This window comes from Heteronotia binoei, chromosome 9 (genome assembly GCF_032191835.1).
Source record: "Heteronotia binoei isolate CCM8104 ecotype False Entrance Well chromosome 9, APGP_CSIRO_Hbin_v1, whole genome shotgun sequence".
NCBI lineage: Eukaryota > Metazoa > Chordata > Lepidosauria > Squamata > Gekkonidae > Heteronotia > Heteronotia binoei.
The window spans coordinates 110,022,069-110,093,758 of NC_083231.1; the positions used below are offsets into that span (position 1 = coordinate 110,022,069).

Genomic DNA, 71,690 nt, shown 5'->3' on the forward strand with positions numbered 1-71,690 from the left:
AGTGAACTTGGGTCAGTTACAGTTCTTGAAAGAGACAGCTTCAAGAGGGGATTGGATAAACATATGGAGCAGAGGTCCATCAGTGGCTATTAGCCCCAAGGTATAGATGGCTATTAGCCACAAGGTCTGGGGCAAGTGATTCTTGGTGCTGGGGGATGCAACAGTGGGAGGGCTTCTAGTGTCCTGACCCCACTGGAGGATCTCCTGATGGCACCTGGTTTTTTGGCCACTGTGTGACAGAGTGTTGGACTAGATGGACTACTGGCCTGATCCAGCACGGTTTCTCTTATGTTCTTATGACAATGGGTCTATCAAGAACCTATTGCCTAACCTTAGACAAATCTCATCAATGCCCAGCTTCACTTCCCATCACCTATTCACTCTAATTAAGCAACACTATTCACCAAACCTGGTAGCTTTCCCCATTCAGTGCTAACAAGGTTATCAAGTGCCATTTACACCTATAGTCCACCTCAAATAAACCCATCAAGCTTCTCCAAAACAATTGTTCACTTTCAAAAAATCCATCAAGTTATTGTTTTGGGGACTAATACATCACCTTGCCCCAGGGAGTATTTTGCCCTATAAATTATGGCATCACACTCCGTAGCAGCATGTGTGTTCTGGGACCCATACATACACCCCCAAATCCATTTGGGTTTTCTCTTCTCTCCATGAAATGCTGGTCATTTTACTGTTGCTTCCATGGGTTTTCTCTTCTCTCCATGAAATGCTGTTCATTTTGCTGTTGCTTCCATGGACCTCTTTCTTCGAGACTGGTGACTATCGCCTTCCCTGACATTGTTCTCTCCTCTCTCCTTCCTGATTTCCTTTTAGCCAGCAGGGCACCTGCCATCCAAAATCACATAAGAAGTAGAGAAAGGGTGGCGTGGGCTTCTCCAAGGGCTAATGAGGGCTGCTGGGGGTGTGGCAAAGCTCCTGGTGGCTTGCTGGCTGCCTGCTCTCCTAATCCAGGGATTGTTATGCAGCTGCACCTACTATTCAGTGAACAAGGTAGGTAGATGGGGAGGAAGAGGGGGAACCCTCAGAAAGGTTCAGGAGCTGCACTCCTGTGAGCTCCTGCTGAATTCAAGGCCTGGTGATGGACGCGGCCTACTTTGCATATTAGACCACACATTCCTGATGTAGCCAGTCCTTCTGGAGCTTATAGTAAGCTCTGTACTAAGAGCCCTGTAAGCTCTTTGAGGATTGGCTACATCAGGGGTCTGTGGCCTAATAGGCTGTAGTCAGGGCTATATTTGTAGCAGGAAGTTCTTTGCATATTAGGGATGCTGCCTTCCAACCATCTCTTTTATAACATTCAGACCTATATCCTCCCAAAGAAGAGAAGTGACATACTAGAACAGAAACATTCCAGTAGAACCACAAACATTTATTAGCCAATTCTTAATCTGGGTTCTGTCTCCATCTTTCCATTTCCTTGCAAATGTTATTTTCAGTACAATTAAGCATTCTTAAATATCTCTCTGTCTAAAAAACTACGTTAGCAATTTCTGCTGAAGAGAAGGAGGGAAATATGACACACCTCTTAGTGATCACACTAGAAGTAAAAATGTGGTTTTTGAGAAAGAAAAAGAATAAGTCCTGTTGACCAGATCCAGTATTAAGAGCATGAGGAAGGTGCCATTTTAAAGTCAGAAGGCCACCTTTATACCAAGTTGGAGAAAGATCCTTCTTTTATCCTTTCACTGTGACTTGCTGGCAGCATCTGCAGAAGGAACTGAAAGAGACAAACAAATGTTTAGACCATCATGGCTTGGGCTAGGCAAGGCAATCAGCTGCATGGGGATTTGGGTTTTCTCATGGTAAATCACGTTTCTTTCACGTTAGCCCTTGTCTGAGGACGATACCAAACACGACAATGTTGGAAGAAATCTTGCTGCATTAAAACAGAAACGATGAAACAGTGTTGGACTGTCGTCTCAGAAATTTTCTTTTGCGTCCCATTTTAAGTCGAGAGTAGCCTTGGGGAATAGGTTGTATCTTATCCCTAAATCACAGACACACTGTATGGATAAAATAGGAGTCAAGTTGCACCTTTAAGACCAACTTAGTTTTATTCAGAACGTAAGCTTCTGTGTGCTCTTTAAGCACACTTTATCAGATGAGGAATCCAGTATAGTGAGCAAAGCCGCACATAGCTGCTAGTCAGTGGATCAGAACGCAAACTGGTACATTCTGAGCCACTGACTACCAGCTATGTGTGGCTTTGCTCACTGTACCGGATTCCTCGTCTGATGAAGTGTGCTTAGAGCACACGAAAGCTGACGTTCTGAATAAAACTAAGTTGGTCTTCAAGGTGCAACTCGACTCCTATTTTGTTTTACTACTTCAGATTAACACGGCTGACTACCTGGATCTATTTACACTGTGTGGATGTGACTGCTTTTGATTTCCATGTCATTCGAGGCTGTAGCCATGAGGGGGGGAGGGTCTGTGAGGGCTCTGCTCCCCTGATTTCCAGGGGTGGGGGCTGACTTCCAGGGGCCCCTCTAGGGCACAGCCTGCTTTTTTCTTTTTGTCATGGCTGAACTGCAATAGGAAAGTATAGGAAATTTTCTTTGCTTCATCCCTTGTATATATTACACTGCTTTTATTGCATTGCTCATCAGTTTTACCATTCATCTCTGTTACCTTATTTATGGGTATTATACTGTTATATTGTATGCATTGTACTGTTTTTAGGACGTTGCTCTCTTATTACATAATCCAGTTTTACTCACCATCAAGTGTACGTTTTACATAATTTGTATTGTACCGTTTTAAATTGCGTAATCTGCGGGGTTGTACCGGAGTTTTTTACTGGTTACGATTTGCTTAATGATAGTCTTTGTACTTGTATCTCACCTTATTTCTATTTATTTATCTTGCATTTTTTATAGTCCCCCTTTTTCACTGAGACTCAAGGCAGACTGCAGAGTGGAAGTCAACACAATCGAAAGGACAGGACATGTAAGCAATGAAATAGGATTAGGATGTAGAAATTAAAACCAAGTCAAAATGGGTGGAAATTTTTACAACTTTATGAAGCAGTATATAGAGAATGTAAATAAGCTCTGATATCCTTTTAGTGTATGTGAAGAGGAAATTTTTGTTTGAATTAGGCTTCCCAACCCCCCCACTTTGGCGGGAGACTTCTGGGTTCGCAGCTTCATCCCCCGGTCTCCAGAAATCGGGAAGCGGGGGGGGGAGGGGGGGAGAACATACCTGTAGGCTTCATATTGTTGAGATCCTGAGCTGTTTGTAAAATGTGTGGCCCCTTTAAGGCTGGGCAGGAAGCAGGAAGGGCTTCGGAGAATGGCCCCTCCCTTTCTTTACTTTAGTTTTCACAGCAGGCAGAGTTCTCCGGAAGAAGACCAAGTAAGTATTTGTGTGTGTGAGAGAGGGGGGGGGACTCCCTGGTATGGAAGCCCTCCCCCCCTTTAGAAAGCGTGGGGGGGAGGGAAATGTCTACTAGGCACTCTATTATTCCCTATGGAGAACGATTCCCATAGGGAATAATAGGGAATTGATCCGTGGGTATTGGGTGCTCGGGGGGGGCTATTTTTTGAGGTAGAGGCACCAAATTTTTAGTATAGCCTCTCCCCAAAATACCCCCCAAGTTTCAAAACGATTGGACCAGGGGGTCCAATTCTATGAGCCCCAAAAGATGGTGCCCCTATCCTTAATTATTTCCTATGGAAGAAAGGCATTTAAAAAGGTGAGCTGTCCCTTTAAATGTGATGGCCAGAACTCCCTTGGAGTTCAATTATGCTTGTCACATCCTTGTTCTGGCTCCACCCCCAAAGTCTCCTGGCTCCGCCCCCAAAGTCCCCAGATTTTTCTTTAATTGGACTTGGCAACCCTAGTTTGAATGGAAGAAGTATTAAAACATGCCACTTTCTCCATATGCAGCCAAAAGTGGCAGATAGGGTTGCCAATCTCTAGTTGAGGGCAGCGGATCCCCCAGTTTGGAGGCCCTCCCCCCCCCCGCTTCAGGGTCATCAGAAAGTGGCGGGGGTGAGGAGCGAAATGTCTGCTGGGCACTCCGTTATACTCTATTGAGTCCGATTCCCATAGGGTATAATCAGGTATGGCACTGGGGCTTTTGCCACCCCAGGCAAAAACTTGCCTCCCACCCCTGACTTTCAGTCAGGGTGGGGGAGTGGCGCTTGGCAATGGGCGTGCTCGGAGTCTGGCTCTGAGCGCACCCGCTGCTGCAGCAGCCTGCCCACCCCGGTTCCACTCAGGCAGATCAGGGTCAGGGAGAGCTACAACGCTTGCGTACTGCGCTGCTTGCAAGGAGTGTGCTATTCAAGAGCAGGCCTTGGCCCCGCTCAGGCTTCCCGGGTCGTGGGAAGCTGAGCAATGTAGGGAGCATCACACGGCAGGGGAGAGAGGTGGCGCCTCCCTACTCCCACACACCTCCTCTGGGTATAATGGGAAATTGATTCGTGGGTATCTGGGGTCCAGGGGGACTGTTTGATGAAGTAGAGGCATCAGATTTTTGGCATAGCATCCAGTGCCTATCCTCAAACCCCACCCCCCAAGTTTCGAAAAGACTGGACCAGGGGGTCCAATTCTGTGAGCCCCAAAAGAAGGTGCCCCTGTCCTTCATTATTTCCAATGGAGGGAAGGCTTTTAAAAGGCATACGGTCGCTTTAAATGTGATGACCAGATCTCCCTTCAGAGTTCAATCGTGCTTGTCACGCCCTTTTTCCTGGCTCCACCCCCAAAGTCTCCTGGCTCCACCCCCAATGTCCCCAGGTATTTCTTGTGTCAGACCTGGCAACCCTGGTGGCAGAGTCCGGGCTAAGTTTCAGAAAAAAACAAAGAGATTGCAAAGAGATGGGCGTGAAGGAGAACAAAAGTTATGCAGACACCACACTTATCATAATCCGAGCAAGGCCTAAAACCCGCTTTATTTGCTTTGTCATTTGCGAAAAGGAAGTTGGGGGTCTTTTTCAAAATCTATGTAAGGAAACCAAACGGTCTTGAACTCCTTTATTTTGTCGTCGACCAGCTTCTTCCTGGCCTCCGCCGAAGTCAGATCCTTCTTTATTTTGGCGTCCCTCTTCTTTGGACTTCCCGATGTCCATCTCGGCCTGCCCACACAACCCTATCGTGCATAAATGTGCATTAATATTGTCATAGGGAGAGGAAGTGGGAAAGGGCAGGCGCTCTCCCAGTCTCAAACACGGAACTTGCGCAGCGCAATCCTAAGCAGATTCATCCCCTTCTAATTCTGTGGACTCCGACCTGGCCTGGCCCAGGCCAGCCCCATCTCATCAGATCTCAGAAGCTAAACACAGCCCTGTCTTGTATCGTTGTGCATTAATATTGCCATAGGGAGAGGAAGTGGGAAGTGGCCCTGTAGAGGAGACCAGCGAGAAAGTTCAGGGTTGCTATGCAGAGGCAGGCAATGGCAAACCACTTCTGTTCCTCTCTCGCCTTGAAAACCCCATGAGGGGTCACCATATATGTGAACACCTGAAGCTGCCTTATACTGAATCAGACCCTCAGTCCGTCAAGTCAGTCTTGTCTTCTCAGACTGGCAGCGGCTCTCCAGGGTCTCCAGCTGAGGCTTTTCACGCCTAATTGCCTGGACCCTTTTTAGTTGGAGATGCCGGCGGGGATTGAACCTGGGACCTTCTGCTTACCAAGCAGATGCTCTACCACTGAGCCACCATTCCTTGGCTCTCCAGGGTCTCCAGCTGAGGCTTTTCACGCCTAATTGCCTGGACCCTTTTTAGTTGGAGATGCCGGGGATTGAACCTGGGACCTTCTGCTTACCAAGCAGATGCTCTACCACTGAGCCACCATCCCTTGGCTCTCCAGGGTCTCCAGCTGAGGCTTTTCACACCTATTTGCCTGGACCCTTTTTAGTTGGAGATGCCAGGGATTGAACCTGGGACCTTCTGCTTACCAAGCAGATGCTCTACCACTGAGCCACCATTCCTTGGCTCTCCAGGGTCTCCAGCTGAGGCTTTTCACGCCTAATTGCCTGGACCCTTTTTAGTTGGAGATGCCGGGGATTGAACCTGGGACCTTCTGCTTACCAAGCAGATGCTCTACCACTGAGCCACCATTCCTTGGCTCTCCAGGGTCTCCAGCTGAGGCTTTTCACGCCTAATTGCCTGGACCCTTTTTAGTTGGAGATGCTGGGGATTGAACCTGGGACCTTCTGCTTACCAAGCAGATGCTCTACGACTGAGCCACCATTCCTTGGCTCTCCAGGGTCTCCAGCTGAGGCTTTTCACGCCTAATTGCCTGGACCGTTTTTAGTTGGAGATGCCGGGGATTGAACCTGGGACCTTCTGCTTACCAAGCAGATGCTCTACCACTGAGCCACCATTCCTTGGCTCTCCAGGGTCTCCAGCTGAGGCTTTTCACGCCTAATTGCCTGGACCCTTTTTAGTTGGAGATGCCGGGGATTGAACCTGGGACCTTCTGCTTACCAAGCAGATGCTCTACCACTGAGCCACCATCCCTTGGCTCTCCAGGGTCTCCAGCTGAGGCTTTTCACGCCTATTTGCCTGGACCCTTTTTAGTTGGAGATGCTGGGGATTGAACCTGGGACCTTCTGCTTACCAAGCAGATGCTCTACCACTGAGCCACCGTGCCTCCCCAAACCACCATAAGTCAGTTGGGACTTGATAGCGCTTTTCACCACCACCAACTCTTATTGAAGCCAGTGGGCTCAGAAAGGCATAACTCTGCTTAAGAAAGCTGCAATTCCATACCTGTGAGCTGGAATTCCGTACCGGTGCATCATCTTACACTTTGGAGAAGAATGTAGGGCCAGATTGGCTTTGGGCATGAAACTGATTTTAATTTGAGCCTCTCTGCTCCAGCCACTTGCCCTTAATCCAGTGAAGGAGACCCAGATGTGTAAAATGAGCTGCCGAGCCCTCGGCACTTGGGTCAGAAACCTTGAGCAGAAAACTGGGTGCATGTCGGGCAGAGAATGCTATCTCACATGGCCGGCTCTGCAAACGAAGCAATTGCCTGGGGCACCAGCCTTCTGCCAAATTGGGTGCCCTCCCCCCCCCCCGTGTGACTTGGTGACGTTATCATTGCGGAGGGGGAGGGCACCAGAAAATAGCCTTGCCTAGGGTGCCAGACAGTTTAGGGCCAGCCCTGGCTGCCTGTGGTCTATATACACTGCATTGCTTTCGAGCAGTTGTGGGGAGGGACGGTGGCTCAGTGGTAGAGCATCTACTTGGGAAGCAGAAGGTCCCAGGTTCAATCCCTGGCATCTCCAAAAAAGGGTCCAGGCAAATAGGTGTGAAAAACCTCAGCTTGAGACCCTGGAGAGCCGCTGCCAGTCTGAGAAGACAATACTGACTTTGATGGACCAAGAGTCTGATTCAGTATAAGGCAGCTTCATATGTTCATATGTTCATTCAGATACGTATCCCCGTCCACAGTCTGGTGCAACCACACAAGCTAAAATACTTTCTCCCTGATCTGCTAAAGAAGAAGATGAAGATATTGGATTTATATCCTACCCTCCACTCAGAGTCTCAGAGTGGCTCACAATCTCCTTTACCTTCCTCCCCCACAACAGACACCCTGTGAGGTGAGTGGGGCTGAGAGGGCTCTCACAGCAGCTGCCCTTTCAAAGACAATCTCTGCGAGAGCTGCGGCTGACCCAAGGCCATTCCAGCAGCTGTAAGTGGGGGACTGCAAATCAAAACCGGCTCTCCCAGATTAAGAGTCTGCACACTTAACCGCTACACCAAACTGGCTCTCAGAATGGATTGGGGAGCCCATAATCTCTGGGAGGAATCCTAGATTTGTCTTCTCAGCTATAAGGTGCTCATCTGCCATACCAGCCCACTTATTTGGATGGTGGTGAGTAGCAATTGTTTAAATGTTACTCTACTGGGGTTTGCGGGGGAAGACTATCAATTGTTTAAATGTAACTGCCAGCCTGGAGATTTCCTGGAATTACAACTGTATCTCCAGATGACAGAGATTGGTTGCCCTGGATAAAATGGTTGCTTGGGAAGGTGGACTCTATGGCATTATACCTCACTGAGGCAGGGCCGGATCTAGGGGGGGGGCAGAGGGGGGTGCTTGCCCTGGGTGCTGATGGGGGGGGGTGCCAAATTTGGTATGGAGCCCATTGTATTCTATGGGACCATAAGAGAGAATAGCCCATAAGGGGGCATCATTTTTTTAAATTTTGTCCCCCCCCCCTCAAAAAACATGCCGATCCGGTCCTCCCCTTCTCAAATCCTGCCTTCCCTAGAGACCACCCCCAAATCTCCAGGAGTTTCCCAAGCCAGAGTTGGGAAATTTATATGCTGCTGCTCAGGACAGCGTGTGGAATGGGAGCAAGACGGAAGCAGCCAGGGCTGCTGATTTTGGCAGTGATACTGCAACAGCAGTAAATGAGAGGGAAGTCTGTTTGCCTCTATGCAGTGAAGAAAGCAACCGCAACAAGAATGCAAAACTGCATAGTTGCGGCCTTTTTAAAAAAGAGGTTGTGTGCCTTTAATCAGCAGCATAAACAGTCAGAATGGGTGTTTGGACCCTGTGGTGACAAAGGGCGGAATGATGCATTACATCACATTCCATGATTCTGTCAACAGAAACACAGCTGCTGGAATCACAATGTGAAGGAAAGTTGTGGGAAACTGAACTCCTCATCGAACACTGAACATGAACCCACCCACCCCCAGCTGCTTCCCTTCCCTCTCCCTACATGCCATAGGGGGAATTTATGAGCACCCCGGTGGAGGAGGAAATACCTAGGAAGGATAATGATTTTCAGCAGGAACTTGGCTCATGTGAGTTGTCAACTAAGATCTCCTAAATTCAGATTGCACCTCAGATTACAACTAGGGTTGCCAACTTCCAGGTGGCACCCAAAGACCTTCTAGGGTTGCCAGGTCTGTGACGGAAAATACCTGGAGACTTTAGGGGTGGATCTGGAAGAGGGTGGGGTTTGGGAAGGGAAGGGAAGGAGCCTCAGCATGGTACAATGCCAAAGAGTCCATCCTCCAAAGCAGCCATTTTCTCCAGGGGAGCTGATCTCTGCCAGCTGGAGATCAGTTGCAAAAGCAGGAGATCTCCAGGCTCCACTTGGAGCTGGCAACCCTGAGAACTCCTGCTATTACAGTTAATCTCCAGATGATCAAAATCAGTTCCCCTCTAGAAAATGGCTGCTTTGGAGAGTGGGCTATGCGTCATGGAGCCCTGGGGCTGAGGTCCTAGGGTTGCCAATCCCCAGTTGGGGGCAGGGGATCCTGGTCTGGAGGCCCTCCCCCCACTTCAGGGTTATCAGAAAGTGCAGGGCAGGGTTGAATGTCTGCTGGGCACTCCATTATACCCTATGGAGACTGGCCACAGGGTACAATGGAGAATCAAGGGAATGGAATGGAGAATCTATCTGTGGGTTTCTGGGGCTCTGGGGGGGGCTGCTTTTTGAAGTAGAGGCACCTCTCCTCAAAAAAAACCCTCAAGTTTCAAAAAGATTGGACTAAGGGGTCCAGCTCTGTAAGCTCCCGAAGAATGTGCCCCCATCCTCCATTATTTCCAATAAAGGGAAGGCATTTAAAAGGTCCCTTTAAATGTGAAGGCCAGAATTCCCTTTGGTGCTCAATTCTGCTTGTCACAACTTTGCTTCTGGCCCCACCCCCAGAGTCTCTTGGCTCCACCCCCAAAGTCCCCAGATATTTCTGAGTTGGACCTGGCAACCCTATGAGGTCCCTCCCCAAACCCCTCCCCTCTCCAGGCTTCACCCCTGAAATCTCCAGGTTTTTCCCAACCCAGAGGTGGCAACCCTAACCACACAAAGCCTCATGAGGTAGATGGAGGCAAGCTAAAGTTCTTTTAGCCTTAGCCCACTGACTGCAGTTTGTGTGTGTGTGTGTATGGGGGAGGTATTATTACTAGCCCCACCCTACAGAGCTCTTAAAATTTCTGAAAGATTGCAAGAGTGCTCTTAGACCACTTGGAATATGCTACAAGCCTTACTCAACAGGGGGAGCCTTTCCTAGCATGGAGCCATAGCAAGGGGGGGGGGGTGGAATCTCCAGTTGATTTCTGCCTGTTATGCAGCTGCTAAAAGCACAGAGCTTCTCTCCATAACAAACATGGCAAAACCCCAGTGTTTTCTGAAGAAACCTAATTTTCTGCATTCACAGCTGAAATAATGCATTCAAATTTTTGTTATGAGGTGTGGGGCTAGGGTTGCCAAGTCCAATTCAAGAAATATCTGGGGGCTTTGGGGGCGGAGCCAGGAGACTTTGGGGGTGGAGCCAGGAGACTTTGGGGGTGGAGCCAGGAGCAAGGTTGTGACAAGCATAATTGAACTCACATTTAAAGGGCCTGTACACCTTTTAAATGCCTTCCCTCCATTAGAAATAATGAAAAATAGGGGCACCTCCTTTTGGGGCTCATAGAATTGGACCCCCTGGTTCAATTCTATGTCCATCTCTAACTAAAATCTTGTCCAGATTCTCTCAAGCCCGATTTGATGTTTTAAAACTGTTCCTTAGTGCTTCTTTGTCCTCCTAATATCGCTCACTTTCACCATGGATTCCCATCCTTAATTGCTTTATTAATTAAATTCCCATGTGACCATAGCAAAAATTTCTGAGTGATTTACAATAAAATATAATACAATAATTATTCACAATAAACAATATACAATATAATGCAAATACAATACAATAATACAAATAAAATGGGATATATAATATAATACAAATACAATAATACAAATAAAATGCGATAAACAATATAATACTAATACAATACAATAATGCAGATTAAATGCAATATACAATATAATACAAATACAATACAATAATACAGATTAAATGCAATATACAATATAATACAAATATAATACAATAATACAGATTAAATGCAATATACAATATAATACAAATACAATACAATAATACAGATTAAATGCAATATACAATATAATACAAATACAATACAGCATATAGTATTATACAAATCAAATAAAATGTACTAAAGAATAGAAAGTGAAAGTGAAAAACTACCATATAGCCACACTAGAAATATATATATATAAGAATTAAACCCAAGGATTCCTAAGATTCATAATCTAGATATGCACACACAAAGCTGCCTAATACTGAAGGTCAGTATTTTCTACTCAGACTGACAGCAGCTCTCCAGGGTCTCAGGCAGAGGTCTTTCCCATCACCTCCTGCTGCTTGCTCCTTTTTAGCTGGAGATGCCAGGGACTGAACATGGGACCTTCTGCATGCAAAGCAGATGCTCTGCGATGCTACGATGCCTCCCCAAATAGCTCTCTGAAACAATTTTCAGTTGTCCTCTTGAAAGCCAGCAGACAGTAACAGTTGACTCTTCATAAGCATATTTCCAGTTGAGAAGATCATGACTGAGAAGGCTGTAGAATTTATAGTGAATGTCTCTTCCTCATGTGGTGTTCTCAATGCACAGTGAGGGTGTGCAAGGGCGCATACAAATTTTGGCTTAGCTCAGTGTGTGTGTGAAGTGCCATCAAGTTGCTTTTGACTTAGTGCTGATCCTAGGAAAGGACTGCCTCCAAAACATTGTAACGTGAATAGCATTGCTCATGTTAGAACATAAGAGAAGCCAAAGAGAAGAGTGGCCAAAAAACCCAGGTGTCATCAGGAGGTCCATCAGTGGGGCCAACCCAGGACACTAGAAGCCCTCACACTGTTTTTATTTATTTATTTAATCAGATTTGTATCTTGCCCTCCCCTTACGGGCTCAGGGTGGCTTGCCCCTCCCAAGCATCAAGAATACAGAGCATCACTTGCCCCAGACAGAGTTCCAACAATATGTTGTGGCTAATAGCCACTGATGGACCTCTGCTCCATAAGTTTATCCGATCCCTTCTTGAAGCTGGCTATACTTGTAGCCGCCACCTCCTGTGGCAGTGAATTCCATGTGTTAATCACCCTTTGGCTGAAGAAGTACTTCCTTTTATCCATTCTAACCTAACTGCTCAGCAATTTCATTGAATGCCCACGAGTTCTTGTATTGTGAGAAAGGGAGAAAAGTACTTCTTTCTCTACCTTCTCTACTCATGTAATCTTGGAAACCTCTTATGTCATGATCATGTCTTGCAAACTGTCTTCCTTGATGGAGTCAATCCATGGCATGCATCTTCCTCTTTTGCTGTTGCCTTCAATTTTTCCTAGCATTATCGTCTTTTTGGGTGGGTAACTGGGACATGATTATTACTCTCACCACCAGCCTTTTTCTTCACCTGCAGGGAGAGGGGTTCTCATTCTGACCCGTGGAGCAGAGGGGAGCAGTGCACATCTCATGATGCGTCTGTCTACTCTAGAGTTTGCACGAATTGTCCTTAATTCATTGAGAATTCAAGAGAAGAGCTCTCATCTGTGTGCTTCTGACATCCTGATAACTAGTGGAGCTAGGATGTTTGGATGCCTGGATATATGAGAAGAGGCACTCCTTCGGCTGAGTAGGACCCAGGTCACGTAGGGCTTCCAAGGACAAAGAAACCCTTTGAACTGGGCCTGGAATCAGGTAACTAACTTAGATGGGTCAGGACTGGGTTTGCAGGGTAGTTTACACTTGCTTCAGTTAAAATTCTAACCGGGGCCTTTTTTTGTAGAAAAAGCCCAGCAGGAATCTTTTGCATATTTGGCCACACTCCCTGACATCACCGTTGTTTTGTGTGGAGTTTTTTAATAGAAAAAGCCCAGCAGGAACTCATTTGCATATTAGACCACACCCCACTGACACCAAGCCAGCGGAACTGCATTTCTGTGTGTTCCTGCTAAAAAAAAAAAAAAAAGGCCCTGATTCTAACAATATAAACAATAATGTAGGGTGGGAATGCAATACAGGAAGTAGTATAGAGAAAGCCTGTGGCTATCACATGCAGTAATTACTAATCACGATAAATGCAAATCACAATTAAAAAATTATACGTAAGTTCATAATTCTATCGCAAAATGTTTGTATTACCATGCTCTTATCAAAATATCATCAGGTAGGCTGTCAATGCTATGCAACCACTAGGACAATACATTTACAATAGGAAAATAATCCTTAAGGGGGGGGGTGCGTGTGTGTGATCTACTTTCTCCAAAAGTAAAACTTGCTTGCAAGCTGATGTTTGAACTCATGAATAATAGTTACTTTCAAAGAGGAAAAGAATCCATACTCCACTCTCCACAGCCTTACAAAATGAATTCCGCAACCATTCCAATATGGACAAGAATACTTGCCCTCATACCGTTAAGGAAGGCTTCAGAAAGGCATCAGAAATTCTGGCCATTATATTTTTGGCCAATTATAGTTCCAAAATCCAAAACAGACCTACACCAAACACATTATAATAGTCTAATGCAGAGGTTACCGTGGGTTATAGAAGAAAAGTAGCAGTCATTGGGGGGAGAATGCAGCTGGCACAGCGGGTGAAACCAGAATGTGTCTCATACCCAGGAACTCCTTTGCATATTAGGCAATATATATATATAGGCAATGTAGCCAATTACAGAAGCACCTTAAAGACTAACAAAATTTGAGGCAGGGGATGAGCTTTCGTGCACACTTCTTCAGTGACTCACAAAAACTGATACCCTGCTACAGTTTTTTTTTAGTCTTTGAAGTGCTACTGGACTCTTGCTGTTAACAGGACTGCGGTAGCTGGAAACAAGGTGAAAAATCATTAACATAATGACTGAAAAGATGTGTTCACCATTGTTTTACACTAGGCATCTTTGGTTAATTGTGTTCACCATTGTTTTACACTAGGAATCTTGGGTTAATTGTGTTCACCATTGTTTTACACTAGGCATCTTGGGTTAATTGTGTTCACCATTGTTTTACACTAGGCATCCTGGGTTAATTGTGTTCACCATTGTTTTACACTAGGCATCTTTGGTTAATTGTGTTCACCATTGCTTTACACTAGGCATATTTGGTTAATTGTGTTCACCATTGTTTTACACTAGGCATCTTTGGTTAATTGTGTTCACCATTGTTTTACACTAGGCATCTATGGTTAATTGTGTTCACCATTGTTTTACACTAGGCATCTTTGGTTAATTGTCTGTTTCTTTGTAAGCTGCTTTGAGCCCACCACTGTGAAGGAAGCAGGGTAGAAATGCAAAAATAAAGTGGCAGGGAAAAATATCCAGAAATGGGAGATTCCCAGCCCCCAGTGGGAAAGTAGCAGCCAGGGCCAGCTCACCCACTAGGCAAACTAGACATTTGCCTAGAGCGCCGGCAAGGCAGGGGGCACCAGATTGGCCTCCCCCTTCCCCATGCCCTAGACAAATCCCTACTTTGCCTCTTCCTCTGCCCGTCTGCCCCTTCCCCCCCTCAGTAGCTCACCCACCGGCCCTTCCCCTCCTCAGTACCTCGCCTGCCGTCCTCTTCCTCCACCCACCTGGCCCTTCCCCTCCTCAGTACCTCGCCTGCCGTCCTCTTCCTCCGCCCACCTGGCCCTTCTCCTCCTCAGTAGCCCGCCCGACCCATCTCCTCCTTGCCCGCCATCTTCTTCCTCCACCCAGCCCTTCCCCCCCTCCTTAGCTCGCTCGCCTAGCCTCCTCCCTGTGAGCTTCCCAGAGGCCACCTCCCTCCTGGCGCACTCACAGGAGTGACGTCAGCCTCCTGCTTACCCACTTCGGCAGGCATCGTAGTACAGTGTTCTCTTAATAGTGAGAAGGAAAAGGCCTGTGAGCGTGCCAGGGGAGGGTGGCGGAGCATGGTGCTGTGTTGTGGCACTGCAGAGAAAAGGAAAGGGAGGAGGGGGCGGCCCAGGCGTGCCCATGTGGAGGGGGCGGCGGGCAGCTGGTCCATCTGGGGTGCCATGGACCCCAGGGCAGGCCTGGTAGCAGCCCTATCCCCACCCCCATTGCTTGCTGTGTGAACTACAGAGAGCTTTTTAAAAATATATATACTCCTAGGTCCGTGTACCTGAGGCTCATTTCCCTTTCTGGACCGAGAGGGCTGAGAGATAAGACTTAGAACAAGGTCATACAGCTTGTGACCCATCGAGCTCCATCCAGCTACCCAGCTATGTGTGATGGCCCCTCAACGATTGGACAACCCTCATCAATTTGCCATCTGCAAAAACAAACAGCGTGTCCATCTATCCTTCTACCGTACTGATACCCCACTTCATCTCGAGGCAGCAAAACACATGAAACGTCTCTGCAAAGCTACCCAGACTCCGGTCGTGAGCCCTCACTGCACAGGCCTTTGGGCATGAAAGCCGGCACAGATTCATTCACTCACCGCAGGCTTCCTGTAGCCTTTCTGTTCAAGGAATTCCTCAAAGGCATATATCCCATGGAGTGGCTTTACTTCTTCCTCCTGCAACAGATGTCATTAAAGTCACACACAGGGTACGTTTGATTTTTTTTGTTTTGCTTTTAGATTCAGGTTTACCCAGATCAGCTGTGCCAAAGAGCCACTTGGGTTGCCAGGTCTGGGTTGGAAAATACCTGGAGACTTTGGGGGTGGATCCAGGTGAGGGTGGGGTTTGGGGAGGGGAGGGACCTCAGCAGGGTACACTGCCATAGACTCCACCCTTCCGGGCAGCCATTTTCTCTAGGGGAACTGATCTCTTGTCAGCTAGAGATCAGTTTGTTTGTTTTATTCGATTTTTAGCCCACCCTTCCCATAGAACAGGCTCAGGGTGGGCTAATCCCTTCCCATGCCCCAACAGCACCGGGATCCCCGACCCCAGTGTGGCCTCCCCCATTGGAACCTGGGGGAGTTGTAAAACCAGAAGGTCTCCAGGCCCCACCTGGAGTTTGTTAACCTTATCTCCTGACCTCAAGATTCTCCCCCCCCCCCCCGATCAGTCACCATCACTTAAGACCCCACTCTGTGGGGGCTTTTCACTCTCAGAAGAGCTACACAGCGTAAGCGCGATTACAGTTTTCTCTACCTTTTTGCCATACTTCCTGGTATTCAAGAAGTGTTGGAGGATGTCAGGAACCGCTGGCTTCTCATTGATGTTCTGTTTTTTCCATTTCTTGGGATGGAGGTACCAAGCTCCGTATCTTGTCTTCTCCAACTTTGGTTCAGAAGGCATCTGCCAAAAAAGAAGGGTTATTCACAAGTTTGCTTTTATGGAAGCTCTGTTATAAGAGAGCCCCGTGGCGCAGAGTGGTAAAACTAAAGTACTGCAGTCCTAAGCTCTGCTCACAACCTGAGTTCAATCCTGGCGGAAGCTGGGTTCAGGTAGCCGGCTTGAGGTTGACTCAGCCTTCCATCCTTCCGAAGTCGGTAAAATGAGTCTCCAACTTGCTGGGGCTACATGGGGCTGCCCCTGTGCCGAACCCGGAAACTGCAGCTAGTGCAGAACGCGGCAGCCAGACTGTTATTGGGACTCCCTAAGTGGGAGCGCATACAGCTGAGGCTGCGGGAACTGCACTAGCTGCCAGTTGTGTACCGGATTCATTACAAGGTGCTGGTTATTACCTTTAAAGCCCTATATTGCCGAGGACCTGCCTACCTTACGGACCGTCTCTCCCCATAAGTTCCCCAGAGGGTACTGAGATCTGGTTTGCAAAATCTGTTGACAATCCCTGAGGCAAAGGAGGCCAGACTGAAAACTACAAGAGAAAGGGCCTTTTCGATCACAGATCCCCACTGGTGGAATCAATTACCAGAAGAGGTGCGGAGCCTTACCCAGTTCCACAGGGCCTGCAAGACTGCCCTCTTTCAGCTGTCTTTTTCTTAATGTGGAACCTATTGTGCCGTCGCCACGTAAAATTATAAGTTGAGTAACATCGAGACTGTAGCACCAAACTAATTGTTGGAATAAAATTTGATGGTTTTAATTAGATGGTTTTAATGTAATAATATATATAAGTGAACTGTAATATGTAATTTTATTATGTAACCAGTGTGCTTTTATTATTGTAATGTTTGTATTTTATGTTATGCTACGTGAGCCTCCCTGAGCCTGCTTCGGTGGGGAGGGCGGGATACAAATTAAATATTATTATTATTATTATTATTATTATTATTATTATTATTATTATTATTATTATTATTATTATTATTATTATTATTATTATTATTATAGTGTAGATGACTGGGGAGGGCAATGGCAAACCACCTCGTAAAAAAATCTGCCGTGAAAACATTGTGAAAGCAACGTCACCCCAGAGTCGGAAACGACTGGTGCTTGCACAGGGGACTACCTTTACCTTTAGCTCTGTTATAGAGTTATGCACCACTAGGCGAGATAGAGGGGGTGGGAATGGTTAGATATTGGATTTCTATCCCGCCCTCCACTCCGAAGAGTCTCAGAGCGGCTCACAACCTCCTTTACCTTCCTCCCCCACAACAGACACCCTGTGAAGTAGATGAAGATATTGGATTTATATCCCGCCCTCCACTCCGAAGAGTCTCAGAGTGGCTCACAATCTCCTTTACCTTCCTCCCCCACAACAGACACCCTGTGAGGGAGATGAAGAAATTGGATTTATATCCCGCCCTCCACTCTGAAGAGTCTCAGAGCGGCTCACAATCTCCTTTACCTTCCTCCCCCACAACAGACACCCTGTGAGGTGGGTGGGGCTGAGAGGACTCTTACAGCAGCTGCCCATTCAAGGACAACCTCTGCCAGAGCTATGGCTGACCCAAGGCCATTCCAGCAAATGCAAGTGGAGGAGGGGGAATCAAACCCGGTTCTCCCAGATAAGAGAGCTATGGCTGACCCAAGGCCATTCCAGCAGGTGCAAGTGGAGGAGTGGGGAATCAAACTCGGTTCTCCCAGATAAGAGTCCGCACACTTAACCACTACATCGAACTGGCTATCCAGTTAGGTAAGAGATTTTGCAGAGGTAGCCTATCTCTGCACCATGACGCTGGAATTCCTTGGAGGTCACCTTTCCAATTACTAGCCAAGGCCGATCTGACGAGCTTGCGCCAGCGTGGGGTATCCAGGTCAGGGCTGAGAGATAGCGATAAACCCATGAACAGCACTCATCCATAGCACCGCCCACCCCCCAATACATATCTCAGCTGCAGGCTGCCTTTATGGGCACGTTTTCATTAATGCTTCCACCATTCGGTTGGCAAGTCATTATTACAAAACTAATACTAGGAAGAGGACTGGGCTAGGCCCACCTCCACATGCCATTAAGGAACAGAGGAACTGTATTTTATTTTGCTGTCGCTGCAGCCGATTTATGGTGATCTTGTGGGGTTTTCAAGGCAAGAGACGTTCAAAGGTGGTTTGCCGTTGCCTTCCTCTGCACAGTGACCTTGGAATTCCTTGGTGGTCTCCCATCCAAATCCTAACTGGGGCTGACCCTGCATTAGCTTCTGAGATCAGACAAGATCAGGCTAGCATGGGGTATCTCGGTCAGCTCTCTATACATCTGGAGAAGAGAACACAATGGAGAAGCTATATCACTTGTGGACGCAGTACTAAAAATGGCCACTAAGTGGCAATCTAATAACATTGTTCTGTGATAGAACAAAGCAGTAGACAAGGGCACCTTTAAGACCAACGAAGTTTTATTCAGAATGTAAAGCTTTCGTATGCTCTAAGCGGACTTCATCAGACAAAATTGGAACGAAGTCTGCTTAAGAGCACACGAAAGTTTACATTCTGAATAAAACTTCGTTGGTCTTAAAGGTGCGACTTGTCTACTGCTTTGTTCTGTATGGCTTCAGACCGACACGGCTGCCCATTTGGATTGCTCTGTGAGCCAGCGATACCAAATGGAATTGCAGAGCAGCTTTCCACACGCATTAGATGACGCTCTTTCATTGTGTTTTAACAGTCATTCGCAACTGCACACACTCTAGCTCAGGGGTGTCAAACTCATTTGTTGCGAAGGCCGGATCTGCCATAAATAAGGCCTTGTCAACCCTGGGCCATGTTGGGCCAGGCCGTGGATGTACCTATTTAAGATTTAAGAAGCAGAGATTTAAACTTTATAAAGGATACAGACAAACACAATTAACTCATGAAGGAAAGGAGATTGTAAGCCGCTCTGAGACTCTAAGATGCAGAGTGAAGGGTGAGGTATAAATCTAATGTCATCATTTTAAAAAAACCCCTTAAAATAAAACATACTTAAACATTAGCACTCATTGATCTTAAAGGTGCTTTCTTTGTATTTCTCCCATGGGATCCAGAGACCTGGGCAAATGAAGCTCTGGCTGTTTCCTTCCTTCTCCAGGAGACTAGGAGGGGAGGAGCCTCAGCCAATAGAAGGAAGAGATGCTTGGCTCAGGAGCTCTGCTGTGTGATTGAGAGAGCCTGGCAAAGCAAGCTCTCCCTTCCCTCCTTCCTCCCCAAGGGAAGAGCCTCAGCCAATGGAGAAAATAGAGACTTTGCTCTGTAGCTCCTGTGAGATTGAGCAAGCCTGGCAAAGCAAGAGAGAGGGAGAAGGAAGCAGGTGACAGCCAGTTGCTCGGGGGCTCGATAGGAGCCCCCCAGGGGCCTGATTCGGCCCCCTGCCTTGATTCGGCCCCCCCATCCAACATGTGTAAAAGTGGGTGATCTAAAAGTTACAGTGTGTGATGCTGTCTTGGGTGCCCTTCCTTTCCTTCTTTTTTTTAATTTACCAAAAGCAACCTCTGAGCAAAGCAAGAGGAAGAGAGGGATGAAAATAAAACTGTGGTCATCCATCTTTCCCCCTCCATCCATTTCCCCATTTGAAATCTGCAACCCCTTTCCAACAGCCGGAGGCGGAGGTGGTCGTGATGATTTTGAGTACAAAGACACCTGTGGCTGGAAGGCAATGTGCCCCAGGAAGGAGAAAGTGTGGTAAAAAGGGAAAGTTAAGTTGTGGTCTTCCCCAGGACATCCTCTGTCAGCATCCTTTCACTGAACCGCAGAACTCTGAGCAGGGCTGTAGCCAGCGGGGGCGGGGGGCACTTGGGCAGTGCCCCCTATACAGTCTGCAGCACCCCCACCCAATCTTCCCTAATCTTCCCTTTCAGTGAATCACAGGGTTGGAAGGGGCACTACAGGCCATCTAGTCCAATCCCCTGCTTAATGTAGGATCAGCCTAGAGCAGGGGTGTCAAACATGCGGCCTGGGGGCCGAATCAGGCCCCTGGAGGGCTCCTATCTGGCCCGCAAGCAACTCACTGTCATCTGCTTCCTTCTCCCTATCTTTTACTTCCTTTTGCATAACAGCTTGCTCTGCAAGGCTTGCTCAATCGTACAGGAACTACAGAGCAAAACCTCTATTTTCTAAATTAGCTGAGGCTCCTCCCTTGGGGAGGAAGGGGGAAAGGCAGAGCTTGTTTTTACAGGCTCTCTCAATCACACAGCAGAGCTACTGAGCCAAGCCTCTCTTCCTTCTGTTGGCTGAGGCTTCTCCCCCACCCCCAGTCCCCTGGGGAAGGAAGGAAAGAGCTGCAGCTTCCTTTGCTCCATCCCCTGGATCCGATGGGAGAAATACAAAGAAAGCACCTTTAAGACCAACGAGTGCTAATGTTTTAAGCATGTTATAAGTTTTTTTAAAAATATATATATATTTAATTGTGTTTGCCTGTGTCCTTTATTAAGTTTATATCCAGGGGTTTTTTTGTAGCAGGAATTCCTTCGCATATTAGGCCACACACCCCTAATGTCTGGAGGCTAATCCTCCAAGAGCTTAGTACAGGGCCTACTGTAAACTCCTGGAAGATTGGCTACATCAGGGGTGTGTGGCCTAATATACAAAGGAGTTCCTGCTACACAAAAAGCCCCATTTATATCTCTGCTATTTATAGGTATACACATGGCCTGGTCCGATATGGCCCAGCCCAACCTGGCATGGCCCAGTCCAACAAGGTCTCATTTATGTCAGTTCTGGCCCTCATAACAAATGAGTTTGACACCCCTGGCCTAGAGCATCCTTGGAAAGTGTTTGTCCAGCTGCTGCTTATAGTCTGCCAATGAGGGGGAGCGCACCACTTCCCCAGGTAGTTGATTCCACTGTGGAACAACTCTTACTGTCAAAAAGTTCTTTCTAATATCCAGCTGGTTCTTTCTAATTTCCAGCTGATGAGTCCGCTAGCGGAGTGGGCAGCATATAAATCTAAGGTAAATAAGGCACAAAAACACCCATGGCTGGAAGGCTTATCATGAGTCCCAGGAAGGAGAACGTGTGGTACCTTGAGAGCCAGTTTGGTGTAATGGTTCAGTGTGTGAACTCTTATTTGAGAGAACTGGGTTTGACTCTCCGCTCCTCCACTTGCAGCTGCTGGAATGGCCTTGGGTCAGCCATAGTTCTGTGAGAACTCTCTCAGTCCTACCCACCTGACAGAATGTGTGTTGTGGGGGAGGAAGGAAAGGAGATTGTAAGCTACTCTGAGATGCAGGGTGAAAGGGTGGCGTATAAATCCAACGTCATCATCAACAACCTCCTCCTTCTCTTCTTCTTCTCCTCCTCCTTCTCAACCCAAGATTGTGAGTCCTCTTCTCTGCTACCCACAGGAACAGCTCCCTGCCTTCCTCTAAGTGACAGTCCTTCATATATTTACAGAGAGCAATCATGACTGCCCCCCCCATCTCCTCTTTTTCGGACTGAATGTTCCCAGATCCCTCAGCCTTTCCTCCTAGGACTCGGTCTTCAGGCCCCTGATCATCCTCGTTGCTCTCCTCTGTACCCGCCCCATTCCGTCCACATCCTTCTTGAAGTGAGGCCTCCAGAACTGCACACAATGCTCCAAGTGCGACCTGACCAAGGCAGTGTACAGTGGGACTATGACATCTTGCAGTTTGGGTGTTATGGATATGTCGATACCCCCCCCCCCCAAAAAGAACACATTAGCCTTTTTTGTTGTTGTGTGTGCTTATTTTCCAAGCTCCATTTTGTCACCCTCACATTGAGATTTTTTTGGGTAATAAAATGGCACCTATAATTATTTCTTCACCATGAATGACTATTAGCATCTGAAGGTCACGAGAATCAAATAAGATGCTTTTTACCTAGGCTATCAAATCATTTTTGAGTGAAAGTACCAATGTGTTGCTCAGCAAGACTTGTTGCTTCGTACTTTTCCACTACTGAAACACATTTGACTTCATTATAATGTTGGAGATCATGGAAAAAGCTTAATAAATTTGGCATGTGCCAATCGCAGGGCACTGCAGTTTCTCTCTTGAACAATTACATCTGATCTGCATCCAGTAGAGAATCCATATGCGATGACACAAGCCTCAGCTACTGAAGGCAGAGAGAGGACTTTTTGGACAAGTTTTACAGTGCGTCTTATCTAACCATAAGTGGAATTTTACAAGCTGCTTTCCTCAATACCATTTACTGTGTGCTCTATATGCTGTACGCTGAGCTTTAATGCATCACCTTTAACGCATCACTTCAGATAGTTGCCCTCACCTGGAGAGCCCAGGCTAACTCAACCTCATCAGATCTCACAAGTTAAGTCGGATTGACGCTGGTGGTAAGAACATAAGAGAAGCCATGTTGGATCAGGCCAATGGCCCATCCAGTTCAACACTCTGTGTCACATAAGAACATAAGAGAAGCCATGTTGGATCAGGCCACTGGCCCATCCAGTCCAACACTCTGTGTCATATAAGAAAATAAGAGAAGCCATGTTGGATCAGGCCAATGGCCCATCCAGTCCAACACTCTGTGTCACATAAGAACATAAGAGAAGCCATGTTGGATCAGGCCAGTGGCCCATCCAGTCCAACACTCTGTGTCACACAGTGGCCAAAAAGCCCAGGTGCCATCAGGAGGTCCATCAGTGGGGCCAGGACACTGGAACCCTTCCCACTGTCGCCACCCAAGCACCAAGAATACAGAGCATCACTGCCCCAGACAGAGAGTTCCAACAATACGCTGTGGCTAATAGCCACTGATGGACCTCTGCTCCATAAAGACAAGGCAAACACTCACCCCTTCAGCAGGCCACCTTTCCCGCTCTCTCCCAGAGCTCAAGTACTTAGATGGGAAACCGCTAGAGGAAGTCCAAGATGACTATGCAGAGGCAGGCAATAGCAATCCACCTCTTGCCTTGAAAACCCTGTTTAGTCGGTTGCGGCTTGACTGTGCTTTCCACCATCGTTTGACTGTTTGCCAAACCCAGCTGTTCTTGCCTTATCCCAGGCGCCTGCGCTTGGATGACTGTACATCTTGCACAACCGTTTGCAGGGTTCTTCATCAAAACAAACTTTTCCTGAATTTTCACAAAGACTCGAGTGACATAATCCCCGACTTGTCTTCCCGCTGTGCCCAGCAACGTGGGAGATCATATCATGGTCTGTGATTGATGGAATTGCACCAGCCTCCTCTTTCACTGAACGAGATGACACATTCAAGCTGGTATGTCTTTGGACATGCTTAGACTTTGATGATATGCCTGATTGTATCCATAATATTTCACAAGTCATTCTGTTGAAATGAGCCCCTGGCAATACAATGTTGATTCCACCTGACACAACAGCCATGCAGACATGCATCCTTGTTATAAGCCTCCTTGTGTTTGGCTACACACGCACTTGGAGAGTTGGTGCAGTGGTTAAGAGCAGCAGTTCTGGAGAACTGGGGTTGATTCCCCGCTTCTCCACATGCAGCCAGCTTGGTCAGCCATGGTTCCCTCAGAGCTGTTCTCTCAAGAGCACTTCTCTTGAGAGCCAGTTTAGTGTAGTGGTTGAGTGTGTGGACTCTTATCTGGGAGAGGCGGGTTTGATTCCCCACTCCTCCACTTTCAGCTGATGGAATGGCCTTGGGTCAGCCATAGCTCTGGCAGAGGTTGTCCTTGAAAGGGCAGCTGCTGTGAGAGCCCTCTCAGCCCCACCCACCTCACAGGGTGTCTGTTGTGGGGGAGGAAGGTAAAGGAGATTGTGAGCTGCTCTGAGATTCAGAGTGAAGGGCGGGATATAAATCCAATATCATCTTCTTCTCAGAGCTCTCCTGCCTCATGGGTTGTCTGGTGTGGGGAGAGGAAGGGAAGGAGATTGTAAGCCACTTTGGGACTCTAGAGTGAAGGGTGGGGTATAAATCCAACTCTTCTTCTTGAATTCACAGTGGGACTGGAAGACTTTACTTGTGTTATCATTTTTAAACCTTCCAGAAATAACTACTGTCTCATTCTCAGGCGACAGAAGTTATAGTTGCTCAGAAAGCAAACGAGACTAGGATTATAGCCTAGGAGAACTAAGGCATTTGGCCAGTTCCCTTGGGAGTGGAGCATATCTGAATTGATCTTTGATCATTTATGCTTTAGGTGTATCTGCCATATGTAATCTCGAAATGGGGCCCACAGTCAAAAACAGGCTTAGCAAAAATTGTCATCCAGTCACACAAAGAGAGCTTCCCTACAGTTACCACACACACCTGGCCATTAGTCACATGACATGAAGTACCTTCGAGTGTCACCTGATGTTAAATACTGGGTTCGATGCATAGATGTTCAAACAGGAACGTGCTTTATTGATAACTCCAGAACAAGGTAAAATGTCGGGGCTACGACCCCACTTATATACACACAACCCAGACCCTCATATGAAATCACAGTTGAGCTTTGCACCAAACCTGCTGATTGGCCCCAGAAGAGTCCAGTTCTCTACTGTATTGCAAGTCTCTGCGCCCTGCTTGCTGGGCGTGCACGAACGCTCTACTAAATATGAAGTCCAGTACACAACACTTGAAGAGGACAAAGAGTATTTTGTCCATCAAGATATATGCAAAGGGTTATTTAGTGCGTGCTCTAAGGTTTCCATTCCGTTCTGCAAAGGCAATTGACACCGGGTTGCAACAGTTTTTAAAAGTTTCTGTGGCTCACCAGGTTTCATGGGTCATAATTGGGTAAGCGAGATGTTCTGATAAGCTTCTGTGGCAACATGATTGGTTTCTATGTCTGCACCAGGTAGAGAGATGCAAATGTTGATGATATTGCCCTCTTCAATACAGCATGCAAATGCACAGTTCCCTCTCTGTCGTCGGTGCCCTGAGTCTTTTCCAAACAAAAGCAATCAACTGCTGCTGACTCAGTAGTTCAGCCATGAGGAGGATCTTGCAGCGTCTGTAGCCAGTAACAAGTCTTTTGCTGTAGCAGGAGACCTCCTGTCACTTGCCAGTCTTTGCCACTGGTGCCTCCCAGGCTGGCAGGAGTAAAATAGTGGAAATAGTGAGGGGCATACTGGCATTGTGCTACCATATTTGATCACTTCCTGCAAAAACCAGAAGTGACATCATTATAGACTCATAGAATCAGAGTTGGAAGGGACCTCCGGGGTCATCTAGTCCAACCCCCTGCACAATGCAGGAAACTCACAAATACCTCCCCCTAAATTCACAGCATCCTCATTGCTGTCAGATGGCCATCTAGACTCTGTTTAAAAACCTCCAAGGAAGGAGAGACCACCACCTCCCGAGGAAGCCTATCCCACTGAGGAACCACTCTAACAGTCAGGAAGTTCTTCCTAATCCTGAGCCGGAAACACTTTTGATTTAATTTCAACCCATTGGTTCTGGTCCTACCTTCCGGGGCCACAGAAAACAATTCCACACCATCCTCTATATAACAGCCCTTCAAGTACTTGAAGATAGTGATCCTATCACCTCTCAGCCGCCTCCTCTCCAGGCTAAGCATGCCCAGCTCCTTCAACCTTTCCTCGCAGGACTTGGTCTCCAGACCCCTCACCATCTTCGTCGCCCTCCTCTGGACCTGTTCCAGCTTGTCTATATCCTTCTTAAAATGTGCCCAAAACTGAACACAGTACTCCAGGTGAGGTCTTACCAGAGCAGAGTAAAGCAATACCATCACTTCACGTGATCTGGACACTGTACTTCTGTTGATACAGCCCAAAATTGCATTTGCCTTTTTAGCCACCACATCACTCTGTTGACTCATGTTCAGCGTGTGGTCCACTAAGACCCTTAGATCCTTTTCACATATACTACTGCTAAAATAAGTCTCCCGCATCCTATAACCATGCATTGGATTCTTCCTACCTAAATGCAGAACTTTACATTATGATAGAGGAGGCACTGCAGGATTTGCCCAAAGCTATAGAGTTTTATTTAAAACATTTATTTACTGCCTTTCTACCTTGTGGAACACAAGGGGGCTTACAATAACTACTTACAATATAAAAAAACCAACAGTTATAAAAATACAGCCAAGACCACAGTTTAAAGATACATAGAAGACAATAGTTCTGGCCAATTCCTAGAGCTCCTCCCCCAACATAAAGACATCAGTTTGGGGGGTGGGGTTTGGCAGTGATGTCATACATCAGTGCAATACCAGCACACCTGTCCCTACCCCCCCGCCATTCCTCCCAGGGATTGCTTGCCACAGCTGGCAACTCTACTTCAGATTGAGTAGTTCAACAATGAACACAGAATCTTGTAGCCTCTGATGGCACCTGGGTTTTGGCCACAATGTGACACAGAGTATTGGTCCGGATGGGCCATTGGCCTGATCCAACATGGCTTCTCTTATGTTCTAACCCATATCCATATCCATTATTGCACTGGTATGAAGAGTTGCCATGGATGAGGCAGAAGACCAGACAACAACTTTTGCCAACATCTGAAATGTTACATTCATCAACATGATCTCACTTGTCATCTTGCAGGGTTCTACTCATGAGTCACCTGATAATCAAGTTCAAGGAGGACAACGAAGATGGTGAGGGGTCTGCAGATCAAGTCCTGTGAGGAAAGGTTGAAGGAGCTGGGTATGTTTAACCTGGAGATATGACTGAGAGGTAGTATGATAACCATCTTCAAATATTTGAAGGGCTATCATATAGAGGATGGTGCAACGTTGTTTTCTGTTGCCCCGGAAGGTCGGACCAGAACCAGTGGGTTGAAATTAAAACAAGAGAGTTTTCAGCTAAAAATTAGGAATAACTTCCTGACAGAGCAGTTCCTCAGTGGAACATTCTTTCTTGGGAGGGGGTGGGGTGCTCTTCCTCTTTGGAGGTTTTCAAACAGAGGCTAGATGGCCATCTGACAGCAATTGCTGCCTCTATGCCCTGTTGTTGGCCCTCCAGAGGAACTAGTTAGCAACTGTGTGAGACAGGATGCTTGACTAGAAGGACCACTCGTCTTATCCAGCAGGGCTCTTCTGATGTTCTCATGAGGAGAAGGCCTCGGCTTCTCTGCCCTATTGTTGGCCCTCCAGAGGAACTGGTTGGCCACTGTGTGAGACAGGATGCTGGACTACATAGACCACTGGCCTGATCCAGCAGGGCTCTTCTGATGTTCTCATGAGGGGGAGGCCTTGGCCTCTCTGCCCTGTTGTTGGCCCTTCGGAGGAACTGGTTGGCCACTGTGTGAGACAGGATGCTGGACTAGAAGGACCACTCGTCTTATCCAGCAGGGCTCTTCTGATGTTCTCATGAGGAGAAGGCCTTGGCTTCTCTGCCCTATTGTTGGCCCTCCAGAGGAACTGGTTGACCACTGTGTGAGACAGGATGCTGGACTACATAGACCACTGGCCTGATCCAGCAGGGCTCTTCTGATGTTCTCATGAGGGGGAGGCCTTGGCCTCTCTGCCCTGTTGTTGGCCCTTCGGAGGAACTGGTTGACCACTGTGTGAGACAGGATGCTGGACTACATAGACCACTGGCCTGATCCAGCAGGGCTCTTCTGTTGTTCTCATGAGGGGGAGGCCTTGGCCTCTCTGCCCTGTTGTTGGCCCTTCGGAGAAACTGGTTGGCCACTGTGTGAGACAGGATGCTGGACTAGAAGGACCACTCGTCTTATCCAGCAGGGCTCTTCTGATGTTCTCATGAGGAGAAGGCCTCGGCTTCTCTGCCCTATTGTTGGCCCTCCAGAGGAACTGGTTGACCACTGTGTGAGACAGGATGCTGGACTACATAGACCACTGGCCTGATCCAGCAGGGCTCTTCTGATGTTCTCATGAGGGGGAGGCCTTGGCCTCTCTGCCCTGTTGTTGGCCCTTTGGAGGAACTGGCTGGCCACTGTGGGAGACAAAATGCTGGACTAGAGGGACCACTGGTCTGATCCAGCAGGGCTCTTCTGATGTTCTCATGAGGGGAAGGCCTCGGCCTCTGTGCCGTATTGTTGGCCCTCCAGAATAACTGGTTGGTCACTGTGTGAGACAAGATGCTGGACTAGATGAACTACTGGTTTCATCCAACACAGCTTTTCTTATGTTCTTTAGGTAACCAGTCAGGAGAATGAAGAATCAAATGTCCTCTCAGGGTGTATTTATATTAACTGAGGCTCAGTTATGAAGTGGTTACTGTCATTGGGGAAAGCTCATCACCTGGGGAAGTGAAGTTGAGAAGGAGTTCACTTTATGTACTGAAACATATCCATACAAGATCCTTATCCTGTTAAGTACTTTATTTCCTTTATTGAATAAACTTTTGTTGTTCATCTCCATCTGTGTCTTGTCAGTCCAGTCAAATAGCTATGAAAAACAATTCCTACTTACCTCATCAATAATTACAGCCTTGATCAAGCAGCTTCCCAAAGGAGATAGCTTAAGGGAGCGCATAAATCACACTCTACCTACCCTTTAATAAAAACTGTTGTCCACCGTTTTTATCTGATTATCAGAGTTTAGTTATTGACAAAGCGTTTTCACTCACTAGCTCATGGCAATGAATCACGGTACTTTAATTAATGTATCGAAGCGTTTGACCTTTTCCGCACCTCAGTGTTGCTGTTTGCTGACAAGTGAAATCCCCAGCTGATGCTCTGACTTTGTGGCAAGCCTTCGTCAAGAGGGCATTTATTTCATGGGATTTTTTTCTTGAATTTGTATCTGACCCTCTCTATGTGTTCTGCATTTCCTTTAATAATGGGTTGTGGGGCCATGGGGTCATGTACTTTATCAGGGATGGCACTTCCCGCTTTTTTTTTTTGCACATGTGCAGTGACACTATGTGCAGAGCCCCATGGTGCAGAGTGGTAAAGCTGCAGTACTGCAGTCGGAGCCCTCTGCTCACGACTTGAGATCGATCCCAGCGGAAGCTGGTTCAGGTAGCCGGCTCCAGGTTGACTCAGCCTTCCATCCTTCCGAGGTCTGTAAAATGAGTCCCCAGCTTGCTGGGGGGAAAGTGTAGATGACTGGGGAAGGCAATGGCAAACCACCCCTTAAAAAGTCTGCTGTGAAAACGTGAAAGCAATGTCACCCCAGAGTCGAAAACGACTGGTGCTTGCACAGGGGACTACCTTTTTTTTTTTTAGTGACACTATAACACTTTTTAAACGCTAGATGTGTTGTAATCGCATAGTTGCTGCCATGTCAAAAGTCCCCACCCCCTTAGACACCAACTAAGAAAATGGCTGACGGTTGAGCTGGATACACCAATTGATAGCAGTGTCATTCGATAAATATGAAACACACTAAATGTGTCATCATATACTTTATGGGTGACAAAACCTCCTTTCACGTGCAAATGTGTTAATATTATAACATCATAACATTTTTGTTTTTTTGTTTTTTTAAAGGGCTGGATGCATTGTGGGGAAGAGCATGGTTGCCACCATTTCAAAGGTTCCCTGCTCCTTCTTAGTCGCCAAAGAAAATCGCTGGTGAAGATTTCCACAGAATCCTAATGAAAATAGTATTCTGTTTGCAATCATCGATCTGGATATACCATAACAGTGTCATTCAATAATTATGACGTCTGCTGAATTAAATGAAAAAAACTGCACATGTTCAGTTTCCACGATTATCAATTCTATAATTCCATTATTTTTAGATGTTTAAAAGACCAAATTGTCATTGAAAACACACCAGGAGCTATAGGGGGGGGGGGAGGGAATGGAGAAACAATACAAGCGACAAAACCTAGATGCCACCCCCCCCCCAAAAAAAAGGAAGAAAAGAATTTAATGCGTGGGTAATCACACGAAGAAGGCTACGTTAAACCTTGCTGCCCATTTTCTTCCAACATTATAACATTTCTATATATAATGCAGAAAAATTCATGTCGCAACACAATCAACGAAGTGTGCTGATCGCATTTCAAGTACAACACATCTGCTACAGCACATACCACGTAGAGAGAGGGAGTGTTTTCAGTTTTGCTCAGATTTTCCAGTGGTACAGTGTGAAAGGGAAAGCAGGCTAAGGAAACGCAATTGAATGGGCTTTCTTATGCTCTTGTTAAGAAGTGTCTGTAAAGTACTGGGGTTGGCGCAGTAAGAGACCAGAGTCGGAGAGTGATTTCAGCAAGCTTTACTTCAGGAACACACACACAGACTGAGCTCTATTCAAACTTCCTGCTCTTTTATACAATTCTTGCCCCCTTCTGATTGGTCCTTAACTATCTACATGGATTGGCTATTTACAGGGCCCTAAGGGCCTATCAGCGTACAGTATGAGCCTAGATGTTGATTGGCTACTTATGTTTCAATCCTTCCCCTGATTGGGCACGCTTAGGCCTTCTCTGGAACCCTGGTGTGGAGTACAAGCTTTGGCTTGTTCAGCTTCCCTCCAAAAGTAACAGTTCCCTCCAAAAGTAACAGTTCTCCCATTTAAGCCTAGGACACAACAGTGTCCAAAGCTTTTCTGGAAAGGCCTCCATGTTAAACCCCAGAGGGTTACTAGTCATGAATACATGAAACTACCAAGCCAGACCATAGGACCGCCAAGGTCAATACTGTCTACTCAGACTGTCCACAGCTCTCCAGGGTCTCAGGCTGAGGTCTCTCACATTACCTTCACCCCCTACCTGAACTTTTTTATCTGGAGATGCCGGAGAATGAACCTGAGACCTTCTGTATGCCTAGCAGAAGCTCAACCACTGAGCCACGGCCCCACCCTATGGTGGACACTACCAGTCTAAATTGGGCCACTGTGCTCATTAGGGTTGCCAAGTCCCCCGCGGTCTCTGGTACTGTAGTTTTTCTCCCAAATTGTTAGAGCATCTGGGAAAACCATAAAGTTTTCCTGGAAGCTCCTAGAGCAGCCAGCGTGTGATGTCACCAGTGCAATGATGTCACTGTGGGCGGGCGGGTTGGGGACCTTCAGAGCGGGAGAACCTCTGCCCCACCCAGGAGCTCGGCAGCCTGAGTGCTCATTCAGTAGGTGGTTAAGGTTGTCCCCACATTGGATTTACATAGCTGACCAGCATGCAACACTGCCATTAGTTAATGGACTTTCTCTTTGCCTGATGAGCCAGCGGACCGCATTTTCAATTCATTACCTCCATTTTCACTGCCTTTTTGTTTCGACTCGCTTCGGCATGCTTACCTTGACAGCCCTCTTGTACGCTGCCTGGGATGGAGGCCTCCCCAGGCACTGCTTCAGTTCTGCCGGCACGTGATACAGCTCCACAATTTTAATGGGCGTCGACGTGGCAGGTTTGGTTTCGTACCGGGTGTCAAAGAGTTTCAAGATGGTGGCTTCATCTATGTTATACTGTTCGCCTCCCTGGAATAGAAGCCGAATGGGTACTTTAAGGAGGATACTGCCCGATACTATCTGAGGAGCTAGCTGTTTCTTGGGAGCTAGGAAAAAGCAGCTTATTTCGCAGGCCTTTTTCTTGTAGCAGGAACTCCTTTGCATATTAGGCCACACCCCCTTATGTAGCCAATCCTCCTGGAGCTTACAGGACTCTTAATACAGGGCCTACTGGAAGCTCCAGGAGGACTGGCTACATCAGGGGTGTGTGGCCTAATATGTAAAGAAGTTCTTGCTACAAAAAAAGCCCTGGTGTTTGGGAAGGGAAGGAAGGAGGAGAACCAATTCCAGTGCAGGTGAAGACAATCATAAACTGTTGGGAAATGGTGCAACATTGGTTGTTTCCATGTGGTTTCTTTGCCCAGAGTTCAATACTGTTGGAAAGTGGTTTTTCCCTGCTTCCCTGAAGCACTAGGGTTGACAGCTCGGCTGGGGAATTCCTGAGGTTTGGGGAAGGGAAACGCCTCAGCTGGTTGAATGCCACAGACTCCACCCTCCAAAGCAGCCATTTTCTTCAGGGGAACTGATCTCTGTGATCTGGGGGGTCAGCTGTAACTGTGGGAGATCTCCACAGCACCCAGGATTTCCCCAGCTTTTTTCCGATCTTCACTGTGAAGTTTTGGGAAAGATTACAGAAAAGCCTGGATAACTGCTGTATTATTAGGAAAGTTCAGATTTTCCTGGTCCCACCCACACGGCAGCCATTTTCTTTACTTTGTTGCAGCAGCCATCTCTCCTGCCTACCACCAGAAAGAGGTGGGTTTTTTGTTGTTATAGTTGTTTTTAAATAAAATGAAAGTCCAGTGGCGTCTTAAAGATTAATCATATTTATTTCAATATTTCCACATTGGGTCCCCTCTAGGGGGGAAAGGTGGGCTATAAAAGAAAAGTAAAATAAATACTAATAAACGGTTTCTTTCAGTATGGGTCGCAGTTCGCTTCCACATATATGTGGAGGCAGGCCTTGAATTTAGCAGGAGCTCACAGGAGCACAGCTCTGAACCTTTCTGAGGGTTCCCCCTCCTCCTCCCCACCTACCTTGTCCACTGAATACGAGGTGCAACTGCATAACAATCCCTGGATTAGGAGAGCAGGCAGCCAGCAAGCCACCAAGGGCTTTGCCACGTCCCCAGCAGCCCTCATAAACCCCTAGAGAAGTCCATGGCACCCTTTCTCCACTTCTGTGATTTTGGGTGGCGGGAGGCTAGCTGGCCTTTTGACTGTGAGGGGGGGAGGGGGCAAGGAGAGCCCCAAGTGAGCAAGGCCTGCTTGGGCTGGCTAGATCTCTAGCCAGCCCAAGCAGGCCTCACTCGCATGGGGCTCTCCTTTCTTGCGTCGGGTTGTTTTTAACAAGTGTGGGGGGGTGGCCTATACTAATGAGCTACACCACCTATTTTTCTACAAAAAGGTGATGAACATTCAGGGAGCAGCAGCTGTAAAAAAAAAATAAGCATTTACACAAGGAGAAGTAGTCTAAAACAGTTAAGCGATCAACAACTGAATATCATTATAAGTTAACATTGTAACAATATCTACATAAGTTATTCAGAATTCCCATCTTTCTTTGAAAAGATAAGTCTCTCTTCCCTTTTTGTCGCAGAAGTGTAAAAGGAAAGGGTGCTTTAAGGAGGACACTGTCCAGTATTCCACACACACCCCCTCCGTGCTTTCTGATAACCCTGAAGTTGGGGGAGGGCCTAAATACCAAGGGATCCCCTGCCCCCAACTGGGGACTGTGCAACATGGCAAAAGCCAGACAGACAAAAGATTGGAGAAAAAAGCAATAGCTCCGTGTAAAGAATACCTCGACAAGAAGCTTTGGTGGCCCGAGGGCCAGTTAGTAATTCTTGGAAACCCTGAGAGGTGTTGTTTCCTCCTGGAAAGGAGCTCAGTCTGCTGGACTTTTACCTGGACTCAGGTTAAGGTAAAATTCACTCGGATAAAGCAGTAATGCGAAACAGGAGTTCTGTGGACCGGTTATGCCTGTAAACTGGTTTTGATTATTGATTTTTTTTTCAATACTTCCTGCATACACTGTGCAAATCCAGAATATTTATGAAATTTCATGATATTTTGAGAAAATTTTGATATAAATAAAGGAATCAGTTTTCAAGTGTGAGAAACATCTTCATTGGACATTTATTGAGAACTATTTGCCTTGCAAGAGGTATTCTTTCCACGGAGCTATCGCTTTTTTTCCCTGGCAACGCTGCTTCTTGGACATTCATTTACTGCATTTACGACCATGTTTTTACAACTGAGCAAACTCTGCTACATGAACCAAATACTGAGGTCCCTTAATCACCCCTAAACCCCGCCCTTCCCAGGCTCTTACTCCCTCCCCCCCCCCCCGAAATCTCCAGGATTTTCCCAGCTGGACTTGCAGCCCTGCTTCCCAGCATTAGAAAGATATCACAAAATCTCCTTTGCAAACTCCAGGAGCCTTTTTTCTCCCACGCCCATTCCAAGGACGCTATTTTACAACTGTACCCTCGTAGATGACTTCAAATTTTACTTTGAGCCTGGCTCGCTACCTTGGAGCGATGCCATCCATCACAAAAGGATCAGGAAAGCAACTTAATCACATTTTATTATTGCATGCAGCCTGCCTTGCAGAACTAGATTCAAGGGCAGGAGCTCCTTAAAGACCAACCAGGTTTCCGGGGTATAAGCATTTCATGAGTCGATGCTCACTTCCTCAGATGCTAGGGTGCTGTGACTATCGAAAGTCTATGCCCTAAAAATCTGGTTGTTCTCTTATTCGCTACCGGACTTTGAATCCAACCATTCCAACTTGTATCTGACAAAGGGAACTTTGACTCTCGAAAGCTTATGTCCTGAAAATCTTGTTCCTCTCCAAGGCGCTACTGGACTCAGCTCTAGTCGTTCTACTGCAAACCAACATGAGGCCCTCCAAAACTGTCACGTGGAAATCTTCTGAATCAAAAAGCAGGGTAGAAATAAAACAAAGAGTCTTCCAGGATGAGAAAATCCTGCCTCTTCTCATCCACCTTCTAGGATTTGTTGAAGGCAATTTGTAGAAGGCAACTGTCACACCCACTCTCCTAATGACTATTCGGAAGTCAGCCCTGGGTGCCAGGGACCTGGGGATTCCGCAGAATTACAGCTCATTTCCAGACTACAGAGATCAGGCCCCTGGAGAAATGGGATGCTTTGGAGGGTGGATTCTAGAGCACTGGGCCCCACTGAGGACCCATCCCCCCAAGGCTCTATCTCCAAATCTCCAGGAGTTTCCTAACCTAGATCTGGTTACCCTACCCCCCCCCCCCCTTCATTCCCTGCTGGTGTTAAAGGAAACCAAACCCTCACCTTGGTTAGTATTTGGAAGGGAGACCACCAAGAAAGTTCAGGGTCGTTCCACAGAGTCAGGCAATGGCAAACCACTCCTGAATGTCTCTCACCCTGAAAGCCCTATGCCAGGGGTGGCCAAACTGTGGCTCGGGAGCCGAATGTGGCTCTTCCACACTTATTGTGTGGCTCTTGAAACCCCCCACTGCCCCATCGGCCAGGTTGGAGAAGGCATTTCTCTCTCTAAGCCACTTCTTCAAGCCAAGCTAGCTGGAGGCTTAGAGAGTGCATTTAAAATTAAAAGTTGCTTTCTTTCCACTTCCACCTCCCCATCTTCCTTCCTTTCTCCCTTCCCTCCCTCCCTTCTCTCAAACATCTGCCGTTTATGTTTTGTGACTCTCAAACATCTGACATATTCTGTGTGGCTCTTACGTTAAGCAAGTTTGGCCACCCCTGCCCTATGCGGTCACCATAAGTCACTTGCCACTTGATGGCATTTTCCACCACCACCAGAACTTCAGAACCTGAAACCAGGGTAAAAGCTGTGTGAATCACACTGCGGCTTTCCCACTGATGCTAAATCGACCAAGCTTTTGAGGAAGGGCTTTCTCGGTTCCTTTTTTTCCACCCCAGCCATCGGAAGTGACAAATCCGTGTCAGAGTCCACAACACAATCACACGCCTCCTCTTAGCCTGATGGTAGACTGGACACACAATCCCTCACCTGCTTTGTCATATGACAACCCAGGGAATTAACAATAAGAAGCGTGCCATTACAAAGAAGGCAGATTGCAGTTGGTGAGTCAATGAAATCCAGACTTGCCCTTTAGTGGGTCAAAGGTGGCACAGGCGCTGAGCCCAGGGCTCATGGGAATAAAAATAGACAGTAAGTGTAAAAATAAAATAAAAATAGATAGTAAATGTAACTGCTGCTCTAAATTCTGCCTCAGGAAGCTGGAAAGAAAACTGGAAGAGGGCAAAAGTGAGAGAGAAGCCCCCTATCTTGATTTCTTGTTGATTTTGCCCTCAAATGTAAGTTTGTTTCGTTTTTATTAATTTTACTGTTAAAATTTTATTTCCCTTTTTCACCCCCCCTTTTTTGTGGAGTGATATGTGGCATGTTCTAAATAAACTTAGTATTTTTGAAGAAGAAGAAGATGATGATGATGATGATGATGATGATGATGATATTGGATTTATATCCTGCCCTATACTCTGAATCTCAGCGTCTCAGAGCAGCTCACAATCTCCTTTACCTTCCTCCCCAACAACAGACACCCTGTGAGGTAGGTGGGGCTGAGAGAGCTCTTATAGCAGCTGCCCTTTCAAGGACAACTCTGGCAATAGCTATGGCTGACCCAAGGCCATTCCAGCAGCTGCAAGTGTTGGGGAATCAAACCTGGTTCTCCCAGATAAGAGTCTGCGCACTTAACCACCACACCAAACAAAGTTTTATTCAAGAAGACTAACATTGGTGTTGACCTAAAAGCCACCACTTTCTGGCTGAAGAACTTCAGAGGGGGATTCAGACCCTGGAATGGCTGCGTCAGAATTCGTTGGGAGGTCTGGCGCAATCCCCCAAGTGCTTAACAAGTTCCTGGTTACTGGAGATGTTCGCTAGCTTAGCCAAGCAAGGAAGAATCAGAGCCCCAGAAATGTACCGCCTGGAAACGCCTTGGAAAGCAGCCCGAACTAAACACCTTTCTTCCCAAAGAGGGAAGCACTAAACTGGACCGTCCCCACCCGCAGACCAAAGTGGTACATCCCAGGACATTTCCATTGACTGAGGCTCCTACGTTGGGGAGGAAGGGGATGAGGGATAGCTTGCTTTGCCAGGCTCCCTCAATCACACAGCAGAGCTTCTGGGCCAAGCCTCCTCCTCCTCCTCCAAACTGCCTTCCCTTGCTTAAGGTTGCCAGGTCCCCCTTTGCCACTGGTAGGGGATTGGGGGGTAAGGTTGCCAGAGAGAGGTTGGGAGACTCCTGGAGATTTGAGGATGGAGCCTGGGGAGGACAGTGGGGTACACTGCCACAGGGTCCACCCTCCAAAGCATCCCTTTTCTCCAGCAGAACTGATCTCCGTGGTCTGGAGTTGAGCTGTAATTCCAGGGGATCCCCAGAGGCTGGCATCCCCAAACTTTGACTCTCAAAAGCTTAAACCCCCAAACAAACATGGCTAACTTCTAAGAACCAATAGGGACAATGGATACCTCACGTATCCTTGGTGCTAAGCTCTCCCAGCATGCTTTGCAGTACGTAGAGGTGCTTTCCCTCATACACAGATACCCCACCAGATTTGCTTTTCTAGTCAAAGTAGGTGAGCTGGGTGGTTTTGCTGCATGATCAGCCAGTTTCTGCAGCCTGCTGCGAGAAGTCCCCCTGCTCACCATAGCGTTGACCCAGGCACAGAACTCTTTGGTGATCTGCTTTATGTTTTCATCCAAGGGAGGAACGTAGCCTATTCTGCACGCTTCTTCTCTGGCACCTGACTCTTTTTTGCGAAACCACACGTAAGGATTCCTGCTTTTGGGCTTCCAGAACCTGCAATACAAAACCATCAGATATTTTTAGACTCTTTGTGATGCTTATGGTGGACGAGCTCTGATCTGAGTGGCCCAGAATAGCCCGATCTTGGCAGATTTCAGAACTAAGCAGGGTTGGGATGAGAGACCTCCTAGGAAGACACGGGCTGCAGGCAATGGCAAACAACATCTTTAGCTCTTGCCTTGGAAACTCTTGGTGTCATACATGCAGCCCAATGGCTGAATCAGGCCCATAGAGGACTCTTATCAGCCCCCCGCCCCCCCCCCCCGAGCAACTGGCTGTCATCTGCTTCCTTCTCCCTCTCTCTTGCTTCCTTCTGCATAACGGTCTTTGCTTTGCCAGGCTTGCGCAACTGCACAGGAGCTGAAGAGCAAAACCTTTATTTTTTCCATTGACTGAGGCTCCTCCGTTGGGGAGGAAGGGGATGAGGGATAGCTTGCTTTGCTAGGCTCCCTCAATCACACAGCAGAGCTTCTGGGCCAAGCCTCTTCTTCCTTCTATTGACAGAGGCTCCTCTCCCTCCTTATCCCCTGGAGAAGGAAGGAAAGAGCCAAAGAAAGCACCTTAAGACCAGCAAGTGCTAATGTTTTAAGCATCTTTTAAGGTTGTTTTTTTTTTAAATCTTTAATTGTGTTTGTCTGTGTCCTTTATAAAGTTTATATCTCTGCTACCTAATCTTAAATGGGTACACATGTGGCCCAGTCCGACATGGCCTGACCTGACAAGGTCTTTTTTATGTCAGATTCAGCCCTCATAACCAGGGCTTTTTTGTAGCAGGACCTCCTTTGCATATTAGGCCACACACCCCTGATGTAGCCAATCCTCCTGGAGCTGACAGCAGGCCCTGTACAAAGAGCCCTGTAAGGAATTCTAGCAGGACCTCCTTTGCATATTAGGCCACACCCCCGATGGAGCCAATCCTCCTGGAGCTTACAGCAGGCCCTGTACGAAGAGCCCTGTAAGGAATTCTAGCAGGACCTCCTTTGCATATTAGGCCACACACCCCTGATGTAGCCAATCCTCCTGGAGCTGACAGCAGGCCCTGTACAAAGAGCCCTGTAAGCTCTTGGAGGATTGGCTGTATCAGGGGTGTGTGACCTACCATGCAAAGGAGCTCCTACTACAAAGAAAGCCCTGCTCATAACAAATGAGTTCGACATCCCTGAGGGTCACCATCAGTCAGCTGCAACTTGATGGCATTTTATAGTTCCACACTATCAGTCCAGGCTGACACAACCACGAGGAGTCCCAGTGTCCCAGTCCCAGTCCCAGTCCCAGTCCCAGTCCCAGAAAAGATCAGACCTTAAGGTGTCAGGCTGTATCATGACTCGCTCAGTCCACTGTGCAGTTCCTGGGGTCTAATCGTTCAACCAGCCGTTCTTTCCTTTGGTCACAACCCAATCTTGGCACCCAAGATGGATCCCCACCAACCCCTTCCCCCCGCCCAAAATTCCCATCCAGAATCTGCTATCACTCTTCTGGGTCCTGGCCCTACAACAGAGGTCTCCCCTTGCCAACCTCCCAGTAGGACCTGGAGATCTCCAGGAATTATGATTACTCTCCAGACACAGCAGTCAGAGATCAGTATCTCTGGAGGTAATGGCTGCTTTTGAGGATGGATTTTATGGCATTACTAGGAATATGGCCTGTTGTGAAAAAAATACAACGGGCTCTAGAAAGTATCCCTCCCCTTGCTGTCTTCCCACCCACCCAAGTGAAGGCATTCACTTCTCCCACACCTCAAGGGGAGCTGATCTCTGCCATCCGGAGAGCAATTGTAAGCCATCTCCAGTCCTAACCTGGAGATTGGCAACACTAGTTCCCCAGGAGGAAATGGCTGATTTGGAGGGTGGAGTCTATGGCATTGTACCTGTTTGAGGTCCCACCTCTTCTCAAACCCTACCCTCTCCAGGCTCCACCTCTCAAATCTCTAGGAATTTACCAACCTGGAGTTGGCAACTGCTAAGTCATAGAGCGGCTGCCATCAGGGCTGCCTCAAAAATATCTGGGGACTTTGGGGGTGGAGCTAGAAGACACTGGGGTGCAGCCAGGAGCAAGGGTATGGCAAGCAGGACTGAACTCCAAAGGGAGTTCTGGCAATCACATTTAAAGGGACTGCACACCTTTTAAATGCCTTCCCTCCATTGGAAATAATGAAGGATAGGGGCATCTTCTTTGGGGGCTCATATAATTGGACCCCCTAATCCAATCTTTTTGAAATTTGGAGGGTGTTTTGAGGAGAGGCACTGGATGCTATGCAAAAGATTTGGTGCCTCTAGCTCAAAAAACAGCCCCCCCTCGGAGGACCAGAGACCCACAGATCAATTATCCATTATACCCTATGGGAATCAGTCTCCATAGAGTATAATGGAGTGCCCAGCAGACATTATCCTTCCCCCCTTCCCCACTTTCTGATAACCCTGAAGCTGGAGGAGGGTTATCCAAACCAAGGGATCCCCTGCCCCCAACTGGGGATTGGCAACCCTAGTTTAGGAGAAGCAGCCTTTGATAGTCCAGCATTATTGTTCCCTTATTCCAGGACTCACTGGTCAGCGGAGCTCAGCCTCATTTCTGTTCCTATTCCATCTTCTGCCTCATACTGAAGAGCCGGCAGAATGTCTTTGGATCTGAGTTGGTCCTTGGACGTGAGAAAGTCTTTGGATGTGGAATGGGCTTGAAAACTTCGGCTCTGGTGCATCTCAGGGTCCAGGAGCCTCACGACATCGCGAAAAACCTGAAGGTAAATATCCAAAACCACACTTGAAACATTGTTCCCATAGGGTCTCAGTGTTCCCTCTAAGCTGAGTTAGTGTGAGCTACCTCACAATTTTTAAGCATCTGGCTAAGGTTGCCAAGTCCCCTGCATCTTCCAGTGGGGGACTTTTGCGTGCAACACAATGACATCACCCAGAAGTGACATCATCCGCTGGCGATGTCGCACGCGGCTGCTCTAAACGTTTCTGGGAAAACTCTATGGTTTTCCCGGACGCTCCAGCAATTGGGAGGGAAAACTCTATGGTACAATAGAGTTTTCCTGGAAGCTCCTAGAGCGGCCACGTGTGATGTCTCCAGTGTGATAATGTCAGCTGCGAGTGACATTATATGGGCCAGCAGGTTGGGAACCTCTAGGGCGGGAGAACCCCCGCCTGGCCAGGGGCCTTGGCAGCCCTACCTCTGGCTCACACATTTTTGTCTCAGCTCAGGAAAAATGGCCCCAGAGCAAACTGATTTATGCAGTAGTTCACAAAGTAAAATGTCTGCTCACAAGACTCCCCAGCTTAGAGGGAACTTTGGTTCCCACCCCCACTCCTTCTTTCTCTTGCAGGGTACCTCTGGTCAAACTCATCTTTAACAAGAGCCAGAGTGATGTACTACTAGTCGAGAGAGTCGGAACTGGATTCTCAAAGACCCAGGTTCGAATCTCTGCTCTGCCATGGAAGCTCGCTGAATGAATGACCTGGGGCCTGTCGCAATCTCTCCGTCTAATCCACCTTGCAGGGTTGTTGTGAGGATAAAATGCAGGAGAGGAGAGTAATGTAAGTCACTGTGGGGCCCCAAAAGGGAGAAAGGTGGGGGAACAAATAAATTAAATCTAGGCCTTTTTTTGTAGCAGGAACTCCTTTGCATATTAGGCCACACATCCCTGATGTAGCCAATTCTCCTGGGGCTTACAGTAGGCCCTGTACTAAGAACCCTGTGAGCTCTGGGGGGGGTTGGCTACATCAGAGGTGTATGGCCTAATATTCAAAGGAGTTCCTGCTATTAAAAAGCCTTGAGTAGATCTATAGCGATATGGGCCTCAATAGGCCCAATTGTTTTTAAGGTACCTCAAACCATTTAACTGACAGACCCATCTTCCATGAACTTGGCTGGCTGAGGGACAAAGATGCCGTTAGAACAGAAGAGAAACCATGTTGGATCAGGCCAATGGCCCATCCAGTCCAACACTCTGTCACACAGTGGCCAAAAAAAATTATATATATATATATATATATATATATATATATATATATATATATATATATATATATATATATATATATATATATATAAAAAAGCATTTTTACACCACCTCTCCCACCTTCTAACTGGAATATAAATACTCTGATACCTATTCTTACTCATATCTGACAAAGGGAGATTTGGCTCTCAAAAGTTTATAACTGAACATATTGTTGGTCAATAACGGTGCTACCTCTCTCATGGATTGCTGCCTTGTCGTGGCGAGAGAGCTTGCGCGGTTCAATGAGGCTGTGAGCTATGCCATGCAGGGTCACCCAAGATGGACAGGCCACAGCTGAGAACCCAGACAAAATAAGATCCACTGGAGAAGGAAATGGCAAACCACTCCAGTATCCTGGTCAAGAAACCCCCATGAACAGAAACAAAAGGCTAAAAGATATGGCGCTGGAAGATGAGCCTCTCAGGTCAGAAGGTGCCCAATATGCTACCGGGGAAGAGCGTTCAAGTAACCACAGAAAGAGTGAAGCGGCTGGGCCAAAGCCGAAAGGACGCTCAGCTGTGGATGTGTCTGATGGTGAAAGAACAGTCCGATGCTTCAAAGAACAATACTGCATTGGAACGTGGAATGTAAGATCTATGAATCAAGGTAAGCTAGATGTGGTCAAGCAAGAGATGGCAAGACTGAACATAGACATCTTGGGAATCAGTGAACTTAAATGGACGGGAATGGGTGAATTTAACTCAGCGGCTACAAGCCTAGACAGCTTCAAGAGGGGGTTGGATAAAAATATGGAGCAGTGGCTATTAGCCACAGTGTGTGTGTGTGTGTGTATTTATTTATTGGCCACTGTGTGACACAGAGTGTTGGACTGGATGGGCCATTGGCCTGATCCAACATGGCTTCTCTTATATTCTTACATCTATTATTGTGGCCAAGAGTCCCATAGAAGAAATGGTGTGGCCTTTATAGTTAACAAGAGCATGAGGAAGGCAGTAATAGGATACAGTCTCAAAAATGACAGAATGATCTTGGTCCGTATCCAAGGCAAACCATTCAATATCACAGTAATCCAAGTCTATGCCCCAACCACTGATGCAGAAGAGGCTGAAATGGGACAGTTCTATGAAGATCTACAACACCTTCTAGAATTAACACCAAAAAAAGATGTCCTCCTCATCATAGGGGACTGGAATGCCAAAGTAGGAAGTCAAAAGGTGACTGGAACAACTGACAAGTTTGGCCTTGGAGAACAAAATGAAGCCGGGCAAAGGCCAATAGAGTTTTGTCAAGAGAACAAGCTGGTCATAGCGAACACCCTCTTCCAACAACCTAAAAGGTGACTCTACACATGGACATCACCTGATGGGCAACACAGAAATCAGATTGATTATATACTCTGCAGTCAAAGATGGAGACGCTCCGTATAGTCAGCAAAAAAAAGACCTGGAGCTGACTGCAGCTCAGATCATGAGCTACTCATTGCAAAATTCAGGCTTAAACTGAAGAAAACGGGGGAAGCCATTAGGCCATTCAGGTTTGACCTTGATCACATCCCTTATGAATATACAGTGAAGGTGAAGAATAGGTTTAAGGAACCAGAGTTGATAGACAGAGTGCCTGAAGAACTATGGACAGAGATTCGTGGCATTGTACAGAAGGCAGCAATCAGCACCATCCCAAAGAAAAAGAAATGCAAGAAAGCAAAGTGGCTGTCTGATGAGGCTTACAAATAGCTGAGGAAAGAAGGAAAGCGAAAGGCAAAGGTGAAAAGGAAAGATTCACCTAACTGAATGCAAATTTCCAGAGAACAGCAAGGAGAAATAAGGAGGCCTTCCTGAAGGAACAATGCAAAGCAATAGAGGAAAATAATAGAGTGGGAAGGACAAGAGATCTCTTCAAGAAAATTGGAGAAATCAAGGGAACGTTTCGTGCAAAGATGGCCATGATAAAGGACAAAAATGGTAGGGACCTAACAGAAGCAGAAGAGATCAGGAAGAGGTGGCAAGAATACACAGAAGAATTATACAAGAAGGATCTCAATGTCCCAGACAACCACAACAGTGAAATCGATGACCTTGAGCCAGACATCCTGGAGTGTGAAGTCAAATGGGCTTTAGAAAGCATTTCTAACAACAAAGCGAGCAGAGATGACGGTATCCCAGTTGAGCTATTCAAAGTCCTAAAAGATGATGCTGTTAAAAGTGATGCACACATTATGTCAACAAATCTGGAAAATGCAACAGTGGCCACAGGATTGGAAAAGATCAGTTTATATTCCAGTCCCAAAGAAGGGTAATGCCAAGGAATGTTCAAACTATCACACCATTGCACTCATTTCACATGCCAGCAAGGTCATGTTAAAGCTCCTACAAGCTAGGCTTCAGCAGTATGTCGATCGGGAACTACCAGAAGTTCAAGCTGGGTTTCGGAGAGGTAGAGGAACTAGAGATCAAATTACCAACATTCGATGGATTATGGAGAAAGCACGGGAGTATCAGAAAAACGTCTATTTCTGCTTCGTTGACTATGCTAAAGTCTTTGATTGTGCGGATCACAAAAAACTGTGGCAAGTCTTTAAAGTGATGGGAGTACCAGACCACCTCACATGTCTCCCGAGAAACCTGATAAGGGTCAAGAAGCAACGGTCAGAATGGGATATGGAAGAACTCATTGGTTTAGAATAGGAAAAGGAGTTCAACAAGGATGTATTTGCTTATTTAATTTATATGCAGAGTACATCATGCGGAATGCTGGCCTGGATGAAGCACAAGCTGGAATTAAGATTGCCAGGAAAAACATCAACAACCTCAGATAGGCAGATGACATTACTCTAATGGCAGAAAGTGAGGAGGACCTAAAGAACCTCTTGTTGAGGGTGAAAGAGGAGAGCACAGAAGTAGGCTTGAAACTCAACATCAAAAAAACTAAGATCATGGCATCTGGCCCCATCACACCTTGGCAAATAGAAGGGGAAGACATGGAAGTAGTGACAGACTTCACATTTCTGGGATCCAAGATCACTGCAAATGGTGACTGTAGCCATGAAATCAAAAGACGTTTGCTCCTTGGGAGGCAGCTATGGCAAACCTGGGCAGTATAATAAAAAGTAGAGACATCACCCTGCCAACAAAAGTCTGTATAGTCAAAGCAATGGTATTCCCAGTAGTAATATATGGCTGTGAGAGCTGGACCATAAGGAAGGCAGAGTGCAGAAGAATAGATGCTTTTGAGATGTGGTGCTGGAGAAGACTCTTGAGAGACCTTTGGACTGCAAGAAGATCAAATCAGTCAGTCCTAAGGGAAATCAATCCAGACTGTTCCCTGGAAGGTCAGATGCTGAAGCTGAAGCTCAAATACTTTGGCCACCCAATGAGAAGGGAGCACTCACTGGAGAAGACCCTGATGCTGGGAAAGGCAGAAGGCAAAAGAAGAAGGGGACAGCAAAAGATGAGAAAGCTGGACAGTGTTACTGATGTAACAAACGCGAATTTGAGCAGACTTTGGAGGATGGTGGAAGACAGGAGGGCCTGGCATGACTTTGTCCTTGGGGTCGCAAAGAGTCGGAATCGACCCTGCGACTGAACAACAACAATGTCGCTACTGGGTCAAATAATTAGGGCAGAGAATGGGAAAGTCAAGGTCAAGCAGAATGAACTCCACACACATACACGCCCCCTTAAATTTCAGAAAGTGATTTGGGTTTTTGTTTTTTACCTCTGGTGACACACTTTCCTCCAAATGAGAATAAAGAGCTAACGGGTGTTCAGCCAAGCAGCGTTCGGCCTGTGCAATATAATCCTTCCTGGTTTTCTGAGAGGCGCTGAGCTTGGAAAAACGAATGTCCTTTTCGCTGGGCAGCTCCCTTGGCTTACATGGTACCGTCTGCGAAGGGTCAGGTTTTTTGTAATCCAGAATAACTGGGACGGGACCCTTTTTGCCATGGATGATGATTTCGCCAGAAGATGGAGGGCAGCCATTCCTGAAGTCATCCAGGCCGCTTTTCAAAAATCGCCAACGCTGGGTATTAAGAGCATCAGAATACCTCTCTTTTTTACAGCCGTATTCTCGGAAACACTTTGAAGATAGTCTCTCCTTATACCTGAAAGAAAACACAGTTAGTACTAGGGTGGCCAGTCCACAGGTGGGAGCAGGGGATCCCCGGGTTTGGAGGCCCTCCCCCCGCTTCAGGGTCATCAGAACGCATAGGGTTGCCAAGTCCAATTCAATAATATCTGGGGATTTGGGGGGTGGAGCCAGGAGCAAGTTGTGACAAGCATAATTGAACTCCAGAGGGAGTTCTAGCCATCACATTTAAAGGGACCACACATCTTTTAAATGCCTTCCCTCTATTGGAAATAATGGGTAGGAGCATCTTTTGGGGGGCTCATCAAATTAGACCCCCTGGTCCAATTCTCTTAAAACATGGGGGGTTTTCTGGAGAGAGGCACTGGACACTGTGCTGAAAATTTGGTGCCTCTACCTAAAAAAACAGCCCCACCAGAGCCCCAGATACCTGCTGGTCAATTCTCCCTGCCTATGGGAATCTGTCTCCATAGGGAATAATGGAGTGCCCAGCAGACATTTCTCCCCCATCCCCGCTTTCTAATGACCCTGAAGCAGGGGGAGGGCCTCCAAACCATTGTACCTTCTGTGCCTTGCTGTACAGAAGAAGAATTTTACGGAGCACAGGTCTCCTTGAAAGACTGCCTTACAGAAATATCACTCACTGGAGCGTGCTTCTCCTCACAGGATTTCCTCTATTGGAATTCTTGTCAACGCCCAGCCTTGGAAGAATATTGGCCAGTTATTGCCTTTGGAGTGACTTGGGGGGTTGGCTTTTGTTCCTTATGCACTGTTCTTATTATGTTGTAAATTTGTGAAACTGTATTTTCAGAAGTATTAACAAAACACAAAATTTATTTATAATTGTGAGGCTGGTTTTCGCAGAGGGTTTTTCCCTATTTCCCTGCCCCATCTGGGGATTGGCAACCCTAAGAAAGCGGGAGGGGGTGGGAAATGTCTGCTGGGCACTCCATTATTCCTTATGGAGACCGATTCCCATAGGGTATAATGAAGAATTGATCCGTGGGTATCTGGGGCTCTTGGGGATCTGTTATTTGAGGTAGAGGCACCACATTTTCAGCATAGCATCCAGTGCCTCTTCCCAAAATACCCTCCATGTTTCAAAAGGATTAGACCAGGGGGTCCAATTTTGTTAGCCCCAAAAGAAGGTGCCCCTATCCATTATTTCCAAAGGAGGGAAGGTATTTAAAGGTGTGCAGTCCCTTTAAATGTGATGGCCAGAACTTCCTTTGGGGTTAAATTATGCTTGTCACAACCTTGATCCCGGCTGCACCCCCAAAGTCTCCTGACTCCACCCCCAAAGTCCCCAGATAGTTCTTGAATTGGACTTCGCAACCCTATTTAGTACAAGAAACTCTCCCAGAAATCCACTTTCCCCATAGTATTCTGTTCTCCTGCAACAATCAGCATCAATACAGTGAAAATCACATGCCGTTAATTGCATTCTTGAACCACTTAGAAGTGACCCAGCGCTCAAATGGAGAAGTGAATTTTGGAAAGGTTTAAAGTAGATAAGAGGGATCAGGATTTTGAACAACAAAGTCTGGATTTGAAAATGAATTATGTGCAAATGAAGATCATGTTATTGCTAGAATGAATAAACTCGTTGAAATCTGAAACTGAGGAACAGCAAGTGAAAGAATGTATGGTCAAATGGGCTAAAAATACTGGGCGTGATATACAAATGAAACAATGGGAAAGTTTATGGACAAAAGGTTTGAAATTTACTTTAAGATCTAATCTTAAAGAGACCTTTTATAAGATGATGTACCGTTGGTATATGTCTCCAAAGAAAGGTGTATCTAATCTATATTGGAAATGTAAACACCAAGAAGGGACATTCTACCACAAGTGAAGGACTTGTAAGGATAGGGTTGCCAATCCCCAAGTGGAGGCAGGGGATCTCCTGGTTTGGAGGCCCTCCCCCTGCTTCAGCATCATCAGAAAGCAGGGGTGGGGAGGGAAATGTCAGCTGGGCACTCTATTATACCCAATGGGGACCGATTCCCGTTGGGTATAATGGAACATTGATCCGTGGTTATCTGGGGTTCTAGGGGGCTGTTTTTTGAGGTAGAGGCACCACATTTTCAGCATAGTATTTAAGGCCTCTCCTCAAAACACCCTCCAAGTTTCAAAAGGATTAGACCAGGGGGTCCAATTCTCTGAGCCTCAAAAGAAGGTGCCCCTATCCTTCATTATTTCCAGCGGAGGGAAGACCTTTAAAAGGTGTGCTGCCCCTTTAAACGCAATGGCCAAATCCCCTTTGGAGTTCAACTGTGTTTGCCACAACCTTACTTCTGGCTCCACCCCCAGTGTCTCCTGACTCCACCCCCAATTTCTCCAGATATTTCTTGAATTGGACTTGGCAACCCTATGTAAGAATGCTTAAAATTTGATTAAAATACAAGTATTAATACAAAAGATAATAAAGATAAATATGCAATTGAAAGCAGAGGATGGGTTTGTCTTGTTTCTTTTTGCTAGGACTAATAGATAATCAGTTGCAGGGCTCTTTTGTAGAAAAAGCCCAGCAGGAACTCATTTGCATATTAGGCCACACCCCCTGACATCACCATTGATTCATGAAGGGGGTGTAGAAAAGCCCAGCAGGGACTCATTTGCATATTAAGCCACACCCCCTGACACCAAGCCAGCCGAAACTGCATTCCTGCTAAAAAAAAGCCCTGATCAGTTGGAAAGAAGCCGTAGAACTTTATTTCTATATATGACTATGGCAGAGATAATATTATATGCTCAGAAATGGAAGTCTCCAACAATGGCTACAATTGAAGAGGGGTTGGATAAGATGTTGGACCTTGCAGCAATGGCTAAACTAACTGCGTTGGTTAGGGGAAAGACAATTAGTTCATTTATTGTGTAGAAACCTCTTGTGGACTTTTTGCAGGAAAAAGAAAATATGGAACCGAAGTGATGATTTGTGGACTTGATTATTAAGAAATTAAAATATAAGTAAAAAAGAGAGTTGTATATTCTGTGTATAGAACAAGGGAAAATTATGTATCAAACATATTTGCTGTAGTGAAAATCAGAAACCATATATGAGAGCCAGTTTGGTGTAGTGGTTAAGTGTGTTATCTGGGAGAACTGGGTTTGTCTGTATGTGTGTGTGTGTGCATGTGCGTATCAGCCAGTTTGGTGTAGTGGTTGTGTGTGGACTCTTATCTGGGAGAACCGAGTATGATTCCCCACTCCTCCACTTGCAGCTGCTGGAATGGCCTTGGGTCAGCCATAGCTCTCACAGAATTGTCCTTGAAAGGGCAGCTTCTGTGATAGCTCTCTCAGCCCCACCCACCGCACAGGGTGTGTGTTGTGGGGAAGGAAGATAAAGGAGATTGTGAGCTGCTCTGAGATTTGGAGTGGAGGGCGGGAGATAAATCCAATATGTTTTTAATCGTCTCAGTCAAAACGAAAATATGTACGTTTTTAATTGTCTCAGTAAAAACTAAAATTCTCAAAAGAGGTGACTCAGTGCAATCATATGCAGTTATTAAAGCCCATAAAATCAATTTATGTAAACCGCAGTAACTCTGCAGATGACAGCACTAACTTTTTTTTATGATGGTGTGATATTACAGGGGAAGCAAGGTATAATAAGCTATCCTCAGGCCTTGGGGTATGAGTCCAACCCTGTCTACATAATAAAACATGGCAGGTCACGGCTGGGTAATAGAGGCACAAAATTAATCAAGAGTGTTTAAAACATGTTATTTAACAGGAGCCGACTAGCCCTCGCTTCTCAGAGCCTGGAAGCTATGAAAACTTAGCCATGATAGTACTTGGATGGAAGAACCCAAAGGAACACCCTGCAGAAGAAGGCAATGGCAAACCACCTCTGCTTATTTCTTGCCTTGGAAAAACCCACAAAGCGAATCCATAGAACAAGTCTGACGAAGCTGCATCTTAGAGGGTGTTTGCGAAATCCTGAGATGACGGTGGAAGTCTTCAAGAATTGAAGAGTGGTTGGAGAAGATGTTGGACCTTGCAGCAATGGCTGAACTTATTGGCAATCACAGGGTTACCAAATCGGTGCTGAAAAATACCTGAGACTTTGGGGGTGGATCTAGGAGAGGGTGCAGTTTGGGGAGGGGAGAATTCCTTTCAAAAGAGGTTCCTTATTATCTCCATACCTTCACGAGTGGAACACTAACAAACTCAAAGACTCCACCCACATCTTACTACGTCTATTTTGAAGCAGCTTGTTTCTAAGAGACTGTGTGAGACTCTGTGTGGGGAAATTTCAAGTATTAAGTATTTAAGCGTTCCCAAGTTCTGTTTTATTTTAGTTTGCACTAGGGGTTTTTTTGTAGCAAGAACTCCTTTGCATATTAGGCCACACACCCCTGATGTAGCCAATCCTCCAAGAGCTTACAGGGCTCTTAGTGCAGGGCCTACTGTAAACTCCAGGATTGGCTACATCAGGGTTGTGCGGCTTAATATGCAAAGAAGTTCCTGCTACAAAAAAAGCCCTGGTTTGCACTAAAATTTTACATGAGAGTTTCATTGCTTCCAGTGGTTGTTACATATAGATCACTATAGACCTCGATTCCAGTTGTATTTACTAATTTTTCCAGAGGAGCTGATTTCTGCTGGCTGGAAAAATTTCTGCTCAGTTGTAAAAGCGGGAGATCTCCAGGCCCCACTTGAGGGCTGGCAACTCTACATCCTCCAGCTCTCACAATTGTTTAGGGCAAGCCTCAGATTCAGCAGAAACTCACAGGAGCACAGCTCCTGAACATTTCTGAGTGTTCCCCCTCCTCCTCCCCACCTACCTTGTCCATTTAATAGTAAGTGCAGCTGCATAACAATCCCTGGATTAGGAGAGTGGGCAGCCAGCCGGCCACCAGGGGCTTTGCCATGCTCCCAGCAGCCCTCATTAACCCCTGGAGAGCCTGCGCCATCTTTTCTCCACTTCTTATGTGATTCTGGGTGGCAAGTGGCTTGCTGGCGTTTTGGCTGTGGCGGGAGGGGGGGAGGAAAGGACTCAGGAGAACCCCAGGCAAGCGAGGCCTGCTTGGGCTGGCTGTATCTCTAGTCAACCCAAGAAGGCCTCACTCGCCCGGGGCTCTCGTTTCTTGCATCAGGTTGCTTTTGGCTGGGGGGGGGGCAGGCGGCATATGCTAATGAGTGATGCTAATGAGCTCTGCCACCTATTTTTCTACAAAACGACCCCTGGTTTAGGGTAATTTGGGCTTTAACTTTTCTAAAAGAGAGCGCAAAATACTAGGACTTTGGCTATTAGCCGTGAGCCTTTTGAAAGCTTCTTTGCAGAGAAAGTCTTGCAACCTCCCGGCCAACATTGCTATGGTAAAGGAACTGGAGGCTCCTTGGCTGTCTTTGGATTGTCTTTGACAGCTTCAGCTGGCTCTCCTAGGCTGATGTTGACAGGGTCCTGGGTGCTGTTAGATCAACTCAGAGTCTCCAGGTATTTGCCAACACAGATCTGGCAACCCTAAAAGGAGCACAGCTTGGCAGGCACCCCTACATAAAGAAGCTGCTTTGCCACAAACGTCGCTGGACGAAGCATTTTGTTCCCCTCACTCACCATGGGGCGGGGCTCATCTTCACAACTGTGAGGTCCAAACCTCTCTTGATGCTGTTGATGAAACGAGGGTCTCACTGGCTCCTCCTACTAAGAAAGGCCGCACGCCGATCAGCTGTATGCTTTCCAGCTTGCAGCAACTGTCAGCCATTCATTCGTCCTCACACTGGGAACTTTCCGGTTGCTAGGAGACAGGCTGTGGCCAAGCCATGGTGATGGTTGGATGGAAGAACTGCTACACAGGCTTTTGGCCTGCTCTGTTAGGGATTAGGGTTGCCAAATCCAATTCAAGAAATATCTGGGGACTTTGGGGGTGGAGCCAGGAGACTTTGGGGGTGGAGCCAGGAGCAAGGGTGTGACAAGCATAACTGAACTCCAAAGGGAGGTCTGGCCATCACATTTAAAGGGACCACACACCTTTTTAAATACCTGGGAATTTCAGGGGTGGAGACTGGGGAACTGCAGGTTTGAGGAAGGGAAGGGATATCAGCAGGGGACATTTTGTAGAAAAAGAGGTGCAGGAGCACAACTCATAGAAAAAGAGGTCATTAGCACAACTCATTTGCATATGTCACACACCCCTGACATCACTGGAAAGTGTACTAAATTATATCAGCTAGGCATCTACCTTCAAATGCTTCTTGAATTATAAGTGTCATAATAAAACCTTACTGCCATCATACTTTTTAAATTACTGTCTCCTATGTGGCCACAGGGGCATGATGAAGATTTTCACCTGTCTGTGTCAAGCATGGTGAAATTCCATTGATAATTGATTGTTATAGGGTCCTTCATAACACTGGCCTGTGAAGTATCAGGAAGGACCAGTCTTTACTAGCTTTGTTATTCTTTCCCATCCCCCTTCTTGCTTTATTGCTTGCAAAGCAGAAGTAGTGAGAAACGAAACTAACTTGAGAAGAAGTAATCAGCACCTTCCCATACATTCCTGGTAGGGAGTATGACACATCTGGGGAAAGCAAGGACAGAGTCCTGATAACACTATGAGAATGTAGACATTTATGATAGTTTATGTGTAAGAGCTACCCCTCGCCTCCACCTTTGGAATCCTTTTGAAGTAAGCCTTAAAAGTATTATATCAATGTATGTGCAGCATCACTCTCAAGAATCCGTTACACTGAAAGTATCGGTTTATCAATAAATGTAGTCTTGTATCAACTTCGATTTGTCATTGAACCCGCATGCTTGACAGTCTGCTTTATATGTTTTGGTTATTTTCCCTTTTTTGTGGGAATATTGTGGGGGGAAATATTAGAAAGTTAGTCAAATCTTGGAGTTCAGCAAAATTCTCACAGAGGCTTTGAAATGTGAAACCCAGAAGCAAGTATTTTTTTTGGGGGGTGGGGGGAGAGAAAAAGAGCATAAGAACATAAGAGAAGCCATGTTGGATCAGCCAATGGCCCATCCAGTCCAACACTCTGTATCACACAGTGGCCAAATATATATATATACACACACACACACACACACACACACGCACACACTGTGGCTAATAGCCACTGATGGACCTCTGCTCCATATTTTTATCTAACCCCCTCTTGAAGCTGGCTATGCTTGTAGCCGCCACCACCTCCTGTGGCAGTGAATTCCACATGTTAATCACACTTTGGGTGAAGAAGTACCTCCTTTTATCCATTCTAACCCGACTGCTCAGCAATTTCATTGAATGCCCACGAGTTCTTGTATTGTGAGAAAGGGAGAAAAGTGCTTCTTTCTCTACCTTCTCCATCCCATGCATAATCTTGTAAACCTCTATCATGTCACCCCGCAGTCGATATTTCTCCAAGCTAAAGAGCCTCAAGCGTTTTAACCTTTCTTCATAGGGAAAGTGTTCCAAACCTGTAATCATTCTAGTTGCCCTTTTCTGCACTTTTTCCAATGCTATAATATCCTTTTTGAGGTGTGGCGACCAGAACTGCACACAGTATTCCAAATGAGACAGCACCATCGATTTATACAGGGGCATTATGATACTGGCTGATTTGTTTCCAATTCCCTTCCTAATAATACCCAGCATGGCATTGACCTTTTTTATTACAATCGCACACTGTCTTGACATTTTCAGTGAGTTATCTACCACGACCCCAAGATCTCTCTCTTGGTCAGTCTCTGCCAGTTCACACCCCATCAACTTGTATTTGCAGCTGGGATTCTTGGCCCCAATGTGCATTACTTTGCACTTGGCCACATTGAACCTCATCTGCCACATTGACGCCCACTCACCCAGCCTCAACAGATCCCTTTGGAGTCCCTCACAATCCTCTCTGGTTCTTACCACCCTGAACAATTTAGTGTCATCCGCAAACTTGGCTACTTCACTGCTTACTCTCAACTCCAAATCATTTATGAACAAGTTAAAGAGCATGGGACCCAGTACTGAACGCTGCGGCACTCCACTGCTTACTGTCCTCCACTGCGAAGACTGCCCATTTATACTCACTCTCTGCTTCCTATTAATTAGCCAGTTTTTGATCCACAAGAGGACCTGTCCTTATACTCCATGACTCTTGAGCTTACTAAGAAGCCTTTGATTAGGAACTTTATCAAAAGCTTTCTGGAAGTCAAGGTAAACAATATCTATCAGGTCTCCTTTGTCCACATGTTTGTTCACCCCCTCAAAGAAATGTAACAGGTTAGTGAGGCAAGATCTTCCCTTACAGAACCCATGCTGAGTCTTCCTCAATAACTCGTGTTCATCAATGTGCCTACTCATTCTGTCCTTGATAATGGTTTCTACCAACTTTCCCGGTATTGAAGTCAGACTGACTGGCCTGTAGTTACCCAGATCTCCTCTGGAACCCTTTTAAAAGATGGGGGTGACATTTGCTACCTTCTAGTCCTCAGGAACGGAGGCAGATTTCAATGAAAGATTACATATTTTTGTCAGGAGATCCACAAGTTCAACTTTTAGTTCTTTCAGAACTCTTGGATGTATGCCATCTGGACCTGGTGACTTAAAATAAAATTGTAGGCAGGGAGGTTCTCTCTCTGGAAGGCTGAGCTGGAGGCAGGCTAGAGTAGTCTAGAAAGTCTGCAGCTGGGAAGAGATCCCTCACCCAGAGGTGGTGGTGAGTTTTGGTATTAGTAGCAGGTAATGTCTAGTTAGTTGCGTCGGGGCTTCTATTTATTTGCACCAACTTTTACTGTTTTCATATTCACTATAGCGCTAAATGTTTTATCACCCACTTCTTGTTTTAGAGCACTAATAATACAGAGTTGCCATAGGTCAGCTGTGATTTGATGGAGCTTTCCATCACCACTTTCAATTAGATCCTAAAACATTCGAATCGAACGCTAAGACACTTTCAATTAAATCCTAAGAACACTTTCTTGGTAGAAAACTCCGTTGCATAGACTAGAGTAGGAGTTTGGGTATACCTGCTTAGAATTGTTCCCCGAATCTGGAGAGCTTTCATAGGGTTGAGCAGCCAGCATCCAAAGGTACCTGACTTTTTGATTTTAAATTCCAGGTAACTGTTTTGGATCTGACCAGTTAATGAGATTTGGCTGATTGCTCTTTTTCATATCTAATGAAGTACCAGGGGTTCAACTGGGTGTCCTTTTTCATAGCTACCGAAATGCCAGAGAAATCCCGTAGACTCTTTGGAAACTGTTCAGAGAATAGTCAGGCTCCTCTGAAAACTCTTTCAAGGTCAAAAGATCAAGCTACTTTATCAGCAATTAGGATTCTTCAAGGGACACCATTCATATGCATGAATGTGGAACCGGCCACAATTGAACTGGGAATATGATCTCTTAATGCATTCGATGTGGAAAATGTAGTCCCCAGGAGAGCATTACTTTCACAAATGGCCTTTCTCCATCTTAATGTCTCCCCCCGCCCCGCTTAAATCAAAGCTGCAACGCTTCATTTAAGGCAGCTCAATAACCTTTTTTGCTCAGACCTGAAGTATGTGAAATAGAATATCAGTTGATCAGTCTTCTGCTAGCACTTTCCAAAACACATCTGTCCCGTTCTAATAGGATAGCTATGTAGTTTAGTTTGATTCATAGCTCAGGCCCAGGAAATATTATCTGGAAAATGGGAGGACATAATAATGAAAAGGGTGCTTGTGAGCATGTGCAGAATGCTGTTTCTCTACAGATATTATTAAGCGCCAACCGTCTTCCACAGATCGGGTTATTAGCTAACTCTTGACAATGATCTTCATTTGAGAAAGAAGACACTCAAGAATAGCAGTTCTCTAGAATCGTATATGTTTATTCATATATATAATGAATTCATATATATAACTCTATGATTCTATGATCCTGTGAATTTAGGGGGAGCTATTTGTGAGTTTCCTGCATTGTGCAGGGGGTTAGAATAGATGACCCTGGAGGTCCCTTCCAACTCTATGATTCTATGTTACTTTGAAATCTGTATTTTAATCTGTTCATAATTTGGTACATTTGGTATGCTTTTTGTTTCCTTGTTTGCTTCATTTCTGCATTTTCTTTCACCTTATCTATGTTAATACTTTCTAAAATGCCAATAAAGGAAATTGCTGTGTGTGAATAGTGACACTGATAAATTATTGTTGAGAAATTAAGTTGGAAAGATATCAGAACTGTGTCTTCAACAAAGGCAAAATGTAATAATGATGGTCAGGGCTTTTTTTTTGTAGCAGGAACTCCTTTGCATATTAGGCTACACCCCCCTGATGTAGCCAATCCTCCAAGAGCTTACAGCAGGCCCTGTAAGAAGAGCCCTGTAAGCTCTTGGAGGATTGGCTACATCAGGGGGGTGTAGCCTAATAGGCAAAGGAGTTCCTGCTACAAAAAAAGTCCTGATTGATGATTAATGACTCTCTGATTTTGATACCACCCTTTTTTTCTGTATCCTATTACCACTACTATTACTACTACTACTAATAATAACTTTGTAACTAAAAGAACAGCAGTTCTCAACCTATCAGGCTGTCCTCTGCTTCCTTCTCCCTCTTGCTTCCTTCTTAGGGTTGCCAAGTACCTTTAAGTCCCCGGCGAGGGACTATTCTTGTACGCGCACCAGCACACGCAGCATGATGATGTCACCCGGAAGTGACATCATCACGCCAACACCATTGCGCAATTGCCGCTCTAGGCAATTCCAGGAAAACTCTATGGTTTCCCGGACGTTCTAGCCATTTGAGAGGGGAAAACTCTGTGGTATGGTTTTCCCTCCCAAATGGCTAGAGCGTCCGGGAAAACCATAGAGTTTTCCTGGAATCTCCTAGAGCAGTAGCTGCATGATGTTGGCAGTGCGATGACATTACTTCCAGGTGACATCATTTTGCCGGTGACGTCGGGTGAGGTTCCCCAAATTGGGCTGGTGGGTTGGGAACCTCCCGGGCGGGGGAACCCCTGCCCAGACAGGGGGCTTGGTAGTCCTATTCCTTCTACATCACAACTTGCTTTGCCAGGCTTGCTCAATTGCACAGGAGCTACAGAGCAAAGCTCCTCACTTAGAGAAGAAGTGGGAAAGGAGAATTAGCTTTCCCAGGCTCTCTCAATTGCACAGCAGAGCTACTGAGCCAAGCCTCTCTTCCTTCTGTTGGCTGAAGCTCAGCAAGTTAGTGTTGTGGATTAGGCTGAGTGTGTGTGTCTGTGTCCTTTATAAAGTTTATATCTCCCTGATCTGGAATTACATTTTACAACACCCATGGTCTGGCCCAACAAGGTCAAGATCTGGCCCTCATAGCAAATGAGTTCGACACCCCTGTGTCTGCCCTCCAACGCTCCCATTTCCTCCTGCAGAACTGATCTCAGTAGCTCCAACCTGCACCTGGAGACTGGGAAACCTACTCCAGATGTGGGTGTGAGGTTCTCACCCATATGTAAAAGCGACACTCCCATTCTTGGGCATGTTGTTACCTTTCCCTCAATCCTCCCTGGCTGTAAAACAGCAATAAGGTTGCAATCCTGTGCAGAATTAGCAGGGAGTAAGCCTCAGTAGATTGAAATCCTGTTACACAACAGCAAGCACTGCTTGCCTCATGAGCCTGTTGCATGAAGGAACTCTTCATGCACTAAAAATACCCCATGTGGGTGAGACTTGCATTTATACTTTTTTAAAGGGAAGTCTTCTGACTTTTTGTTTTGCTGCTAAAGGAATTCTCCACCACAGGAAACTAGGTCCTGGTCTGTGCACTTTTGTAAAGCAAAGTTGAACCCTATGGGCAGGCCTTGAATTCAGCAGGAGCTCACAAGAGCACAGCTCTGAACCTTTCTGAGGGTTCCCCCTCCTCCTCCCCACATACCTACCTTGTCCATTGAACAGGAGGTGCAGCTGCATAACAGTTCCTGGATTAGGAGAGCAGCCAGCCAGCCAGCCCCAAGGGCTTTGCCACACCCCCAGCAGCCCTCATTAACCCCGGGAGAAGCCATGCCACCCTTTCTCCACTTCTTATGTGATTTGGGGCGACAGGTGGCTTGCTGGCCTTTTGACTGTGGGGAGGGTGGCCAAGGAGAGCCCCAAGTGAGCGAGGCCTGCTTGGGCTGGCTGGATCTCTAGCCAGCCAAAGCAGGCCTCACTCGCCCAGGGCTCTCCTTTCTTGCATTGGGTTGCTGTTGGCTGGTGAAGGAGTGGCATACGCTAATGAGTTATGCTAATGAGCTCCACCTATTTTTCTACAAAATGACCCCTGCCTATAGGTCAAAGGTTAAGACAGCCTCAGTGGGCTTTCACACACACGAAATAACATGCTTTCAATCCACTTTGCAATTGGATTTTGCTGTGTGAAATTGTTTTGTTGTGTGAAATTGTTCAGCATGTAGGCTTGGCAATCCCCAGGTCCCAGCAGGGGTCCCAGCTTTTACAGGCTCCTTCCCGCCCCGTCAGCTGATCAGTGAGGGGGAAGCCCTGCCCCCACAGCCACCATGTACCTTTCCATCTCAGAAGGCTTAGAAGACTTGGGAAGGGCTTGGTTTTTTGAAAGGTGTGTGTGCCTTTAAAACTTTGGAGCTAGGCTGAATGGGGACAGGTTGAGCCTGCAGAACAAGATGGCTTTTGAAAGGGATGGGAAGGAGCCCAGAACCTCCATTTGTTTTACAGCCCCTCCAGAACTCATTTGCACAGTAAAGTAGAGATAACGCAGTAAAGTAGAGAGAGAGGAACTTGGTCGAGTGTGCAGCATTCAACAACTCCCATGGTGAGACTATTGCCCCAGTGAGACCACAATTGTGTGTGCTTCCAAACTGTGCTTATTTTGGCTGCTTTGTGTGTGTGTGTGTGTGTGTGTGCGAGAGAGAGAGAGTGTGGCAGCGCAGCCAGCTGCTGGGAGATGAGGGAATGAGGACTATATTCAGGGGAACTGCACTGCTGTATTTTTATTTATTTATGTTAGGGAATAGGAAAGTCTTCTGGCTCCACCCCTGAGGTCTCCCGGCCCCACCCCCAAAGTCCCAAGGTATTTTCCGAGTTAGACTTGGCAACCAAGCGTGACCAGGAACTGTCTCAAAACTCTTGTCTCTGAACTTTTCATGTGTTCCGTGCAAAATACAAATCACTGCAGCGTTGCTGAGATAGACCTTCCGTCTGTTGGGGGAATCCGGCAAACGCCCACGCTCTGCTGCCGGCCCTGCCTAAACATTCTGGACTTGCCAAGATTCCAAAAGTGACAAGCATAGGCAAAAAGCTGTGAATGCAAATAATTAATAAACTGCATTGTCTATTTAAGGAGCGGTATCTATGATCATTTGCAACCATGCACTTCTCAAAAACTCAGGAGAAATACAATTAATAGCTTCTGCTCAATAAAGTGCATATTATATATATATATTTCTTCTCGATGTGATGAATTACAGCAGTTTCCAACTCCTTAAAGCAGGGGTGTCATTTCTCACATGGGATCCAGGGAAGTGGACAAAGGAAGCTGTGGCTTTTTCCTTCCTTTCCCAGGGGACCAGGAGGGGGAGAAGGCTCAGCTAATAGAAGGAAGAGAGGCTTGGCTCAGTGGCTCTGCTGTGCAATTGCCAGCTATCCCTCCCCTTCCTCCCCAAGGAAGGAGCCTCAGCCAAAGGAGAAAATAGAGGTTTTGCTCTGTAACTCTTGTGCAGTTGAGCAAGCCTTTCAAAGCAAGCTGTTATGCAGAAGGAAGCAAGAGAGAGGGAGAAGGAAGCAGATGACAGCCAGTTGCCTGGAAGCCTGATAGAAGCCCTCCGAGGGCCTGATTTGGTCCTAGGGTTGCCAAGTCCAATTCATGAAATCTCTGTGGACTTTGGGGGTGGAGCCAGGAGACATTGGGGGTGGAGCCAGGAGCAAGGGTGTGACAAGCATAATTGAACTCCAAAGGGAGTTTTGGCCATCACATTTCAAGGGACAGCATACCTTTTCAATGCCTTCCTTCCATAGGAACTAATGAAGGATAGGGGCACCTTCTTTGGGGGCTCAAAGAATTGGACCCCCTGGTCCAATCTTTTTGAAACTTAGGAAGTATATTGGGGAGAGCCACTGGATGCTATACTGAAAATCTGGTGACTCTACCTCAAAACACAGGACCCCCAGATACCTGCGGATCAATTCTCCATTATTTTCTATGGGAATAAGCCTCCATAGGGAATCATGAGTTCCCAGCAGACATCCCCCCCCCCCGCTTTCTGATTACCCTGAAGCGGGGGGAGGGCCTCCAAATCAGGGGATCCCCTGCCCCCACCTGGGGATTGGCAACCCTATTTGGTCCCCAAATGGCATGTTTGACACCCCCACCTTGAAGCAAAAGGGCTTGTGCTAATCCAATGAAATTTGAATAAAGTGTGTCAAGTTTCAAAGACTGTAATGCTCGTTTTGATGATTTCCCCCAGAATGGAATGGCCATCAGCAAGCCTCTGACGAATACTGTCGACTTGTGAACTCGTTTCTTGCCAATCCTTCTTCAGCGAGGCATAATATAAGCCCATGTCTATAGCAATAACACATAAAAAGGTCCATATCCCAAATAATGGCAATACAAAACAAAGAAACAGCACTCACCACTTCAAAATAAGCAGCAACATCTCAAGCACCAATCTTTGGAGAACATTATCTCAATAGAGCTATGCAGGGCGTTTTTTGAGCAGAAAAGCACAGGAACGCAGTCCTGGCTGGCTTGGCATCAGGGGGTGTGGCCTATTATGCAAATGAGGTCCTAAAAAGCCCCGTGTGAAACATCGGTGACGTCAAGGGGTGTGGCCTAATATGCAGATGAGTTCCTGCTGAGCTTTTTCTACAAAAAAAGTCCTGGAGCTATGCGGTCAGTCCCTCACACCTGTGCAAACTCTTAAAGCAAATACACACAATACAAGGTGTGATAACCAGGTGTTTTTTTTTCCTTAAGCAGGAATGCACAGGAACGCAGTCCCGGCTGGCTTGGTGCAAGGGGGTGTGGCCTGATATGCAAATGAGGTCCTGCTGAGCTTTTTCTACAAAAAGCCCTATGTGAAACAATGGTGATGTCAGGGGTGTGTGCCTAATATGCAAATTAGTTCCTGCTGGGCTTTTTATAATAATAATAATAATAATAATAATAACAACAACAACAACAACAACAACAACAACAACAACAACAACAACAACAAATTTTATTTCTATCCCACCCTCCCCACCTCAGTAGGCTCAGGGCGGCTAACAACACTTTATAAAAACATACAATAGTAGATAAAACCTTTACATTTAACAATATAAAAACATTAAACTTAATAACATTAAATCCAATAATCCAATACATACGGTTAAGTAACTTCAACTGACAGTGCTGATGGTGTTTAACGCTAGTTCTGCCAGTTTATACACAGCGGTATAGGTCTTTAAAACCGCATTGGCGGATCCTTGATTAACAAACTTCTTTAGCAGTCCGAATGTGCAAGCTTAAAAAGGGCGGTCTTGCAGGCCCTGCGGAACTGATCGAGGTTCCGCAGGGCCCGCACCTCCTCGGGGAGTTGGTTCCATAGGGCCGGGGCCACGATTGAAAAGGCCCGTGTTCTAGTATTCTGGTATTTACTCTCCTTCGGCCCAGGGATAGTCATTAGGTTTTTCCCGGCTGACCTCAGTGCTCTCTGGGGTTCATATGGGGAAAGACGGTCCCTCAGGTAGGCGGGTCCTCGGCCATACAAGGCTTTAAAGGTAATGACCAACACTTTGTACTGGACCCGGTATGTAATCGGCAGCCAGTGCAGTTCACGCAGCCCCGGCCGTATATGCTCCCGTTTCGGGAGCCCCAACAACAGTCTGGCTGCCGCGTTCTGCACTAGCTGCAGTCTCCGGGTCCGGCACAGAGGTAGCCCCAAGTAGAGGGCATTACAGTAGTCTAATCTTGAGGTGACGGTTGCGTGGATCACTGTTGCGAGGTCCCGGCGCTTTCTACAAAGAAAGTCCTGGTGATAACTATGTAAGGCAGAACATATGATAGGTGGACATAGCAAACCTATTTTACGAATAACAAGCACAATCAATGGTGGAGTTCAAACCAACAGGCGCCATGGAATTAAGTTTAAAGATCCAGAAGCTTTCTTCTTGAAGAAGCAACCAAAGCACATCCCGATTGTTATTAGGAATGTCCAGATATTTTTAGATAACAAAACATTTCATATCATCTACAACAGCGGCCCCCAATCTTTTTGGCACCAGGAACCGGTTTTGTGGAAGACAATTTTTCAGTGGACCGGTGGGGGTGCTGGGGTTTTTGCTGCCCCAGGCTGCCCCCAACCCCACACCCCATCTCCCACATAAAAAAGTAAAGGTGAAGGTAGTCCCCTGTGCAAGCACCAGTCGTTTCAGACTCTAGAGTGACATTGCTTTCACAACGGCAGACTTTTTATGGGGTGGTTTGCCATTGCCTTCCCCAGTCATCTACACTTTCCCCTCAGCAATGGGGGTCTTTAAATAAAGAGTAGGTGAAGGTCTCTGCCTCACTCTGTGGCCCGGTTGCCAACAGGCCATGGACCGGTACCAGTCCGCGGCCCGGGTGTTGGGGACCCCTGATCTATAGAACGGTGTTCAGACAGGAAATGTTCAATGAGAGGAGCTTCTAGAACAGGGGTGGTCAAACTGTGGCTCGGGAGCCACCTGTGACTCTTTCACACATATTGAAGCCCCCACGGAGAAGGCATTTGTCCCTTTAAATAACTTTTCAAAGCCAAGCGAGCCAGTGGTTTGGAGAATGTATTTAAAGTTAAAATTACTTTCTTTCCACGTCTCCCTCTCTTCTCTCCCCATCTGTTTGTTGTCCTTCCTTCCCTCAAACATTTAGTGTTCATGCCCTTGTGCTTTCTACCTATTAAAGATTTTTTTTTTTGCCAGATAAGCCTAACATTGCCTCTAGCCATTGCTAGGCTCTGGAATACATACGTTTGCTGCTTTCTGCTGCAGGTCATTTTTGTGTTTAACATAGATTCAGCATCGCTGATATGCTCCTTTCTGGAGTGACGGTTCACAGCAATAATGGAGATGGATGTTGAGGCAGGGTAAAGAGCGGAGGAGAAGAAGAAGAAGAAGAAACTGGATTTACACCCCGCCCTTCATTCTGAATCTCAGAGTCTCAGAGCGGCTTACAATCACCTTTACCTTCCTCCCCCACAACAGACACCCTGCGAGGTGGGTAGGGCTGAGAGAACTCTGACAGAAGCTGTCCTTTCCAGGACAGTTCTGCGAGAGCTGTGGCTGACCCAAGCTGCAAGTGGAGGACTGGGGAATCAAACCCGGTTCTTCCAGATAAGAGTCCTCGCGTTTAATTACTACACCAAACCGGCTCTCTAGAAGGCCGGTGAAGATGAGGGTGGCCTCCACAAGGAACTTCCATTTTACACTTATAACAATCCTGTGATAGAACAAAGTTGGAGTCCAGTAGCACCAAAAACGTTTTACTGAGAATGTAAGCTTTCGTGTGCGTGTACACTTCGTCAGACAATGAAACGGGGTACCGTGAGCAGTGCTGCATATAGCTTGTGTGGACAGCAGTTAAGCATGCAAAATAGTACAAAGTTAGAATCCAATGGCAAAATAGTGAAATTAACAAATTGAAAGAATAAGAAGTTTGGTCTGTATAGCATTAGTTGTGTGGGGAAATAGCAAAGGCAATAAACACGTCAGAATCAGAGAATAATGGGGAGCATCCACCGTCACAAAGCAATAAATGTGGGGTCTGTTCATTGCTCTGTTTCTCCTCAAGCATGGGTGAAACCAGGGGTGTCGAACTCATGAGGGCTGGATCTGACATAAACGAGACCTTGATGGGCCGAGCCATGTCGGGCCAGGCCATGTGTGTACCTATTTAAGATTAAGTAGCAGAGATATAAATTTTATAAAGAACACAGACAAACACAAATATATATATTTAAAAACTTAAAACACGCTTATAACATTAGCACTCATTGGTTAAAGATGCTTTCTTTGTATTTCTCCCATGGGATCCAGAGAACTGGGCAAAGGAAGCTCTGGCTCTTTCCTGCCTTCCCCAGGGGACTGAGGGGGGGGGGAGCCGCAGCCAATAGAAGGAAGAGAGGTTTGGCTCAGTAGCTCTGCTGTGCGATTGAGAGAGCCTGGCAAAGCAAGCTATTCCTCCCTCCCTTCCTCCTCAAGGGAGGAGCCTCAGCCCATGGAGAAAATAGAGGTTTTGCTCTGTAGCTCCTGTGCAATTGAGCAAGCCTGGCAAAACAAGCTGTTATGCAGAAGGAAGCAAGAGAGAGGGAGAAGGAAGCAGATGACAGCCAGTTGCTCGGGGGCCTGATAGGAACCCTCTGGGGGCCTGATTCGGCCCCCAAACTGCATGTTTGACACCCCAGGGTTAAATAGAACATCTTTTTAAAAAAAGGTGTTTTTGTCCACCTGATTTACTTTTTAACATGTAGCATAGCATTATAAGTATCACCCCAGTTTGCCAATACAAAAAAGAATATGTTAGAATACTGTGGAAGATGGGCTTAGCATAGACCGTCGGTCCATCAAGGTCAGTACTGTCTACTTGGAGTGGCAGCGGCTCTCCAGGGTCTCAGGCAGAGGTCGTTCACATCACCTACTGTCTGGTCCTTTTAAATGGGAGATGCCGGGGATTGAACTTGGGACCTTCTGCATGCAAAACAGAGGCTCTTCTACTGAACCACAGCCCCTTCCGTGTTAGGAAATTCCTGAGATTTGGGGGTGGAGCCTGAACTTGCCCCTCTTCTCTTCCCAGGCTCTGCCCCCAAATCTCCAAGAATACCCCCAATCCAGAGTTGGCAGGCCTACGCAAACTTGTTCAGAGGCACTCGTTCAGGCCTTCCGTGTTAGGAAATTCCTGAGATTTGGGGGTGGAGCCTGAACTTGCCCCTCTTCTCTTCCCAGGCTCTGCCCCCAAATCTCCAAGAATACCCCCAATCCAGAGTTGGCAGGCCTACGCAAACTCGTTCAGAGGCATTATTTTCTCTTTCTCCAAACACAGCACAAGGGTGAATCACATCACCCCTCCCTTTTTTTCAGCCTTCAGGTCAAAGGTGACTCATGGTGACTCCATCAGGTTTGCCAGGCAAGAGATGTTCAGAGGTGGCTTGCCATTGCCTGCTTTGGATTAAAGAAGAAGATGAAGAAGATTGGATTTATACCCCGCCCTACACTCTGAATCTCAGAGTGGCTTACAATCTCCCTTCCCGCCCCCCCACACATAACAGACAGCTTGTGAGGTAGATGAGCCTGAGAGAATTCTCTCCCAGAAGCTGCTGAGCCAACGCCATTTCAGCAGCTTCAAATGAAGGAGTGGGGAATCAAACCCGGTTCTCCCAGATAAGAGTCTGTGCACTTAACCACTACACCAAACTGGCTGATACACACATACACATATATACACACATAAAGGTGAAAGTAGTCCTCCATGCAAGCACCAGTTGTTTACAACTCTGGGGTGATGTCGCTTTCACATTTTCACGGCAGACTTTTTATGGGCTGGTTTGCCATTGCCTTCCCCAGTCATGTACACTTCCCCCGCCCCCAGCAAGCTAGAGTACTCCTTTTACCGACCTCGGAAGGATGGAAGGCTGAGTCAACCTCAAACCGGCTACCTGAATCAGCTTCCGCTGGGATCGAACTCAGGTCGTGAGCAGAGGGCTCCGATTGCAGTACTGCAGTTTTACCACACTGCGCCACAGGGCTCTCATATACACACATACACCCCCCCTAAGATATATATTGATATATAGATTATAAATATATACACGCCATGATCTCTCTCTCTCTCAATCATGGTGTGGGTGTATGTATATGTATATATGTATATATATATATATATATATATATATATATATATATATATATATATATATACACACACCCACACCCCAATTTATATATATAAAGCAGCTGTCCACTTCAAAGTAGCGAATCCTCGTTGTCTGGAGAGCAGCTGCAATTCCAGATCTCCAGGCCCCAACCTGCTGGGCTGTGATCATACACGCTAACTAATCCACTTTCAATGTACTTTCTAACTAGATTTTACTGCGTGAACTGGCAAAATCCAGTTGGAAAGTGGATTGAAAGTGCGTCAGTTAGTGTGTGATTGCAGCCTTAAAGAGTGAAATGGTGTTGGATAAGTGAGAAGTTTCTCTTTAAAGAGTATAGCTTGGATAAAGGCTTCTGTGAAAATAGGGTCCTAGATATCCCGGAAATACTCGTTAAGCTGCAAGGATTGTGAACTTTGTCCGGAGTGGAATCCTCTTTTTCAGTGGTTGGAACAGGACGTGTCTTTCTGTGGCTAGAGAGAAGCATCTTTGGTTTCTGTTATGAACTGTTATTAAGGGCTTTCTGACGCATTACCTGTTCCACTTCGTGGTTGTTCCGTGGATGATTGTCACAAATTTATTGGAATGTCTCTATCAGAATGAACTTTGGGATTGTTGCGTTTCATAATGCTTGCAACGTGATTGAATCTTTGACTACTGAACCGGTTCCGCACTAGACCTTTAATCCTGGTTTAGCCCTGTCCCCAAACTGACATTCTACTCTAGAATCAGAGAAACCAACTCTATAACTCTTACGATTCTATGAGCTTAGTGTAGAATGTCAGCTTGGGGTCAAGGCTAAACCCAGGGCTGGCGCTGGGTTTTTTGCTGCCCCAGGCAAGGCTCCGCCCCCACCCTCCAGTGGGGGAGGGCCCCCAGCGCCGGGCCAAATTTGGGGCCGTTTGCATGGAGGGATCCCCTTGAGGAGCCCTCTGTGCAAACACCCCCCCTCCCCCTGTTCGACTTTCCCGCAGCGCAGGAAGGCTGAGCAGGGCTGGATGGCCATTTGCATGGAGGGTTCCTCTGCGGACGCTGGTGAAGAGAAAATGCCACTCTTTCAGCTCTGAGGGATCAGGAGAGCTCCAATCCCTCAGAGCCGAGAAAAAAAGGAATGGGAGGCTCAGGGACAGTGTGAGCAGGGAGGGGGCCCGTGCCGGGAGCTGGCGCCCCTAGGCAATAGCCTTGTTCGCCGACTCCCATGCGCCGGCCCTGGCGAAAGCGGGATTAAAAGCCTAGTGCTAAATTGGTCTTGGTTCTAGGACTGCTTGTCACAGGGGGCTGTGTCTTTCTTACCCCTGAAGGCTGGCAACCTTCCTTGACCGAGCCCACCTTCCAAAAGCAAACTATCCTCTCTAGGAGAGTCGATCCCTGTCGTCTGGAGAGCAGCTGCAATTCTGGGAGCTCAGCAATGACCAATGACCTGGCGGGACGAGCGGACAACCGCGACAAAGCGCCCCGAATGAGGCAGCTGACAAGAGCGCCCTTGGGCTGTGATCACACACACACACTAAATGATGCACTTTCAATCCGTTTTCAATACACTTTCCAACTGGATTTTGCCAGTTCAAAAAAGTAAAACCCAGTTGGCAAATGCATTGAAAGTGCATTGTTTAGTGCAGGGGTGTCAAACATGCAGCCCAGGGGCCAAATCAGGCCCTTGGAGGGCTCCTATCAGGCCCCCGAGCAACTGGCTGTCATTTGCTTCTTTCTCCCTTTCTCTTGCTTCCTTCCGCATCACAGCTTGCTTTGCCAGGCTTTGCTCAATTGCACAGGAGCTACAGAGCAAAGCCTCTACTTTCTCCATTGGCTGAGGCTCCTCCCTTGGGGAGGAAGTGGGGGAGGCAGAGCTTGCTTTGCCAAGGTCTCTCAATCACACAGCAGAGCTACTGAGCCAAGCCTCTCTTCCTTCTATTGGCTGAGGCTCCTCCCCCTCCCGGTCCCCTGGGAAAAGAAGGAAAGAGCCAGAGCTTCCTTTGCCCAGTTCCCTGGATCGCACAGGAAAGAAAGCACCTTCAAACCAAACGAGGGCTAATGTTTTATTTTAAGCTTAAACAAAAATCTTTGTGTTTGTGCTATTTATAAAGTATATCTCTGCTACCTGCCATTACATTTTATGACGCACATGGCCCAGCCCCGCAAGGTTTAATTTATGTCGGATCTGGCCCTCATAACAAATGAGTTCAACACCCCCCGTTGAATAGATCCCAGTGGGCAGCCGTGTTGGCCTGAAGCAACAGAACAAAGTAGGAGTCAAGTTGCACCTTTAAGACACCAATCTGCTGCTCTGACTTATATTGCCCCCTTGTTGATGCAGCTCAGATAATATAAACTAACAATCTCCAGACCCCAACTTGTGTTTCTTCTAATCTGCTAACAAACATTTCCATGATTTTGCATACTAATTCATTGCTCACTCTCTCTATATTTAGGACTGTTTCCCATTCCATCCTATTGTAAGAACATAAGAACTTAAGAGAAGCCATGTTGGATTAGGCCCATGGCCCATCCAGTCCAATACTCTGTGTCACACAGTGGCAAAAAAATCCCCAAAACCAAGTGCCATCAGGAGGTCCACCAGTGGGGCCTGGACTCTAGAAGCCCTCCCACTGTGCCCCCCACCCCCACAATACTGGCTGATTTGTTTTCAATTCCCTTCCTAATAATTCCCAGCATCGTGCTGGCCTTTTTTATTGCAATCACACACTGTCCCAATGTTTTCAGGGCTCCAGGAAAGGTGTTATCAAGCTCCATGGGGCACCACGTTGAGGATCCCTGCCATAAAGCGACATAAGATTCCCTCCAATGCATGGCCACAACTATTATAGGAGAAGCTGGTAGGCCCAATTAAGAACCATAAGAGAAGCCATGTTGGATCAGGCCAATGTCCCATCCAGTCCAACACTCTGTGTCACACATAAGAACATAAGAGAAGCCATGTTGGATCAGGCCAATGGCCCATCCAGTCCAACACTCTGTGTCACATAAGAACATCAGAGAAGCCATGTTGGATCAGGCCAGTGGCCCATCCAGTCCAACACTCTGTGTCACGTAAGAACATAAGAGAAGCCATGCTGGATCAGGCCAATGGCCCATCCAGTCCAACGCTCTGTGTCACATAAGAACATAAGAGAAGCCATGTTGGATCAGGCCAGTGGCCCATGCAGTCCAACACTCTGTGTCACATAAGAACATCAGAGAAGCCATGTTGGATCAGGCCAGTGGCCCATCCAGTCCAACACTCTGTGTCACGTAAGAACATAAGAGAAGCCATGTTGGATCAGGCCAATGGCCCATCCAGTCCAACACTCTGTGTCACATAAGAACATAAGAGAAGCCATGCTGGATCAGGCCAATGGCCCATCCAGTCCAACGCTCTGTGTCACATAAGAACATAAGAGAAGCCATGTTGGATCAGGCCAATGGCCCATCCAGTCCAACGCTCTGTGTCACATAAGAACATAAGAGAAGCCATGTTGGATCAGGCCAATGGCCCATCCAGTCCAACACTCTGTGTCACACATAAGAACATAAGAGAAGCCATGTTGGATCAGGCCAATGTCCCATCCAGTCCAACACTCTGTGTCACATAAGAACATAAGAGAAGCCATGTTGGATCAGGCCAATGTCCCATCCAGTCCAACACTCTGTGTTACATAAGAACATAAGAGAAGCCATGTTGGATCAGGCCAATGGACCATCCAGTCCAACACTCTGTGACACACAGCGGCCGCAAAACTCCCAACTGCCATCAGGAGGTCCACCAGTGAGGCCAGGACACTAGAAGCCCTCCTACTGTGCCCCCCCAAGCACCAAGAATGCACAGTATCACTGCCCCAAACAGAGAGTTCCAGCTATAAGCTCTGCGACTAATAGCCACTGATGGACTTCTGCTCCATATGCTTATCCAGTCCCTTCTTGAAGCTGGCTAAGTTTGTAGCCGCATAGTGTGTGCTTCTAGCACACGAAAACTGACATTCTGAATAATAACACTGTGCTCGATTCCTCGTCTGATGAAGTGTGCTTAAGAGCACACGAAAACGTATGTTCTAAATGAAAAATGGTTGGTCTTAAAGGTGCAACTTGACTCCTGCTTCGTTTAACTGCTTCAGACCAACCCGGCTGCCCACTTGGATCTATTCTGAGTAAAACATTGTTGGTCTTAAAGGTACAACTTCCTGTTTTGTTCTACCCCTGGTTTGAGAGTGTATGTGTGTGTATGTGTGTGAGAGAGTGTGTGTGTGTGTGTGTGTGAGAGAGAGAGAGAGAGTGTGAGAATGCCAGAGCGAGTGTGTGTGTGTGAGTGTGTGTGTGAGAGTGGTGTGTGAGAGTGTGTGTGAGTATGAGAGTGTGTGTGTGTGTCAGAAAGAGTGTGTGTGTATGAGAGAGAGTGTGTGTGTGTGTGAGAGAGTGTGTATGAGAGAGTGTGTGTAAGAGAGAGAGTGTGTGCGACAGAGAGTGTGTGTGTGTATGAGAGTGTGTGTGTGAGAGAGAGAGTGTGTGTGTGTGTGTGAGTGAGAGAGTGTGCGAGAGTGTGAGATTGCAACCTTGCAACTCCTCCCACCCGGCCTCCTGCCTCGCCTAAGGCCGAGCGCGCCCCGAGCAAGCGCGCCACCTCCCCTGCCTCCTCCCACCCCCCTTTTGGGAAACTGGAACCGAACCGAGCGGCTCTTTCCAAAAGCGCCAGCCAATCCGGCTTCCCTCCGCCCCTTTCGGGGAGCGGGAGGCGCTTGGGCCGGAGCCCTGGAGGAGGCAGTGCGCTCCGGCCTCTGCAGGGACTCGCCCAGTCGGAAGCAGCAGCAGCAGCAGCCGCCGCCGCCGCCGGTGTCCTTTGCCGAGCGCTCCTTCGTCTCCTGGCTGGGCTTTCTCGCAGCTGCAGCAGCAGCCCCCTGCCCGGGAGGAGCCGCGCACCGACCCTCCCTCCAGCTCGATCCTTCGCTCGCTGAACCGAAAAGCTCGCCGCCATGACGAGGAGGCTGTGCCACGGCGTCCTCGGGGTCGTGGCCGTGGCCCTGCTGATCGCCAGCGTTTCGCTCCTGGTCACCCGCGTCTTGCAGAAAGCCGTGGACTGGGAGGTCCAGGAGGTGAGAGGGGGGGAGCCTTGGCCCTTGGAGGGGGGTGCCTGTGTGTCATCTCCGCCTTGACACTTTCCGGGTTGCTTGAGGGACTGCAGGGATGCCGGCCTCCAGGTGGGACCTGCGGATTTCCCCGAATTGCTGCTCATCTCCAGAACATAACATAAGAGAAGCCATGTTGGATCAGGCCAGTGGCCCATCCAGTCCAACACTCTGTGTCACACAGCGGCCATCAGGAGGTCCACCAGTGGGGCCAGGACACTTAGAAGCCCTCCCACTGTGCCCCCCCCCTCCAAGCATACAGAATCCAGAGCATCACTTGCCCCAGATAGAGAGTTCCATCAATACGCTGTGGCTAATAGCCACTGATGGACCTCTGCTCCAGATGTTTATCCAACCCCCTCTTGAAGCTGGCTATGCTTGTAGGCGCCACCACCTCCCGTGGCAGTGAATTCCATGTGTTAATCACCCTCTGGAGATCAGTTCCCCTGGAGACAATGGGTGCATCGGAGGGTGGAGTCGGTTGCCTTGTAGCCTTCGGAGTCCCTGCCCTCCCCAGTCTCCGTCCCCAAATCCCAAATCTCCAGGAGTTTCCTGATCTGGGTCTGGCAACCCTCATGTGGGTGTACTTTCCACCTGAATTCTTGCAGGTTGCAGATTGGGGCCCGTAGGGATGCCAGCCTCCAGGTGGGAGCTGGGGATCCCCCGAAATTACAGCTCTTCTCTAGACTGGAGAGACCTTTCCCCTGGAGAAAAGGGATGCTTGGGAGGGTGAACTCGAGGGCCTTGTACCCAGCTGAGGTCCCTGCCTTCCCCGGGTTCCATCTCCAAATCCCCAGGAGTTTCCCTACCTGGATCTGTCAGCTTTATGCCACCCACTCACTCCCCCCTCCCCTAGCTAGTGGCCTGGAGGGATTTTGCAACCTTAGCGTGTGTGTTCTTTCCGCTGGAACACTTGCAGTTTGCAGACACCCTTTGAGGCACGGATGTACCTTAATAGTTGCAGAGAATGCAGTCTACCAGGGCACTGACCTGCTAAAACAGACAACAACAACTCTCTGAGAAACCTATGCCCTCATTTTGACCCAGAGTTAACATTGCAACAGGCTCTCATTTATTCCACTTCACACCCAGGATACTTAATGGGTTTAGTACATGAGCATCAATCTGCTATTCCGACTTAATTACCCTTCGTTGTTGTTTCAACCCAGTTAACGTAACCTAACATACACCAGGCCCCAGCTGCCCGCTCCTCCTCCACTCCACATTCTCACAATTTGACATATTACTGTTTTGTTGCTTTCTCATACTCATGCCACCCGGATCAAAGGTTTGCTCAGTTTGTTAATTTTACTATTCTTTCATTGGATCTTAAATTTGTACCATTTTGCATTCTAAACAACTGCCTACCGGCTATATGTACCTCTGCCCACTGTACCTGATTCTTCATCTGATGAAGTGCACTTAGAGCACATGAAAGCTTACGTTCTGAATAAAACTTGGTTGGTCTTAAAGGTGCGCTTGACTTCTACTTTGTTCTACTCACTGCTTCAGACCAACATGGCTACCCACTTGGATCTA

The 71,690-nt window shown here is 47.0% G+C and overlaps 2 protein-coding genes across 2 annotated transcripts in view; one reads left to right on the top strand and one right to left on the bottom strand.

Moving 5' to 3' along the window:
• Window positions 1–4,933: 4,933 nt before the first annotated feature.
• LOC132577618 (protein FAM47E-like) lies at window positions 4,934–50,837 on the bottom strand. Its single transcript, XM_060247407.1, has 8 exons — window positions 50,821–50,837; window positions 44,889–45,273; window positions 39,757–39,944; window positions 37,054–37,207; window positions 31,149–31,328; window positions 15,917–16,063; window positions 15,259–15,336; window positions 4,934–5,119 (listed from the first exon to the last, which is right to left on the bottom strand). Exons 1-8 carry the CDS (start codon window positions 50,835–50,837, stop codon window positions 4,934–4,936), a joined length of 1,335 nt encoding a protein of 444 aa, XP_060103390.1.
• Window positions 50,838–69,990: 19,153 nt separating this feature from the next.
• SCARB2 (scavenger receptor class B member 2) overlaps window positions 69,991–71,690 on the top strand; it is a 68,078-nt gene continuing 66,378 nt past the window's right edge. The window contains exon 1 of the mRNA XM_060247408.1: window positions 69,991–70,118. Coding sequence (XP_060103391.1) covers window positions 69,999–70,118 — 120 coding nt within the window. The 5' untranslated portion in view covers window positions 69,991–69,998. The remainder of the gene's footprint in view (window positions 70,119–71,690) is intronic.

Coding starts and splice junctions, on each gene's coding strand:
- LOC132577618 (XM_060247407.1), bottom strand. Junction 31,329..37,053: donor GTGCCTGGGTCAACGCTATG/GTGAGCAGGGGG, acceptor CTTCTATTCCAG/GGAGGCGAACAGTATAACAT. Junction 15,337..15,916: donor CCAGGAAGTATGGCAAAAAG/GTAGAGAAAACT, acceptor CATCTGTTGCAG/GAGGAAGAAGTAAAGCCACT.